Consider the following 72,089-nt stretch of genomic DNA (forward strand, 5'->3'; position numbering starts at 1 on the left):
AGTCAAATGCGGGGGCCGTGGTTGGCCAATCAATAATTAAGCACCTGAAACAGAAATAACAGGAAGTAATACTCTCTCTCTCTCTCTCTCTCTCTCTGCTGCTAATGCTCTCCCTGGAAGAAACACGAGGTGACAGATGTTCTTTTGATCAATACAATAACTCTGAATAACTGATTGTGTGTATGTGCGGAAAATAATGAAATGCTAAATATTGAATACATATTTCTCCCTGTGGCGGGCGCGATGGCGGGATGGCGGGATGTACAATCGCGGTCGGCTTTTATTTATTCATTAGCCCTGCGTTATTTTGGCGGAGATAAGTCCCCCGTTATTAGAAAATTCGCACCTTGGAATGGAGAGTCCCAGTTGCTCCATCCAATTTACAAGTCTCTATAGCTCCGACTGATGGGCCCTGACCTGATACACTCTGCCGACGCCTGATTAGATTTCGCTCAAAAGCGCCTGTTCAGCTGCGAACAATGCGGCAGAAAAACTGAACCCGAGGTGCTGATGAAAAGCGGGCTTGTCTTCACTCTTTCCGAGGTGTGTATCACATGACCCCCATCTGACTTTCGTTCTGCTACACTAGCGTTTTATTTATTTATTTATTTATTTATTCATTTATTTATTTTTGTAGTTAGCTGTCCTGTCTGGTTAGCAGTCACCGTGGGACGACTGCAACGTCGCCAAACCTTAAAACACGGTAAACCGTAGTTACGTCTGTCTTAGGAAGCTATTTCCACAGGTACTGGTGCAGTTGTGTCTGTGCCATTGGAAGCATAGCTATTCACATTATTGGCAATACAAATTCTGGGTTTACATTTGTATTGTTAGCAGCTAAGGGTTTTGGCGCGTCCGCTATGACTCCTTAAAGTTCAGCAGCCAAATCACTGTGAGCATACTGAAGAATCTATAAGCGTCTGAGAATCTATGACTCACCAACAAATTCATTATAGCTGGAGGTCATTGTTTGGTTAAAGCCCCCCCGGACCCCCGCCCCCCTCCAACATCAACAGCAAAACAACCCTTTGTAAAAGAAATGATTGATAAACTAGCAGCCTGACCCTGGTTCATGTAACCACATTTTTTATTTGTTTGTTTGTTTGTTTGCGTGCTTGTTTAGCTGTTATCGCCCAAGATTTCGCACCCGCTCTCCGTTAGCATCGGTGGCGCACCGCGCGCTGTTATTTACAGTCGGACAGCGCCGCGCGCCGCGCGCCGCATATGGCGCGGCTGCTACAGGTGATCAATAAAGACCGCGGCCCCCCCCTCCTCGTAATGCAGAGCGGTGGAGGGCATTATGGGGACTCATGTACCTCCCGCGGGATAATGACTCAGACTGCTACGAAACGTACCGCGCGCGATTGGATTTACGAGGGCGGGCGGGGGACGGGGGACGGGGGGGGGGGGGAACAGAAGGAGAGATTAAAGTTATAGATTGGACGTATCAGTCCGCACGGCGGGAGACCAGTCAAATTATATTTATTGACTCCGGATGGTGCCGAGAAAACTGGTTCATTACGGAATCTAACAGATGCTATGAAGAATGGATGTTAAAAATATATATATATATATATATATAAAAATAAAAAAGATATAAACAGATGCCAGATGTGGAAAGGAATTATTCAGAGGTGATATAAAATGTGCACATTTACAGATGTGTGTACACACAGTGTTGTGTGTGTGTGTGTGTGTATACGGTGCAGTCCAAATTTATTGGGACAATATTACAATTTGTGTTGTTTTGGACAAATTTACGTAATATTAAATGAAGTGGTAATATCTAGTACCCGGTTGAAAATACTTTGGTGGCATTTGATGACAGCCTGAAGTCTGCAACTTATGGACATCAACAGATGCTACACAGGTACCTTCCCCTGTTGATGCTCTGCCAGGCCTGTTCTGCAGCAATCTTCAGTTTCTGTCGGGTGATTTTTGCCTTCAGTCTTATCTTCAACAAGTGAAACCCTTGTTCAGTTGGATTCAGGATGGACGATTAACTTGGCCAGTCAAGAACATTCCACTTAAATGACTTATTTGGTAACATTTCCTATGAGCCTATATAAGACATTTTTTGTCAAAGGTAAGGGCACCTTTTTAATGAAACCTTGACGTGCATGGAGAAACAGAAACCGATAAGGAAGAATTTGTTGAGTTTTTTTTATTAAAAATAATTATAAAAATATAAATATAAAACAATATGACTCAGCATTCAAACAACATGAATTCAGTGTATGACAAGTGTTCTATAGGGTACACATCCTTATTACATTTTTACATCTATGTGATGAAATGAGTTCACAGTTTGATGAAGAAACCATTTGAACCATCCACATGATCGTCCCCTGTCGAAGGAATAGATAATGAACAGTATAGGGCAGTCATTGAAAAACATTTTATACACGACTCTATTTTTAAAATCTGGTTTACAGTAGAAGCTTGTTTTTTTTTTTTTGTTTTGTTTTTTCTTTTGTTTACATAAACATTGATAGTATACAAGACTACCATTGCTCTCTGTAGTTACAAAACACGTTGTCCACACTATAGTCCACACAAAAAATCCTAAAATCCGAAGGCATCGTTTACCAATTACAAAAAAAAAGCAAAAAAGAAAAAAAAAAAAAGCCATCAGGTAAAAAACCAGTGTGAAAAAAATGTGATTTCAGTAGTTGAATATACTCAAGTTTCCACGGGTTCTATTTTAAAAGTCAAAAGAGAAGCCCCTCCCCCACCTACGCATGTATAATTCTTAAGGGGGGGCGTGTTGTAGGACCGAGCCGGTTACGAAGCTTCCTCATTCCAGCTGAGCGTCTCGTTTTTTAATCTGTGGCCTTGGCTATGTACATGTCGGCCAGCTTTTTGAACTGCGGGCCCCAGCCGCTGAGGTAATCGTAGTCCTGGTCGCCGTCGGCGACGGCGGACTCCAGCGAGCTGAGGGACTCCGCCAGCGAGCCGGTGCCCTCGTAGGCGTAGGTGGCCAGCGAGTCGTAGGGGGGCGCCGTGGGGTCCGCGTCGTTCTCCTGCAGGCGGCCGGCGATGAAGTCGCGCACGTCGGCGTTGTCCTTGATGGGCGACGCCCGGCGGAAGGGGAACAGCATCTCCGGGATGATGTCCCGCCGGAGCTTGTTGCCCTCGATCACCTCGGGGTTCCGCAGCGTGCCGATGTCGAAGGCCTGCGTGTCCTCCTCCCCGCCCCCCTCGTCGTTGTAGCTCACCACGTTGTCCCGCACGTCCTCCTTGGAGATGATCAGCGGCTCCTTCTTCTTCTGTCTCCTCAGGGCGGCGAAGAGAACCACGATCACTGCAACACACACACACACAAAAACATTCATATGTATGCGTTTACTGTGTATATAAAATACATACACATGTTTAATACACACAGGCACATTCATCTGCATCTACGTATTTACGGTGTATATACAGAACATACACCTTTAATGCACACATTTATATTAATCTGTACAGTGCATTCTTATATAAATACAGTACATATGCATGTTTAATACTCATATGTACATTGCTATGTACGGTGCATGCGCAGTACGAGCACACATTTACTACACACATTTGCATTCAGCTGTACAACGCGAGCACGCGTGTTTATATTAAACTGTAAAAATGTGCCAGCACTGCAACCCACTCTGAGAAAAATAGGGAGGGAGAGAGGGACGAAATGCATCACAATCACCACAACACACATTTATATTTATATATACAGTGCACACGCATGTTTGTCGTACTTTAAAAATGTGTTAACACCACCATTACTCAGAGAGAGAGAGAGAGGGGGGTGGGGGGGAGGCAATGGAAGAGCTATATCCAACATACGATATAAACTGTGTGAGTGTGTGTGTGTGAACCTTTTCCAATACAGCCAGAACAACACACACAATGAACTTATTTAGAAAGCATCGCTGGTGTAGCCATTCCTGCAGCACAATGCAATTATTGCTTTTTTCATGAAAATGAAAAGACTCCAGAAAGACACCAGATGGTGACTATGAACAAAGTGCCGATGTTGTTCTGCAAAAAAAAAAAAAAATTACGAAAATAAATAAAAAAATAAGAACTTCTAACAAGCGTTTCCCAATCGAGAACATGCCTCCCATGACAACGAAAAGGCAAACGTGGAGCAGGTGCGCCGGCGGCCACCCACCACCCACTCAGGTGTTAATTACAAGGTCGGGCAGACGCCTGGTGGGAGGCCTTTTTAGAATCATTTTTTTTTTCCCTTTTTTCCTTTTATTTTCAAAACCTCTCCCACAGAAAAAAGGAGCGACCCGGCCTGGCGGGCGGGGCCCCGGAACGTTCCGGCTCGCTGCCCTTCTGTCCGCGCTGGACGGGAGGTGAATGAGACAGTTTGTCAGGGGGCCCGGGCGAGACGACCAATCGGATAATGAGCAGCTGTCATGATATTTCGCACTCGAGCCGCGGGTCCATTGTTTTCCCAGCACCTCCCGAAACCCCCCCCACCACCACCCCCCTCCCCCACCCCCCTCCCGCTACCCACAATTCAATCTCTCAGATTGGATCACATCTGAGCAGAATGAGCACTGCTGTGAAATGGCTGCCCATTGAGGAAGGTTCTGGAAGGCAGAGAAGCCAGGGGTGGAGGCAGGTAGAGGTGGGGTTGGGGGGGGGGGGGGGTGGGGGCTGGGGGGTTATGGCTGCTCAATACTCCATTTACTGCTGCTGGTGCAGTGCTTGCCCATTGTTACCGGTGTAGATTTTAGACGAACAGAGAAGGGCTGCTCTGGGGAGAGAACTGAAGAAAAGACGGCAATGGACTGAGCTGCCGCTATGCGTTCTGGTTCTGCTGTAATTTCACACGTATTCACACACACACACACACACACACACAAAGACTCCTATGCACGCGCAACATGAACTACACGCAGGCACACGTGCACACACACGCTCTGCTCATTTGCAAGCAAGCCAAGCATATATTAGGGGACTACTATTTATAAATACACTATATCACACGTGTAAGTTTGCGGGGAGACAGGAGAGAGATGTCACCTCCAATATTTTCATATGAATTAATTGCTAGACGAGCTACACTACACGAGACTAGGTTATCCAGCATTGTGTCTCCCCCAAAGTTGAAATGAAACCTACACCTATGCAATATATACTGTATATATATATATACTACATGCACGTATATCTATAGTACATGTGTATACACATGACATGCGTGACCTTGGTTGTATTTGTTCAGAGTGCATGTCTGCTGTAAAACAGGCGCTTGTGTATTTGAGAGGCCGCTGCACTCCAGAAAATAAAAAAACAAGCCCAGAGGATCGTATGTACACAGACTAAGTGGCAGTCCGGTGGCTCTTTCAGCAGGCACATTAAATTATTACATCAGGAATGTCACAATGCGCCATGCGACCTGCACCCCCCCAACCCCCCCCACCCCCCGGACCGCGTAAGCTCCTCTGCAGGTCGGTGTGCGTCGAGCGCTAAACGCAATTACCCTCCTCCATTTCGCCCGCAGACGGAGGGGGAAACGAGATCAGCGCTGACGCTAAGTGCTGCGCGTTTAAGCGGCGAAGCTACCTCCGGCCGCCTTTCAAAAAAAAAAACAACGGCCAGCTCGCTCCGTGCGTCCGGGTACAAAAAGGCCAAAAGGGCAGGTTGCCATTTTTCGCAATTATCCCCCCTCCCCCACCATCTCCGGTCTTCAGCGAAACCTGTAGCCTTTTAGAACCCTGCTGTCTGGCTGCCAGTTTGACATTCGAGGTGGGGGGAAGGAAAAAAAAGGCATATTTTTGCAGACAGACACATGGACGGACAGATGGACAGACTTTCCCCTGGGTGACAGAGCACTCTGAACGGAGGGATTAGTGAAGATTAGATGAATAAATAAATAAATAAATAAAAAAAACAACAGTGAGCACACCACTTATTTGGGGAAAGCATATCACGACACGCATCGCTTCTGTTTCGATGGCACACCCACATTGCCTGCACACTCTTAAATAAGAAAGCTGTTGAAATGGGCTTTCTATTTAAGCAGAGGGACAGAGAGACAGACAGAAGGGAGGGCAGGTTAATGGACTCTCTTCAGATGTCGAATCCCTGAACCAATTCCAACGGGTTTGTCTCGACCTCTTTGCTTCCACCTGGCTTAATCGTGCCTGTTCCTGCTGTGTCACAAAAAAAATCCACCGACCGAGGTTTCCACTCAAATCAGAGTTTCATGTTCCACAAGTTCTCAATGATATTTCAATGGCAGTCCGGACTACTTTCAGTTACAGGGGTACTTCTGTATGAATGGCTCATTACTTTCAAAGTATTCCCTTTCCAATGACCTCTGAGTTTTTAGGGTATTTTAAAATATATATATATATATATATTTTTTTAAAACCAATAAGCTGTCCAATTAGCGAGAAGAATTGACTAATTTTGCTCTCTGCAGAAGTTGAAAATCATTTCAAGGACACCAGATTTCATGACTTGCCAGGGGGAAAATATTTTCAAGGGATGTACAGGGCCTCTCCACAGTGGAGGGGGGAAGGGGAAAGAATTGTGCAGATTGTTGGGGATAAGCGTAGGGTAGTGTTGGGGAGGGTTAGGGCCGGCGTTGAGGTTAGGTAAGGGTTTTAAAGAAAGAATTCCCAACGTTTTGCATAACATATGCTTTTTGACAGGTTAGGGTAAGGGTTGAGGTTGGGACAGAGAGGCATTCACTGAGGAGGATGATGACGCAGAGTAAGATGGCCACCAGCGCCCCGGTGCTGAGCCCGGGTGGTGGGTCAGGGTCAGGTTGGGTCGGTAGTGTAGGTTGGGACAGAGGCTACTGGAGGTGATACCTAGGTAGATGCCAACCTGGTGCGAGTCGGTGGGGTGGTTAGGACAGGTCAGGGTTAGCGTTAGGTTTAGCGTTAGGGTCAGGGGTAGGGGTCAGGGTCAGGGTCAGGTTTAGGGTCAGGGTTAGGGTCCGGGTAAAGGTCAGGGTTAGTGTGGAGGTTGGGATCAGGGTTAGTGTTAGTGTAGAGGTTTGGACAGAGAGGCACTCACTGAGGAGGATGATGACGCAGAGTAAGATGGCCACCAGGGCCCCGGTGCTGAGCCCGGCGGACAGGGCGTAGGCCTCGGCGCTGCAGGACTGCACGTTTCCGCGGCTGTCGCAGGCGCACACGCGCACCGTCAGCGTGCTGGTGCTGCTCTGGATCGGGTAGTCGTTGTCCGAGATCACCACGGGCAGCAGGTAGGAGCTCTGCTCTCTCCGGCTGAACCCGGCTCGCCTGGTCAGGATCCGCGCCGTGTTGTCTGCGGGCGAGAACAGAGAACGCGGTCAGGGCCGGCTCTGCCCAACGTGGAGCACCGTCGCACGGGTGTGTGTGTGGTGTTACTGATACGTCCTGTGTCACCTGACACTCGATCAAATTACAAGAACTGCACAATGATGATTTAACTGGGCACATAAGTACCCAATATAACAGCAACAACAACAACAACAACAATAATCAGGGCTGGTTATAGGAATGGGCAATATAAATGACGGACGACAACTTTCTGGAGGGGGGTACGGTGCCCCCCCCCAGACTTCCAGTATACATACGTGTACTATACTATGTGCTGTATGTATACTTGCAATGGAATGACTAAATCAAACATTAATGTCAACTTTATGAATTATGGTGGGTAACCAGGATAATTTAATCTTGTGAAATATCCCTTCATACACATACAGCCTTGTAAAGAAATTCACCTTCATTGTCTGAGATTGTGAAGTTGGGATTCTGGGTACTGAGGCTGAAGGCAAATTTGTGTCCGATGAGAGGATCGTCTGTGTCGACTGCGCTTATGGTCTGTATCAGCTGTGAGTTGGAGGAACATTTTAAAAAAAAGAGAACAGCATCAAAATATAGCATTAGGAATGCTGGCATCAAAATATAGCATTAGGAAAACTGGAATCAGACTATAGCATTAGTAATGCTGGCATCAGACTATGGCATTAGGTCTTACAGCACTGGTGCAACGCCCCACCCACACCCTACTGGCTGAAAACTCATTGGAAGTGCTGCTAGAAATAAGCAACAGCATCTCACTGGACTGAGTTCACAACAAAGCCAGTTCATATGACATAAATAACATTAAGAATACAAAAACTTGTCGGTTATCTTTCAGGGTAGGCACAGATGTGACGCATGCACTGTATAGATGTTGCATTGATATAAAGCTGTTAAATACACTGTTACCGGCATTTAGCAGACGCTCTTATCCAGAGCGACTTGCACAACTTTTTTTTTTGGTAGCATTTACATTGCATCCATTTATACAGCTGGATATATACTGAAGCAATGCAGGTTAAGTACCTTGCTCAAGGGTACAGCGGCAGTGTCCTGCCCATAAATCGAACCTATGACCTTTCGGTTACCAGCCTAATTCCTCACGCGCTATGCTACACTGCCGCCACGCTGTGTACACAGTCGTTTGTACTTACGGACTCCTACACAGGTAGACACTCTGTAGTGCGAGCACAGATATTGCGTTAAACTGTGCCGAAAAAGTAAGGAAGCAGAAGGGCGGGAGAAGCCACTCGAATGTAACCGATCACCTGTCCCACTTTCACTCTCTCGCAGACGAATGTAACCGATCACCTGTCCCACTTTCACTCTCTCGCAGACGAATGTAACCGATCACTTGTCCCACTTTCACTCTCTCGCAGACGAATGTAACCGATCACCTGTCCCACTTTCACTCTCTCGCAGACGAACGTAACCGATCACCTGTCCCACTTTCACCCTCTCGCAGACGAACGTCTCGTAAATCATGGCGAATTCCGGCGCGTTGTCGTTGACGTCCAGGACCTTAATGAACACCGGGACGCGAGCGGCCTGCCGTCGGTTGCCTAGGAGAGAGCAGGCGGGAGTCCGCGGTTACGTGGGGGAACAATATCGCGGAACGACAGAAGCCATTAGGGTACCCTTAAACTAATCTGTGCCTTTGTGATGCAGGCAAATCATTTCACACTCCAGAATTAATTCACCGAAAGCAAAAAAAAATACACCTTAAATGTCTTGAGATGAAATATTAATTGATGGCAAAGCTAGTTGCATTGCACGCCAGCGTTTTGTCGTCGCTTGGTAAAATTTTGGCGGCGCGTTGCAATTCAGCTCGCATGTTGGGCTCAATCCTGTGGGCAGGATCTGCACGAAGGAGTATTGGCTAGTCTACTTTGGCGTAACGGTTAGGCTACACATACTGGTCATTCCTTACGAGAGACTGAAAGTCAATAATAATTATTAGTATTTTTTTAAATAATACAAGTGTTTTGGATGGCAAAAACATGCTGCAGCAGAAATATGTTCAAAAAAACATTATTTACTATACTTTTCGTGAATGCCTTTTTAAGTGTAGTGTAGTCATAACATAACACATGGTTCTTGAGATTAAGACCAAAGACACACGCGGCCTACAGGGAAAAAAAAAAAAAAAGAGTAGTCGGGTCTCAGGAGGACGAGTAGAACGCGATTTCATGCCAAACACTCCAAGGAGAGACTCACTTATTTCCGTGGCGATGACGGAAATGTTGTGCCATTTTGACATCTCCCTATCGAGGGCCTGCAGGGTGGTGATGGACCCGTTGTTGGTGTCGATGTTGAAGAGCCGGTCCAGGTCGGTGTGTCGGTCGATGGAATACCTGGGGGGGGGAGACGGGAGAGGTGAGCCTTACTGTGCAACGACTGAGGTTTGGAGGAAGTTGATCAACTAGCAGCGGCAAAAAGGCAGGAACCTGCCCTCTTTTACTAGCATTGACGAATAATAATAAAAATATATATTATGATTATTATTCTTATTACGATAACACTTCACATTACAATAACGTCACATGAATTGGCATTAAGTAATGTAGTTAACTACTAACTACTGAAACGTTAATCTGTACGGCTTTGTTAAAGTATTCATACACCATTAATTCATCTTAACAACTACATTAGTTGATATCAGCTCAAAAAATTATCCGTGAGCCACAATTAAAAGTAACAGAATTGTGATTACTTGCGAGTGGATAATTAAAATAATTATCAGACCTGTTATTATTAATCAAGAAAAAATAATGAGAACAGGTTGATACCATTAGTCACTGCTATTTTTCATTCTTACCCTCTAATCGGGGCTGGTTCAAATCTGGGACACCAGGTGAAGTAAATCTCTGGCCAATAAGTGGCAGTAATCGATCAATTACCTATCGGTTAGAAAAGTAAACCTGCAGTACTACTGGCTTCAAGGGCCAGATTTGAGTATGTGCCATAAGTTTTCAAAGTCACAAGCTCGAAATAGTGCAGCACATTATAAAATCTGTTTGTTTCTGACATTTATATAGTTTAGCTTTAGCTGCATTTTCGTTGGCTCAAATCTTAAAGAAAATGTCTTTCACAAACAATTTGGTGACCAGCAATCACAAAATAATTTCCAAAATTAAAGAAATTTTTTATACTACCATTTTTTTAAAATAAACATAAAGGGGACATACAGTACATGTGTATAATTACATGAAAGCTAGTCATATAGCTGAGCAGAGTCTTATTTGAGCTGTTTTTGAGAGCTCGGTTCTCTTAGTAACAATACAACAGTGTAAGAACAACAGGGTTCTGATACATGGCTGATTGCTGGCAGCGCATAACATCCTGCCATGTGTCCGTGTTTTTTCGAAAGCAGTCTCCAATCCAACCACAAAAAGTGCAACATGCTCTCGATGCCCTACACAAGCCGCCAAGCCCACGACTCACACATTCCCGCAAGCGTTTGCCAACATAATAATTTAGAAAATGATATGTAATTGGGTGTTAAGTGGATGAATCTGGTTAATCATTATGCATCGTTTAACATGAAGGTGGAGAAAGTACTAAAGTAATTGTTATTGTCTGTCAGCATGCTGATTACCTCACTTTATTTATTTATTTGTCTGTGTGCGTGAGTGTGTGTGTTTCTGTGTTTACGCGCATGTGTGTGAGTGTGTGGGTGTGTGAGTGTGTGTGTGAGTGTGTATGTATGTGTGTGTGTGTGTGTGTGTTTCTGGTAGCCCTAAGCTTTGGATCTGGGTATGAGTCTCTCTTATGACCTCTTGGTGTTGGAGGTGAGGCTTTGGCTTTAGGAACCCTAGATTCAGTCGAGCACAAGCCTCTGGAGACTTTCGATACTGATGTTCACCTCTAAGGTAACGCCATGAGCGAAACCCACACAGCCGGACTGGACGCAGCACTTAGCGTTACAGCACGCGGCTCCAGCGCCACTCACTTGACGGGGTTGTTGGCGGCGTCCGGGTCCTGGGCGGTTACCACGCCGATGAAGCTTCCCGCCGACTTGTCCTCGTGCACCTCGATGACGTACGGGCTGACGCTGAAGACGGGCGGCTCGTCCACGTCCTGGACGGTGATCCGCACCGACGCCGTGTCCTTAAACGGACCCAGGTAACTGAAGCGGCTGTCCAGGTGGGTGTTGCTGGCCTCCACTTTTAACGTGTACACCCTTTTTGCTTCGTAGTCCAGCGGCTGCTCGTTAGAGAGAGAGAGAGTGTACAAGAGAGTGTGTTTGTGTGAGAGGAGAAAGTAGAGAAGGAAGGTAGTGAAAAAGAGGTTAGGGAAATAGAGAGGGGAGGTTAAAGGGAAATATATTTTTCAGGAGACTGCTTTTTTTCTGCTTTTTTTTTCTCTTTCCCCAATCACTGTGCTCAACAACAAGCTGCACTCTCACAATTGCCTTTCTTATCAAAGGCATAACAGTACCATAGCTAAAACCCCGAGAGCAGCATCAGATGCAGAACATGTGCTATGGCACTAGCCACTAGAATAAATGATATCTGACTAATACTCAGACAGAAAGTCAGAGAGAGAGAAAGAGAGAGAGAGAGCAAACACTTTTACCTGACAAGACCTTTGCTTATCAATTTCCTTTACTCTGGCAAACTTTCACAGCTCATATTTTACATATCTAACTGATATCCTCTTACTATTCGATGGCTATTGACTGAAAAAGCTCTGAAGGACTGGGAGTGAAACCTGCAACCCCCCACACCCACACTTATGAGACCCATTAATTATCTGCTAATGCCACACAGTGCAGGGAGGCATAGCCGTTCCTCCTCGCACAGGTTCAAATGAGAGCTGGAGCACTTTGTTTTTCTTTAATTATTAAATTAATTAATTAATTAATTTCTGTTTCTTTTTTTTTTCTTTTTTTTACTTTGTGATTGAACTTCGGTCCGACACAATTATCCTGAAAAGCTTTTAACACCCCCGTTGTCCACGGGTAGAGCTCATGACGTTCTGAGAGTTCTTTGAAATTGCCTGGCACACAGAACCGACTTATCACCGACACAGGCACCTTTGTAAAGTTAATAGGACAATGATTTGCTGGAAAGTTTCGGGAGTTTAAATTTCTCCACACGTCTCTCTCCACTCTCCGGTCGTCGTGTCCTTCGTGGAAGGCGGAGGGGGGCGAGGGGGGTTGAGGGGGGTGGTGAAGGGGGGGGGCGGCTCACCTCTCTCACGGTTATGACGCCCTCCTGCGTGGCCCTGTCGGTGAAGATGGCGAAGGCGCTCCGCCCGTCTCCGTCCACGATGCTGTACTGCATCTCGGCGTTCTCTCCCAGGTCCGGGTCGTTGGCCCGCACCCGGCCCACCGCGGAGCCCACTTCCGCCGACTCCGACGTGGAGAGGTGGTAGGAGCCTTCAAAGACAAATCTATTTGTACTGTGGATTCAGGCTTCATACTAATGCTAATAATAATGCTAATGCTAATAATAATGCTAATGCTAATGCTAATAATAAATAAATCAATCAATAAATAAATAAATAAATAAAAAATCTTCCCAGAATGCTTTGCTCTCAATGCTAGACTGGGAAAGAAGGGGGATAGCAATCACAGCAGCATTAAAGAGCGAGCTTCAGGGAACCCTTCCGAGTTCCTCTGAATCTCCGTTCCTCTCTTCCCCACTGCGTGTCAAATTATATTGCTTCTCTAACTAGGGGGGAAGCCTCATTGTGAAAAGAAAAGAAGGAAAAAAGAGAGAGACAAGGTAAAGCATTCCCCTCTTCTTTTTTTTTTGTCTCAGTGCAGCTTTATCTAGCCTCTCCCGCTTAATCAGGCCTGGACACACGTCCCTGAAGTGGTCAGCTCGACAGAGGAGCATCCAGGTAATGCGTTTGGCTATAACCGCAACGGGGACGGTCACAGCTTGCCGCTGAAAAGCCAGGCAGTTTTCTGATTAGACCTGGAGCTGCAGTTTGGCGACTGTAGCTCAGAGATTGCAGACGCGTGTGGATTCAGAGATGGAGGCCGCATCTCTTTCTCACGTAGCATGCTGGCACACAGCTATGAGCTAACACTTTACACTAAAGTCTGGGATTAACAAATGTAATTGTTGTCTGCTAACTACTAAAAAGTTAATCTGTACAGTTTTGCTAATGTATTAATTCATGTTAACAACTACATTAGTCATACCAATTCATATTTGAATATAAAATAAATAAAAATTAATGAATTAGTTAATGGTTAACTTTCATTTATAAGTAAACTTAATTAGTGTATCCTATGTTTGAGTAATGAAAAGTTAATTTCATGCTTAATGCATTTGTACATAAATTCATTTTAACAACTACATTTGTGAATGGCAATTAATGTGAACTTATTATGAAGTGTTGCCAGTTATGCTAAGTAGCGTAGCCCGATTCTAATTGACAATGTCATATAGTACCTATTATTAATTTATGTATACATTTATTATGGGCATAACAACACTATCCACCTTCAATTAGCCACACACACTTTGCACACTCAGTTACTAAAACCCATAATGCAACATTGAATTTATATAAATTAACCGCAAACTCAGAACACTGTATGCAGGAACAGAAGAAAGAGTAATTAAGCTCACCCGAAACTACAAAAAGGAACAAGCAAACTGTTTTATTTTTTTAAATTTTTGCATATGAACATCTGATTTGTTCATATGCACATGCATTTCTTTGTATATTTAAACGCGTTTAAAGCTGATAAGCCTGAAACTCTAACACCATGCTGTTTCTCCCAGTTCATTCGAGCAGCGATGATTGACGCTCTCCATTTATAGCCTAAACCACATAATTTAGCCGGAATGAAGCGTGCTATTGTCTGCCTATGAAAGGCTCACAAGGCCCCCCACCTGTTGCAGCGGGTTTCTGAAATTGCAGACCTGTAGCAGCTTTTATCCATAACGACCAAGGTAAATACATATGTGCTTCTGTGCTTTGAACTACATCCTCTTAGCAACCGTAACGGGCAGTGGGGGATTTCAGAAGCTTTTTCAGCTCATCGCATGCTAGCGGGGAAGACTGTCTGTTTCACTGTCGAAATGCTTGATTTCCAGCTAAAATTTAAAAAAAAAAAAAAAGTAAACAAACACATAAATAAAATATGCATAATAGCGATTGGTAGCATACTGGAGATCGACCTAGAACTTCCACTTCAATTTCTTTCTCATGCTCTTGAACTGAATATCTTTAAGGCCCCCATAAATAAATACATACATAATAGTGTTGTATGTATAGTACATATAACAAACTTATTCCTTGAGTAAAATGAACTGTTGTTCATGTGTTACTAAGTACTAATAATTACACATGAATATGCTGAACTTGTGTTTAAAAAAGTGTCCTGATGGCAGATTCCTAAAAAAAAGCCAAAGAAAAGGAAATGGGTAGAGCAGATTCCGGGGGCGTGGGGATGGCCTACTGTGGGGGAAGCGGGGGGGACTGTCGTTGACGTCGGTGAGGGTGATGTTGACAGTGGTGGTGCCAGAGAGGCCACCCATCTGCCCCGCCATGTCTTTGGCCTGGATCACCACGTGGTACTTCTCCTTGTTCTCCCGATCCATGTTGGGCAAAGCTGTTCTGATGGTGCCTGCAGAAATGGGAATCACATTTTTTAAAATTTTTTATAGCACATCAGTGAGCGATGTTGCAGCCAGGCAGAGCAATAAAGCTCCTCTGTGTTAAATTAAATCCAGCAGAGTTCATTTGAGCCCAGTAACGAGGGGGAAAAAAACTGTATTTAGTGGACCATTTAGTGCGGTAGAGAAGATATATAGTGAGTCCACAATGTATTGTGTGTGCTGTTTTTTTTTTCCCACTGATATCATGATCAAGAAGATGCATGGGTAATTTGCGCTATCCGGCACCATCTGAAATACCAGTGGCTGGAACAAATGCTTTTATGTTTCTTTTATATTTTTTTCTCTCTACGCACGCACTTAATGCATCGAAAATAATTGCCGAACCATTCCATGACAAATGTTGCTTTGAATGCATTTCTGTTTCAAACTTTCGATCAATTATTTCACTGAAAGCTCTATTTGTACTGAGGATTTAGGCCTAATACTAATGCTAATAACAGCAATAATAATAATAATGATGATAATAATAATGGAAGCTATCTGTCGTCAATGGTTCTCTAAATATTCTTATTTATAAAGATAGAAAAGATCTATCTATGGAAATCTATGGAAAAGAAACAAAATTAGACTAATCTACCCACACAGACACCGTGTCATTTTGATTGAATTAGGGCATTTATCCACGATGAGCAACTGTGCAAAAAACACTCGCTTGTTTAATTATGAAACGCCATCCGTCAGACGTACAGCGGCGCCCGAAGCTGAAGGGAGAGCCATGCATCATCCCGCTAACCCGCCAAACAAACACCGCGGAGCAGTCCCGACGGCCGCGCTCGAACGCGGACGTGCCGCCGCGCACAAATAAACACGCTCAGACACGCCTGTCTCCGGACTTCTCCACAGCCTTCGCTCAACGATCTGCTGGGGAATACCGGCCCGATACGTACCTCCCATACCGCCCCCCCCCCACCCCCCCCCGTTGTCGCATTACCCAGTCCCCCAATGCACGAGCCTGTGTTCAATCAACACGTCTCTCTCTCTCTCTCTCTCTCTCTCTCTCACCGTGACTTGACAATTTAATTACCGAAGATTGTTTATTCAAACTAAGTCACTGTGGGCCTCCACGCTTAATGCAACGGCTTACGAATGAAACCCAGCACTTATCTTTTTCTTCATGAATGCAGCTCAGAACGCATGCGTTTATTGTTCAGCCCGGGATACGGACCCGTATCGATCGAATCCGGGTTGGATTAATACGAGGGGCGGTGCCTTTGCTCCGCAGAGCAGAGTACTTCATCTGAATTGCTTTATTAAATACCCAGTTGTATTTAAATCGATGGAGTGCAAAAATTTTTATTTTGAGGAGCGAGCCTGGGTACATGCAATGCCCAACCTACGCATTGCGCAGTAAGCATTTACCCTTCGCGTCCTTGGTCCACCACCCCGACCCATTACAACACATTGCATTCAATTTAGCAGATGCTGTAATGCAGGGACTCCTACAGTGTTAAAGAACATAAGTGCATCAATCTGTGGTACATGGGCGATGTGCCAGACCCAGCCACCAACACTCCCAGACCACCAAGTGCATACACAACCCCACTAAAGCAAAAATGCTAATTACCCAAGTGCAATGTTATCCAAGAACCACAATTCAAATCCTGAATACGTATGAATTGCATCCAAAAAGAAATTAAACCAGCGTAGAATGTACCTGTGTCTTGAAAAGGACACTGCACTGTGTTTCTTTGAGAGTATTACACTGAGAAATGCCATTTGCCATCTTTGTATCAGAGCTTGTATAACAGGCACAGCTATAAAATATGACTTATTTGAAAACCATACAATACCACCATAATTGGAATTAGTACAAAAAACAGCAGTGCTTGGGTTTGGGGATTGGCGGGAAGCCTAGTTGAAGCAGGGGTCTTCAGTTCTTCAGATTGGCCCCGCTTTCCCAGCATGCTGTCTCAGCGTTTCCCATGCATTGCACACAGACATCTTCAGCCCACGTGTTTCCCAGCCTAGCCCATTGCACTCCCGCACATCTTCAACCCACATTTCCCAGCATGCTTTGCACATACCTGTTTCTGGCTCCACTGAGAAGTAGGGCTGGCCCTCCAGGATGCTGTACACCAGCTTGGCGCTGTTCCCGTAGGTCTCGTCGTCCGCATCCGAGGCGGTCACGTTCAGCACGTACGTCCCTGCGGAGGGTTCGAGGAGAGAAGAGGGGAGCAACAGGATGAACGCTCAGCCCAGAGAGTGATTCCAGAAGAGGACTAAAAAGGGAAAATGAAGACTAAGAAGTAAAGAAAAAGACTTCATTATGTCATCAGCATCGAGTGAGTGAGCTCATTCACTGTCTCTTGTGATCTAAAGAAGAAGAAAAAAAGGGAAACTAAGACTAAGTAGGAGAAGTAGAGAACAGGACTTTACAATATGCTGCTAGTATTGAACTCATTCACAGTCACTTGTAATCTGTTCTCTGCTTAGCGTGGATGATGCATTTAGACACGCATATCACCGCCGTTGTGCATAAACCAAAATGTACAAAAAATGTTAACATGCAATGAAAGTTCTCATTGGCCATATGCTATCTTAGTTTCGTAAATTCTACCAGTTATACAGTTGGTTCAAAACCCAAATTCAAAAACGCAAGCTGTTCTTAAATTTATGTATTTTTTTGCTGTTCCTGAGAATTCCATTTTGTTAAACAGATGTGAGTGAATATAGGTTAAGTGCGTCTGACGTTGCTTAAAACTAAAATAAATCCAATGTACAAAAATTATAAGTAAATATTTATTTGAGGTACACAAGTTCAGGTTTATATATATATATATATATATATATATATAGAGAGAGAGAGAGAGAGAGAGATCAATAGCTATCATAGAGAACAATGGCTCTCATGCGGAACAGAATGCATGGCAGAAGTACACTTGTGGTAATGAAACGGCTCCCACCACAGTGTAAAAACCTGAAAAAGATGGAAAGTGCTGCTGTTGAATATGATTAGTTCTGCAAAAAGACTCAACATTTTATTACTTTTGAGAGCATTTATTTATTTATTTATTTTGTGAGAGCAACTGTATTACCCAGAAGTACCCACAAGCCAGAATGACTAGCTTATGTATGTGTAAGTCTGAGTTCTCCCCTAAAAAGGTATTACACTCTCTCTCACACACACACACACACACACAAACTAATATACAGGGGTGTGTGCAGGATTTTATAATCAGCCTGTCATGGGGGTGCCAAAGCAAAAAAAAAGAGATTAGCAGGGCTGGGGAAGGAGGTAATGTGTAATCACAGTTAGTAATAAAAACATAAAATAGAATAAATTATTCTTGACTTAGCCAGGCCCTGGCGTGCTGTTTAAAATCAGAGTCGTTTCCCTAGCATACTCCCCCATTACTTTGCATGTAGGCTACTGCTTTCAAATTAGCATTTGCTATGTCTTACTGATTTTCACAGTTTTGTGGGTTTAAGTTAATGTCAGTATTTGTAATAAAGAATTTTAACGATTAACCAGATATGGTACAGTAGAGAATGCAAATTGGAGAGCAATGATGTCAGGGTAGCCACTATGAATAAGAATGATGCCCTTATTACACTAAGTCATAGATGCATATTCTAAGCATATAATTATTATATTTGGGTAAGAATAATAAAGTAACTAAATAAAATAGGGAGAAAAATAGGGAGGGTGATAAGTGTCCCATATGATCGCAAGCTCCAGCGCACACATATATACAAACTCGCTCATTAGAACATAGCGTATATCCTATAATGCAGAAGCATGCTCGCTCATAAGAACATAGCGTATAGCCTATAACGCAGAACCATACTCGCTCATAAGAACATAGCGTATAGCCTATAACGCAGAACGATACTCGCTCATAAGAACATAGCATATAGCTTATAAGGCAGAACCATACTCGCTCATAAGAACATAGCATATAGCCTGTAACGCAGGACCATACTCGCTCATAAGAACATAGCATATAGCCTGTAACGCAGGACCATACGTGGTCACAAGGCGGCAGGCAGCGCTGTACGTTTTAACAAGCTGAGATGTGTAACTGTGCAGAAATGGGCTGCGGTTGGGAGCAGGCCTCCCCGCTCTCACTCTCTTTCTCCCCCGTCTCTTCCTGCTCGAGCTCTCTGCTGTCCGCCTTCATTACCTCCCCGTCTCTGGAAGGCTGGCAGGAAGCCACAGGATAACACAGCGAGCGGTGGAATTACCGGCCATCTCTCTGCTCCCGGGGTATCTTCAGGTCTGAACTGACACACACTGAATATATGACCGGATTTGTTGTTTATTATTTTTGTCTGTCGTGAAGTTTCTTGTTGTACTTTATTATTATTTTTTATTTTATTTTTTGTTACTGTTCTTCCGGATGAAGGTTCTCTGCTTGTGCGGCTGTCGGTCGGTCTTAGTCTTAATGCCTGTGGTGCTTGATTTTCACACAACAAAGTGTCAACATTTTTACATAAGAACATATGAATGTATGAGAATGAGAACACGTGATTAAGCTAATCTAGAAACACCATTTCCCTACAAACTAGAGAGCATTCAGCACTCAATCAAGTCTGGAGGTTCTCTGCCTCTATGCCATGACCTGGACAGCTAATCCACCCAATTATTGTACACAAATAAATAATAATAATAATAATAATAATATAACTTTCTGTGTGGACTATAGTCTTCACACATCCTCTTTGGTCTACAGACAGATTTCAGATGCTGTTACAGCTGTTGTAGCTCAGTTTGCAAACACCACATACCCACGAAAATGAGTTGCATGTTGCTGCTGAAAGCCCTTTTTTATGAGTTTGAAAAACCCCGATTAAATCTGGCCCCATTGTGCTCTGTCTTCCACTTGCAGCAGAGAACGTAAAAGGTGGACATTCCCTTATTCCAACTTTGTGTTCCTCTATATTTCTCTGCAATAGCGCTAACGACAACAAGCAAGTGTAAATTAGCTGCCCATGTGTATGCTCGCTTATTCATCAGTCAGAATTAGAAGTTCATTTAGCAGAAGCTCTTATCCATATCAATTTACATTGAATGAGAACACAAGTGCATCTGCCAGTGTTGTGTGCACAGACCTGGCTAACAGCATTACCGGTATGCATAAGAAAATGTTGTTTAAACAACATGAAGAGTAGACTAACGCTAAAGACCAAGGCAAGTCAAATATAATTGCTATGGCTCTGTCACTCTCTCCTGAACTATGTCATGCCAGTGCTTTCGAACCATTCAGACTGCGTTTAAAACAATAGCACTGACTGTGTGAGAATCCATTTCTCATAACGCCTACAGTAAATAAAACATCTGTTCACCCATTCTCATGTACTTATTTATCTATGCATCTATTTACTGCGGGCCATCGGGGTGGAGAACAATCAGACTATGCAAGGCGGAAGACGCAAGGCTGAAGCCTTCATTTATTTGGCCACAAGGGCGGCGCCCTGCCCTTAAGACACATGACCAACCACCATTAGAACACATTACGGTTTCCTTTCCGAAAGTGCCCCAGCCTAGCCCCCCTCCCTCCCTCCCTCCCTCCCTACAAACAGCGAGGCCTGAATTGTTATGCTCAAAGACGCACACTTAAGAGCACGGCGCTGTTTCTGCTGAGCATCCGAAGAGGTCCACCCGCAGCATGTTAAGCAGTGCTTCATTGACAAGCCGTGATTATCGCCACACTATTAAGTGTGCTGGTTTTAATACAAGATCTCTTCTTTGGTTGTTTCTGTGGATGACAATGTCGTGTTTTCTGCACATATCGTATCGTAGGCTATGCATTTCTGGGGTTCTTGCTCTTTCACAGGACTCAGTGCAGACAAACAATGATATCCGGAAATGGCAACTGTCCCACATAGCTTAGTGATGCGCACCAACATCAGTAACACATTCTGCATTCATCCTTGAGTGTCTTGAAAATGATACAGATTAGATTACCCAAGCCTATGACTCATGACCGCAAAATACCAGTTTTCACTCAAAAAGAGGTAAATCACAAAGCCCTCTATCAGTATTAAATCTTAAGTAAAAGTGGATTGTCTTCATGTCTGCCTTTAAGATAAAAAAAAACAGAATAGCAGATCAAGGCTGTCCAGTAGCTGCATTAAGAAAATAGTCACATTAAACTTCATTCACATTCACATCTTTAGGAAAGATGAGGTTAACAGTTGAAACATTTCAGTAGTTTTATATGCTGAAGGCAACCTTACTTGAACAAATTTCAAGATATTCCCATAAGTATATATGAGAACTCTTTGTAAATCAGGCTTTCGGGCCATAAACACACACACACACACACACACACACACACACTATACATGGGCTTATAACAAACTGGCTTTTAACAACATTGTTCATATTATACCTGTAAGGCACAGAGAAAGAGCAATGTATTAAATACCACCTCTGTCCAAGCATAGTCACTATAAATTCACCAGAACTACTGCAACGGATGACATTTGGCCTCAATCTAGCTTCCATTCATAACAACAAACACTTTTCCCCCAGTGCATAGTTAATTTGCTTTGTAGCAAGATAACCCCTGCCAGAACAATGCAATGGGAAAAAAAAGAAAGAAAAACATTAGACAATATCATTGCACTTTGCCATGCACAAAGACTTGCAATTCAATATGGCTGTAAAGCAAATAGATGAACAAATCCCAAGCATGGATTCGATTGTTCGTGGTATAAATAAATGTTTTGTCTGTAAATAAATCAATAAATAATTTAAAGTGTGCCAGAAATTTGTACAAGCTGAATTTTTATGGGAGACGATTCACCACGTAAGCTGAAGATATCATAGGCACATCACGGGCTTGTCACAAGAAAACTAAAGGAGACGTGCAAACTAGCATCTGCACAATGCCGCCATGTTCCATCCCTGTTGGAATGTTTCACAAACGAATCGCAGTTTTGTTTCACGAATGCAGTCGTATGATAAATGGCAATGTTTCAATGGCAGCACACGGTCCTGTGAACTCCTAGGCTTTCCATTCGCAGAGAACAGGTCTGGCGAACGCTCGTAAAATGGCAATCGTGTTTTCCTGAGTGAGACCATGGAAATGTTTGCGCTTGTGGAAAGTGTTGGCTCCTTGATCCCTGCCTCCCCTGTACAAGGAACGCCAGCGCCATACCTGTCAGGTGAGGGTGGGTTCACGGTAACCAATCATTGTGTTTTTTTTTTCTTTTATTTTTGCAAATGACTTTGGTAAAATGGGTCTCAGACAAATATGGACACGATTATGGTATGTGTTTACTTCTTCTGATTCTGCTCTTTCCTGCATCCCTTATGATCTGGGGTCATAACTCACCACCATCCTCAATGGTAATTTTCCCGTTTTTTTAGGCTAAATCCAAACAAATCAGCGCTTTTCACCAGGGCCCACAGTCATTATGAGAAGGTACCCGAGTCTATCATTCATGTTCAGACATCTTTGCGTGGTCCGTAAGGTGGCCATAAAAAAAACACGGCATCAATTCATTCGGAAAGAAAGTCCTTGTCGGAAAGATCAATGGCCTCTTCCTGTATTGCAGAACATCACTTAGTACAGAAATGTGTACCGCGGTGACAAGGCAATTATACTGCAAGATGTGAAGATATGATCATTACTTTGATCTCCTCTCTGCTCATCTATTTCTACTGCCCTTTGAAATTGCTTTTATAATCTTGCCACGAGATCTATTTCATTAGCAACAACATTGCATACATTGAAAAAAAGAAAATGTTGTAAAATTTGAAAATAGCCTGAACTCTGTACAAAGCCAGGCCTAATGAGTAAAGTAGTCAAAAGTGTCAAAAGTGTCATTGAACTGGTTGAAAGTTTTTTTTTTTTTGTTGTTCTTCGTCTTCAGTTTTTATGTTTCTGTTTGCAACAGGAATAAAATAATATAGCTTTACAAGAACCAAGCTGCAAATCAAACATGAACATACACAGATTGCATTCATAAAAATAATACATAAATTGGAATGGAAATACAAACATGCACTAAAATGCCCTAAAATAATGGCAACATTTCCAGTTTCCCTCTTTCTTTCATGGCACTCATTTTGATTACTAGTGCATTTCTTGTCCTTGAGAAGCTTAATGGGCTGATTTTATGTTTTGTGTTATTTATGTATTTATTTTTTGTGGATCTGTATTTATGTATTTATTTTTATTTTTTTCCTGTCCAGTTTACCATCTATAACTGACAGTGATTTCTTGTCTGCTTGTTTGTGAATGTCTCAATCCACAGCGTATTGGATTTCTCTCTCTCTCTCTTCCTCTCTCCCTCCCTCCCACCCTCCCTGTCCCTCTCTCTCTCCCCTCCCTCTGTCTCTCTTTCTCTGGGTTTCTAGACGGTGGAATTTGTCGCACCGATGAATGCATCTTACTCATGTCGGCACCCGTTAACACTGTAATTATGCTCAGCAATACACCCTGGAAAATAGTTTAGATTTAAGGCCCAGATTATGTTTGATTTTCAGTGATTCTTCTCAGAGAAGCAGATGGTGAACCCCTGCTGGTAATGTAGACAGGATAAGCCAATGCACAAACTTGTTGTTCGGAAAATTCAAGTATTGATTTTGCATCTGGTGTATTCTCTTTATGTCCTCGTACGCCATTCTATCCCAAAAATACCTGACAAGCTAATAGAGGCAGGTTCTGTGTCTGGTGGTTCACATGGAATGAAACCCACTCAAAGCTCCATTTTAAGCCGGTAAAGAACACCATTAAGCATTGATTTTCATTCTTATTTTCCATTCTTCAGTTTGTTTTCATACTAGTCTCCCAAGGTGGAGCTTTTCACCATGGGAGTCGAGGTTATCTGACGTGGGTCGAGATCCAAATTTAGAGCCTCATTTCTGGTTTGCTCGAGTGGGCATTGGCGGTCCAGTGGTAGAGCTTCCGCCTGCCACGCCGGCGGCCCGGGTTCGTATCCCACGAAGCCAATGCCCCAAAAGCCCAGCCACTGGAGATGCGCAAGGCAGTGCATTCTAGTACCGGTCCCAAGCCCGGATAAATGGGAAGGTTGCGTCAGGAAGGGCATCCGGCGTAAAAAAATATGCCAAATCAAATATGCGGATCTGATCCGCTGTGGCGACCCTGAACGGGAACAGCCGAAAGAAGAAGAAGAAGAAGAAGAAAAAAATTCTGGTTTGCATGGGTTTGTACCACCAGGGTTTCTTAAAGGATTTTAACACATTTGACATAGTTCGTGTTCTTCTGAGGTGAACCTGGAGGACGGGTCAAAAGGATGTTTTGCTGCTGTTCCCAGTGGGGATTCTTGTTTTTCCAGTTATTTTCAGCCAAGCATATTTGGATAATATCTGATCCTTCTCGTGTGGTGTCAAAACTTGAAACTTGTCTCTATTTTTTGTCAAACAACTCCTGGATTGTAAGATCTAAACATTTGATATTGACTGTTACCAATTTTGATCCAGACCATGACAGAACATGATGCTGGCACTGTCTAAGCAGTTGAAGACGTGTCAAGTGGCAGAAATACCTTAGAAAGTGGGATCTGCCATAATGTAGTGGTTCGACAATGATACAAATATGCTAATTCTTCTTCTTCCTCTTAAATTCAGTTTTGGTCACCCACTTACCAATCTTCAGATCACACGCGCACACTCATTGTACGCAGGCCTACTCGCACACGCACACACAGACACACACGCAAACACACATATATTTAATAGGAGAGTGGTGATATTGCCTGCACATGTGCATTTGGACATTTTACAGCTCAATGTGAGCTACTAACATGTTTAATTCCGGAAAGCTGGTGACTTTTACAAATAAAAAATGACATAAAAATAAAAATAGAACATATACTGAAACAAGAACAGTTGGAAGAAATTGTTAAATGTTTTAAATGCATGCAGTGACTTCACTATTGGATGTCTTTTAAAAATGGAGGCTATCTAATTTTCTTTTGTAAGCATGTCATGGCCACAAGAAATGTCAAAAAGTGCACAGCCAGAAAATAAGTAAGCAGGTAAATAAATAAATAAATAAATTTGTAATCTGTTATGTGACATTTCCTTTTGACAGAACGAAGTCCGCAGCGTCTCATGCATATTTGTACTGGCTGCGCTGGCTGCACGCACCGTCTTCGCCGTGACCTAATGAAGTCCTTGGCAGTCCGTGAGACCCCTGGCCGCCTCGCGTCGGAGCGTCGGAGTCTCCGGGAATACTAATGAGCGACGAAACATCTGCCGCGTTCAAATTTTTGCGTCCTTCCCAGAAAAAAATAAAGAAAAAAAGAAAAGAGTCGGTCTGCCTTCACGGACCGCGGCTTTGATTAACGGTTTCCACGTTCCATCTCGCCGATGGCCGCTCTCCTGTAGGACTCGACCGTCAAAAATGCCCGTGTCGAACCGCATCGCACCTACCCTCCCCTCCCCCCAACCTCCCCCCCTACCCACCGCGCCATAATACAAGCCCGGGACTAAAATTAAAACAGCATGACTACTTAAATTCTATGGGATGATTATTATGAGCGTAGGATACCGTGTCACTACTCTCTGTAGAGGACAGTGCTGAGGAAGAGGTCTTAAAAAAAAAAAAAAAAACAGTTTTCTGCTTCAAGGGCAAGGAAGGGAATAGTTGTTCAGGTGTGCTGTACAGCGTAGCATGTCAATGACCTCTACATGGCTTCTTCATTAATGCTTATACTGTAAGAGTCACTGATTCTTTTTACTGCCGCTAACACCCTGTGACTGCCACTAACACTGTTCAACTGTCACTAACATCCTGTGACTGTCACTAACACTGTTCAACTGTCACTAACACCCTGTGACTGTCACTAACACTGTTCAACTGTCACTAACACCCTGTGACTGTCATTAACACCGTTCAACTGTCACTAACACCCTGTGACTGTCATTAACACTGTTCAACTGTCACTAACACCCCGTGACTGTCATTAACACCGTTCAACTGTCACTAACACCCCGTGACTGTCATTAACACCGTTCAACTGTCACTAACACCCTGTGACTGCCACTAACACTGTTCAACTGTCACTAACATCCTGTGACTGTCATTAACACCGTTCAACTGTCACTAACACTGTTCAACTGTCACTAACACCCCGTGACTGTCATTAACACCGTTCAACTGTCACTAACACCCTGTGACTGCCACTAACACCGTTCAACTGTCACTAACACCCTGTGACTGCCACTAACACCGTTCAACTGTCACTAACACCCTGTGACTGCCACTAACACTGTTCAACTGTCACTAACACCATAGTCACAACCACACTGTAACTGTCACTAAGATCCTTCATCGGTCAATGAGGTCCTAAAACGGTCAATAACACCCTGTAACTGTCACTAACACCGTTCAACTGTCGCTAACACCTTGAAACTGTCACTAACACTCTGAAACAGTCACTAACACCCTGTAACTGTCATTAGCACCATTCACACGTCACAAACACCCTGAAACGCTCACTAACACAATGCACCTGTCACTAGCAACCTGCAACTGCGACTAACTCGCTTCAATTGTCATCGTGACCACCTGTTTAAAGTAGGTGTTTTTTTTTTCTCACTCTCTCGCTCTCTTATTCTTTTAGACTTGGTTTGAAAAATGTTCCGTTTTTTAAAAAAAATTATAGAAGGCTGGCCAAGCTCTGACACATTTTCAAGATCAGTCACTTCCCACTTAGCAGAACCCACACAGCACTGGCCCGAACGCTCATGGGAAAGCAAGCCTACATATCTGTCAGAGGAATAATCTCTATTCAATGCACAGGCACTGTTTTGACGCTGCCGGCCAGCAGCAAATTGTTCTCACGCCATGAAATCTCATTTCCCAATTGAGCTCGGGCATAATTACAGGGACACCATTTCTACCTTTTTTCTGCTAGCTTTAATGGCATGGCTTTATTGTAGTAATCTTTAATGTCCATTATACATGCAGAGTCGCGTCGGCTATTTTAGCAGAGGCTGAATTGCCTAGGTATCCGGATCAATCCCGTCTACTTTACAGTAGTGTTCATTTGGCTGGCTGAAGGTAATTTTAGTGGGAGGATTGAGCACTGAATTAGAGTGACAGATTCGCCACCCCTGTTTGTCGCGGGAAAGTACTGCGGGACTTTAAAAGGGCCACGTTCCTCAGAGACGAACTTCAGGTGAACTTAGCGACGCTGGTTGAGGGCCCTGCCATTAGCGAACCTTTAAAACTTCTTTAAAAATTAATTTCCGTTTGCCAGTTAGCGTTTGTGGGACAGATGCTGTCTTTAGCCATTCATGAATTAAAGATACTTGAATCAGTCCAAGAGGGCGCAATGTGGTAAAATGCCTCTCTGTCTTATATTCTATTCAGTGTTATTCTTAGCTGAGTGCCCTTAATCTTTGCCAACTGGAATGCCAAGAACATTTTAATCATTAGCAATCCAATGGAGGTCATGCCCACTCTATTATTTAAATAAAAGTTATACATTAAAATATATATATATATATATATATATATATTTTAATGTATGTATACATATTCATGCACACATGCTGTACATATGCAACAGCCACTGTTGGCATCAGGTGTGGCTTGGATTCGGACCTCCATGGGAGAAAATACCACGCCAGCCACAACACTAAAGATTAATTGTTAGCGCTGCGCTAACCACTGCGCTAAAGACGAATTCACCGTTAGCGCTGCGCTAACCACTGCACTAAATACGAAATCACCGTTAGCACTGCGCTAACCACAACGCTAAAGACGAATTCACCGTTAGCGCTGCACTAACCACTGCACTAAAGACGAATTCACCGTTAGCGCTGCGCTAACCACTGCGCTAAAGACAAATTCACCGTTAGCGCTGCGCTAACCACTGCCTAAGAATCCTAGACTGGCAACGCTAAAAATTCACCGTTAGCGCTGCGCTAACCACTGCGCTAAAGACGAATTCACCGTTAGCGCTGTGCTAACCACTGCGCTAAAGACGAATTCACCGTTAGCGCTGCGCTAACCACTGCACTAAACACAGATTCACCATTGGCACCGTGGTTACGCAGCCTCAGCAATGTACCGCTGCACGACTCCCCACAGACCCCCAGAGTGTGCTCTCTTGCTCGCAGGCCACACCATTTATTCTCCCCCCCCCGAGTCAACTGCTGTACAACCCAAACCCAACACTAACAGTGATGGAACTTAAACATCCATTATTCTGATGTCCTTGTCTTCCAGTGACTATTTCCCACACCACAAGCCGCACAGTGCCACACGGGGGCTGGGGCTGATTGTAGAAGAGGCGCTATCTCATACTAACCGCAGCTGCGAGCCTGTGTGTGCATGCCCACGGCTTCCTCAGGAGCTATTCTCCAAGTGAATTCACAGGCTGGTCTGACTACCAATAAGGGCGAGCGCGGTGATTCACGGAACAAGAGATTGTAGCGGCACAGAAAATGTGTGTAAAATATAAATAAATAGAACCGCATTCCCAGAAGTAATCCTCCACCAAACGGGAAAGGTCCTTCCAGTTTTGCCTCATTATTAATATTAAACAATGAAAAGCAAACCTCGGACTAATTCACATCCAATATTTGAGCAAGCTGTTTGTCAGCCTTGAGTTTTTAGTCATTCACCTCCTGAGGGCCCTGTGAGAATCTATTTGAAGATATATTTGTCGGCTGAGAAATTCGACTGGACTGAAACCAAGGAGACGCGCCAACACTCACCGACGTCTGACATCTCGGGCACAGTTGCCATGTAGGTCTCCTTGGAGAATTTTGGCTCGTTGTCGTTGATGTCGTGGATCTTGATGATGAACTCGGACTCGGGCTCCAGGGGATGGTTGGTGAATTTGTTGACTGCCTGAGCCCGCAGTGTGTAGTAGGCTTTCTCCTCCCTGTCCAGCCTCTTGGTGGCGTGAATGTCTCCCGAGTTTTCGTCGATCAGAAACAAGGTGCCGGCCCCGTCTCCACTGAGAACGTACTTCACACTGCCGTCCCCTCTGTCCTGGTCTGAGTGGAGCTGTGGAGAGGATACAGCAGTGAGAATCTCACTGATATAGACTACAAGTATGGAGACTGCAGTGAGACTCTCAATGATATAGACCACGAGTGTGAAGACTACAGCGAGTCCCACAGCAACATAGACTACAGCCGTGAAGACTAGAATGAGTTTTACAGCAAGACTAGACTACAGCTGTGGAGACTATAGTGAGAGACTCACAGCGACAAGGACCACGGCTCACATAAACTCACAGTCACACAGACTACAGTATATCGCTGTAGAAACTAGAGTCAGAAGGGAGTAAAGCCAGCCTAACCCCTACCCTTCACTATGATCAGAGCTCAACCTCTCCTCGCAAAGGGCAGGAGAAGACTGACTGCCAAACATCAAAAGCGACGATGCTGTACCAAAGCCAACCTTTTGCAGTCCAGGTTTCCTTCAAGTACAGTCCTTTTGAAATGTCCTTTTCCAGGGGACACCTATTGCAGTGTATGAAGAGCAGTTAAAAAGACCTTTAAAACTGGGGCAAGCAACTTGGTGTCATGACTTTTACGTCAGCAGTTAGCCATCTGTCCATAGTGGTGGAAAGGGCAGAAGACAGGGACCGTCAGTTCAGGGACACAGGGTACCCTACGGCCATGGAGAAAAAAACGGAGCAGGCGACTCGGGGCACATAAAACACATGTTCTACACCTACAGGAATGGAAGCGGGTCCCATTTAAATAAGCAGATAAACAAATACACCGAGTTGCCATTTGCAGTTACTCTCTCCGTGTCCACTCATTATCTCGCAATGAATTTTATTTATTTGCAATCACGGTGTCCTTCTCCTTGGTTGTATGCATTACCATACTTATTTTCTGCACTATCCTTTTATTGCACAGCAATTCACTGAAGTGATTCAGTTTAATTCCTGCCTTCCAACCCAGAAACGTACGGCCTCTTGATGGCAGTTACAACCCTTCCTCCCGTATGGCATGCTGGGAACATCTCCTAACTGAAAATAGCATTGTTAAGGAAACAAACATTATAATAATAATACGTTGCTGTCTAAAACTGAGCAGTTTTCTGTGGTTCTGCGGAAGGCGAAGCTAAGACAACGAGTGGCAATGATAATTCAGGGTGAAAATATTGCATGTTTCTGAAAATACGTATTTTGACCTTCCCTCCTGTTTCTTCTGTAAATTGTAACTGCCAAAGTCTGTATTGAACCGTTTCTACCTGTTTCTAAGCAACGTCAAATTGTACACAAAGTCATTCCCCTCAAAGTGATTGCACAGCCTCTTGTTCTGATTGAGACCACCAGCTGAAGTTGACCTGAAGTCATTTCCCCACCTGATTAAAGAGAAAAAAAAACATGGCAAGACATGGGCAACAAACAGACACACAGAAACCCACACGCACACACAGACACACACAAACACACACGCGCATACACACATGAAAGCACACACACACAAACGCACACATGCACATGCACAAAAGCACGCTCATGCGCACACACACAAACACATACGCACCCATACTCGGACACACATTGCAAAGCACAATATGAAACCCTTGAACAATTCATGTGGATCATTCAAATGTTCACACTGCTTGGAAATGTTAATGGCATACAGATGCTTTAAATGAAATGTTTTACATGCAAACATCACGAAACCGAAAGTGGACAGGTGCTGTTTGTTCAGCAACCGCAGACTCCTCTTGTAGCCGACTCACTTAAAAGACAGCGCCGGTCAATCAGTAAGTCAGAGAGGGTGATCGTTGTTTTTCTCAGCTCATCGCTTCATCCAAAAAACACGCCGGGGCAACCCGGTAATGGACGGGGTCGTTCGAAAGCCATTCGCGCGCCCGGTGATTTTTTTTTCCGGAAGAGCCAGGTGCAATCATGGTGCCGGCGGGCTGAAGCGCGGTCTCCCTCGAAAAAGCAGCGTCACCTCTACCTCATTACGGCTGATTACCGAGGGCTTCGCCGCTCCGAAGGAACGGCGGGAAAACGCGCAGGCCGCGCTGGAGGCCGCCGCGTTGCAAATTACAATCGCGGCGTGCCACGGTAGCCCATAATTAAGCCACTTAATCACATGCTCTGTCATTTTAGCGCTGGGCTCCCGGAGTAAAAAAAAAAAATATTCAGCCTTTTTGGAAGGCGCGAGAAGCTTTTTACCCGTGGCTGTTAACAATCCCTCGCTTCCGCCCAGCGTAATAAATAAATGAAAAAAGGTGAAGAAGAAGAAGGAGAATTAGAAGACAATCTTTGGTGGCACACGGACAGGAGACGCTGAATAGAGAGTGGGTGTTTCACGTATCTGGACAACTAAAATGGACTCATATCGCGGCTGAGGGCCGGGAGCTTACGCAAAGCACAGCCTCCTGGAAGTGCCCTGTGAAAGATTATTCGACATGGCTTTTAATCCATTTCGGGTCTTAATGCATACCGTCTGTAATGCTGCCCCAGGCATAGTCCTAAAAATAACAACAAGGCAAGAACAGAAGCTGAGGTGTGTGCCAGGTCTCTGCCTCTGTTGCTTAGGGCTGCAGTTCAAATCTTGAGTGATTTTTTAAAAATGTATTTTTATTTATTCCTCTTATAGGTCATACCTGTTCCTGGATCATTTGTTAAAAAAAAATAAAAATTAAAAAAAATTTGAAATAAAATACTAAACAGAACTAAAACAGCAACACACTACATAGATACTACTATGCACAACTACTACCACTACTACTACTACTACTACTCCTACTACTGATATGTAAATTTCTATACAGATAGTATATAGCGAACAACAATAATTAAGGTTCAAGGTATTGCGCGGGTACTCTAAACTTCAGTAGAGACAGAGGGGTTTGTATTTTTATGATTTATCTCCTCACTCATTTTTTACGAAGCAGAAAGACAAGCGAGCAAGTGAATGATTTTTCTGCAAAACGTGATAACACAGAGACACTGTAAAGACGTCACAGACCTATTAATACATGACTATATTTTACATAGCGGGGGTACTGCTGGCTTTCTGAGCAGTCCTACGGTTGTTCTCGTAAGGTGCAGGCAGATCTGTACGAGCAGCTAGTCAGCCTGCTGCGCAGGTAGCTCAGTCAGGCTTGAAGGAAAAACACTGAACTCCCATCTCACGTACTGGTGAACCCAATGGCAGCTAACATTTCTCATGCGTTAAGATCCATCTGGCTAAGATTGCTTTCTAGCCCCCCAACCCCACTGGCTGTTATGACATTAACATTATTAGCTATTAGTATATAAAACGTTAAAATATGATGTTATCTATGCATGTTTATCGCCAGCCTGTGTGCTTAGGCTGAAAATAACCACTGCTGCTCACAGGCATGCAGTTTATTGCTGTGATGTCTGCGTCAGGTGATTATGCTTATACAGGTACAGTATCTGTATACACTTGCTGGCTTTTTTTTTGTCTTTTAGCTATGCTCTGTTTGTAAAGTGTATTGTTTGAAGGGTATTCCCTGGATGACAATTAATGTAGTTGCTCATTGAGCTTCCTTGTCCTGCAATGTGCATCACTTCATTAAACGTTTACTTTTTTTTTTGGGATTGGGGGGGGGGGGGGGAGTCTGTGATGTGCAACACTCAGCTCAAACTGATTTGGATATGTAGAGGATGCTACAAAATTGACTGTTGCTACAAAATTGAGTTTTTTCTGCTGGCCCAGTCGATGAACTACATATTGTGTGAACAAGCTTAAATTCAGCCGAACATTCCAGAAATAAAGGACTGGAATGTGATTATTATTATTAGCAGTATTATTATTATTAATTTGATAGACACCACCTGGAACTTAGATTAAGCTGAATAACTTTCAGAATCCTATCAGATCCCTAATTAATGCTAATCTCTTTTGTTCTGAGATCCGGGCCCCGATGAAGTCAATGAGCTCTTCGTAATATCGCTCCAGTATAATACCCTGCTCAGGTGTAGCTAATCATCGACATCGTTCATCCTTTCCATGTCTTCTCTTATTACGGGATGATAAAAGACTAATTTATATAAGCCTCTGCGCAGTTTATGGATTTTTCTTTTCCAATCTTTCGGCTGGAAGCGCATAGCGTGTGCTATCATTGGAGGAGAAAGGGCAGAAAACGGATTGTGTTTCATCATGTAGGAAATAGAAACCGGCCTTCTGTGTCTGGGTTGTGTATACAAGGGAGTGCACAGAGAACCCAGAGAACCGTGTCTTGTCAGATGCACTTGTTGTCTGGAAATAAAATGAAATAAAAATAAAAATGTTGTATTTTAAATGTATCACCTCTGGCCAGTGCAGCCATGACATGCTTGGATATCTGGCCATCATTGATTTTGGAGCCTTTGAGAATATGAATTTTCAGCGGAATTATTGACCGAACACGGAGAGCGGAGCACTTAAATGCCTCCGCCTGGCTTTGTGGCCGGTCCTATTGACCACTGTGACACGGGGAATCAATGCCCAGCCGAGCTGGACTTGGTCTCTGCACCTCACTACCTGGCACTCCTCGCTGAGGTCAATCAATGGAGGTCTCGGGCCCGTAAGGCAGACAGTAAACTGGCACACAGTCACCTCCAGCTCCTCCACCGCACGGGATGCAGGTTAGGACCCATGCGGACCTGCGCTATCCCCGAGCTCCGAATCACCCTCTCTTTCTCAGGAATCTACTATACTGCCCTGGTGGGGGTGGCAGTGTGGCATCATGGGTAAAGAACTGCTCTTTCAACCTAAGGGTTTTGAGTGCCATTTCCAGGTAGGACACTGTGGTCACTTGCAGCATAGGATTCAGCACTGTATAATATATGATTCTTGAGATCAACACCAGAAACTCCCATGCAGGGGGCAAAAATCAATTTCTGGGTGTTAGGAGGATGCATCCATCTGCATAAATGAATACTAAAGAAAAAACCAAAAGTTATGTAAGTTGATCTGAATAAAAAATGCAACCCTATCCACAAGTACGCCCCCTGAGAAAGATTGTACAATCCACTGATTGTTCAGTCATTGGATAAATAATACATAAGCACAATATTTGAGCAATTGTGAATTGTGTGTGATTCTGATCACTCTGATGGCTGTGCATTTCAACAGTGAAATGTGAAGCAGTAAAATGTGGGAAAATTTAAGAATTTAACTGTGGAAACAGTTCAAGAAAAACAAAAGGCACAATGAAGGACAACACAAAACAAGGGGTCCAAAACTCCCGTGCCTATGAAGACATCTCAACCCACAGTCTGCGATGAGACTGGATGAGAACAGGTTTTATCCCCGAAGGCACATATATACACAACTTCAGAAAACAAGGAGACATCGGGCTGTCTGTTGCCTCGGAGCGTCTCACGAGCCCAATCAGTACCTCATCCCAAATGGCTGTTTCTGGGTTTGGAAATCCACGCCATCTGTAGACACATTAGCCACATTCCACAGGCCTAATTTACTGTTGATTTTTTTTTTTTTTTTTTTTTTTGTCTCCCTGCTTTTTTTTTCATTTCCTCCAAATCGCTCTTTGCCAGACACCCGCCGTTTCAGAGCCGGGTCCCACGTCTCCGTTTGGCTCCTCGGAAATGCCCACTGGCTAGCTCTGCATGTCCTAATTACCGACCGGCTGGCCCCGTAGGTACGGAAAACACATTACGTTCATTTCAAATTATAATACGCCCCGGTTGAATTACAGTCATTACCCGTGACTCGCGCCACGCGAACATCTTCGGTCATTTAGAACAACTTTCAAAGCTCTCTTCTGGGAATTAGCGAGTAAATCTGTTGTAATGTCTTCCCCCTCCAGATATTCCTGATGAAGAATCTAATGAATTGTCATTTTCCTGGGCACACTGCATACATTTTAATTTTGTCCATTAATGGACTAAATTAAAATGAGCAACATTCATGTCGAGTCTGGGAACCAAATAGGCAAACTTAAGGACGCAAGCTTGGATCCATCACCGATATTTGACGCCTCCATTTTGTATAAACACTTGTGGTGGATTGTGAGTGAGCATTCATAAAATGGAGGAGCATCAAGCATCAAAGAGTAGTTAGGGCCTTGTTATAGTGCAGGGCGGTGTGTACTTCTCATTCTATAACTGTCTGTGTCAAAAAAGCACAATTCCTCTGCTATGCAGAGACCAAGAGTTTCAGAGTGCTTCCCAGACAAGCTATGAATAATGTCTTTGGAATAATGAACAATATGGCTAATAATAATAGTAATAATGATAATGAATGGTAAACAATAAAGTAATGAAAGTATATAAAATAACATACTGGGGTGCAAGTCTGTTATTAGATTTATTTTGGAGCAGACACATTTGCGGTTAATAAAATCATTCTAATTACACAGAATAGTTTGCATTTGGTGCAGTGAGGTGCCGTCTGCTTACATTTCTCTCAGTAGGGCAAAATTAGCCTTTGACTGAAGAGCAGCCTGATGAATTAAAAATCCACATCCTCTCGGTCCCTCTCTCTCTCTCTCACACACACACGCACACACTTGCACACACAGGGAAAGGCAGTGAAGTCATTCCTATTCCTGTCAGTGCTCTTTGGTGGGCATTGCTTAGTGCTGCAGAGTGGAGATAGGCAAACAGAGATTGAGCTCAAGACGGATACAGAATAATTATTGTTGCGGTCTCTCTTTCTCTTGCCTCTCGCTCTCTCAGTCTCTCCGTTTCTTATTCTTCCCCTTCCTCTCTCTCTCTCTCTCTCTCTCCCTCTCTCTTCCCTCCCTCTCTCCTTCTGTTTTTCTCTCCCTCTCGCTGTAGTTTATGCCTCACCGATTTATTTGTGTTTGTCATTCTAAAACCTCCCTCTGCCTTTCATGTTGTTATTTAAGTTTTTGTAGGACTTTTTGCTTTGATTGCGGATTAATTTGAGGATTCAAGCAGTGGTATTTAAAGGATTCGTCAGCCTGTTAGTTGCCACTGAAAATCATTCAAGTTATTACTTATCACCATGAACCACATTCTTTTTTTTTCTTCCATTTTTTTATTTCATATTTTTTTGTCATTAGTTTTCTCCCCCGCCCCATTGCAAAGAACAGAAAGCTGTAGCTCAGCTGGGAAAATCATTCTCACCTATTGCCTGACACTCATTTTACCCTTGCATTCTGCTAAGCTTGTGCCTGCAATGTTTATGAAGGGAGATGTGCTCTTGCAGTTTTCAACTAGCATCTCACAGTTCCTGTAATCAAAGAGACATCTTTAGCCTTGTGCTACTATGCTAAACATCATGGATACCTTGCAGGTTTGATTTTCGGTTTCAGTTTGAAATAAGAGGCACCCCATCAGTCTTTTCTTGTTTCAGACAGGGAGAAGGCAGACAGAAAAATAGAGCAGGAATCACAGATTAGAAGGTGTCATGGCGGGGCACCAAGGTGCCCATGCAGGTGATGGGGCGGGGTGGGGGGGGGCATTGTATACAGTTTGAGAATAGACCACCCTACAGACAACTTGCCAGATTCCCAGTCATTAGACGTCACTGGTTAAGCAGAGAGTCAAAGATGCCATTTTCTGTGATTTCTAGCCTCTCCACCACAGTATCTCCACTGGTTGAGGCCTCATTGGACAGACTGGGGAATAGCAGTTGGACGCATGTAAGCATCCAGTTGGATGTAAGTTTGAAAGTTTGAGAGACCAGTCAGATGCAAGTAGGTAAGTAAGTATGAGTGACCAGTTGGATTTAAGTATGTAAGTACAAGTGACCAATTGGATGTAAGTATACAAGTATGAGTGACCATTTGGATGCAAGTATGTAAGTATGAGTGACCAGTTGGATGTAAGTATGAGTGACAGTTGGATGTAAGTATGTAAGTATGAGTGACTAGTTGGCTGTAAGTATGAGTGACCAATTGGATGTAAGTATGTACATATGAGTGACAATTTGGATGTATGCATAAAGGTATGAGTGACCAGCTGGATGTCACTAGTTGTGTAATATCCAATCACATATTAAGGATGTGAGGTGTCTTTGTCATAGTTATTTGCTGAATCATATAGATGTACTCCATTTTCATAAATTGTTCTGAAAGAAAATGTATATAATAAACAAACAAAAGCATATTGTAAATGCAAATCTATTTAGCAGATTCACATATCCAGAGCAACGTATTAACATTTTGTATTATACAGTCCATTCATGCAGCTTAATATATTTTGAAGAAAACACACTGCATATCTATGATATATCATAAAAAGAACAGAATCCTTTCCAAAGTTACTTAACTTTAAGCAACCTTAAAAAGTAAGCCTTAAACCTGTACACGACTGACTGGCTATGTGACCCTTACTTCCTATTTACCATTCACTCTTTTCTCACAAACGATGTGACTGTGTAAGTAAATGAATAATTTACCAGCCGACGAGAACTGAATGCTACAGTTCGAATTGAATTCTCGTCGGAGATATTTGTTTTTCGGTTGAAGGATCGCGGGTTACCAATAAGGACTCGGCACTATTATAATGCGTTAGCTGTGAGCTCCGAAACAAAACAATGCAAACCAAAAAAATAAAAAACAAACAAACAACAAAAAAAAAAAAAAACATAATTTTTTCTCTTGCAAAGCTACAAACATCGCAGATTGTCAGCATGCTTGGGGTTATGGGCTGATGTCACCAAATGAAATCCGGATTTGTATGTGGGAGGCAGACACAAATTCTTCAGTTTATGGGTAATGAGCATGCCCCGGTGGATTGCTAGCACTGGGTTTTTACTGCGGAGTCGGCATCCACCTGGAGGCTGAACCTTACACTTATTTATTTATTCTTCTTCTCCTCCTCCTCCTCCTCCTCCTCCTCGCCATGGGAGATGTGCTATGGTAAGTGGCAAATGGACTGCATTTATATAGTGCTTTTATCCAAAGCGCTTTACAATTGATGCCTCTCATTCACCCATTCACACACACACACTCACACGCCAACGGCGAAAGGCTGCCATGCAAGGTACCAATCAGATCGTTGGGAGCAGTTAGGGGTTAGGTGTCTTGCTTCCTTGGGACACTTCGACACGCCCAGGGCGGGGGATCGAACCGGCAACCCTCCCGACTGCCAGACAACCGCTCTTACCTCCTGAGCTACGTGGCCCCGTGTGCTGGGCACAGAGAGGAGTATCCACCCGTGTACTTTCTGTGCACCGGCGCGTGACCGGTATCACGCAGGTTAATGGCGTTCGGTTCACATCAATTTCCGTTTTTGGGAGTGGCGCGCCAGTGTGGGCCCTGGGGGACCCCCGAGGTAAGCAAAGCTTCAGCAGTCAATCGCGGAACAGTTTCATGCCCCTCCGAGCCGCACGAGAGAGAACACCTCCGCCGGGGTTCAGCTTGTTACCCTCTTAAATTAATTGCAGTCTGTCTCTTCACGAAGACTGATTTGAAATGTGTGTTTTTTTTTTGTTTTTTGTTTTTTTGTTGTGTGAGTTAGGAAACTGCAGGGAATTGGAAAGCCGAGTGAAAGAAATAAGATTTCTAGATTAGAGGAGAAAACCAACTTGAAAGCAATGACCTTTTCCCCCCTCCATCTTTCTTTTAGAAAAGCCCTCATTTTATTCTTTCCTGGCTTTCAAAAAAATAAAAAATAAAAATAAACACATTACCAATGGTTAACCTTGGGTACTTCAGGAGAGAGAAAGAAAAAAAAAACATGAGACTTTAGTGATTGGACAGGGAACAACAATTGGTTGTTAAGTCTGAAAATGTGGAGTCATTGAAAGTTAAAATGGTTGTGGATGAATGCTTCATTTGGACACATTTGGGGGCCTGTCATTTAAGTGGGGTAGGGGACAGAGTACATAAAAAAAATAAAAACAGTCGAGTATTCCTTTTTAGGGAGAGCTATTTACAGGGTTGGCACTATTTGCAGGTTAATTTGGAATGGACGGGCATTTAAATTTAAGTTTGGGGGTGGGGGGGGGGGGTCTATTCTCTTAATTTTGTTATTTACATTGAATGAATGAGACTTTGAACGATGGTACATTTAATAGCGGTGAAAGCATAGCCTAATCATCGTGGATTGGGGTTGGAGGTAGATTGCGATCACAGAATTGGGGTGGGGAATTTGTCATCTGAAGAAACTGTGCTGTTCTTTATTGTTGTTTGTTATTTGGGGTGGATAAGTGCCCACCCTCCGATTTAGGCTCTTGGTGATTAAGTGGTGGATGGTTTGGAGTGGGATTTGATTTGGTTGTGGGGGGGGGGGGGGTGCATAGTCTATGAGAGCATTAACACACAGCAAGCATACCTCGCCCTAGGGAGAGCACAAGTAAGCGATTGCTACTAATATTTTAAGAATTAATCAATTTTATTTCCACGCATGCGCAGTAAACATTCCCGGTTTTATTGGTTTCATAAATGGAATGTGGAAAATGCCTGGCCCGTAAACCGAGGCGTGCCGTGGTTAAATAACGCGGGTGTAGAGTTGGACCGCTCCCTCTGTCGCAGGCGACAAACTGCTCAGTCTCTTCTCCGGCAGATCCGAGCAGCGACTAGCGCGTGTGCGCTCCGCTCCCGACGCAGCGGAGGATGTTAAATTATCTTTACGAGCGCGACCGTCAATGTCAATGATTGCTTCTCGCCAGGTTTCTAAAGTGCCCTGTCTGTCGAGGAAGGCGCTCCGGAGCAGCGAACACACGCCGCCCGCGCGCGGGAAAGTTTATAGATTTCGCCGTAGTGGGGACCCGCGGGCCAACCTTACTTAGTGCCGTCCCTGTGTCTCGCTGCCATTTTAAGTGGGAGTGAGGTTGGACGAGAGGAGAGGTAAACAGCGACGCGTGTCATCGCCGTCGCCACATCCGAAAGACTCGGGGGGCCGGGGGAACGTCAAAGGCCTCGACAGGATAGGCCTTTAATTTGCTCGCTCGGTTGATTTATAGTTTTCTTTTTTTTTTCGAAATCATTTTTTTTAAAGATCTCTTTTAATGCTGCTGCTGTTGTTGTTGTTGTTGTTTTTGTTGTTGTGGTTCCTTTTCACTTCGGCCCGGCGAAGATGAGACCGCTAGCCGTCGCGTCTGTTAGCGGTCATATTCCTCACAGCAAATGACACTTGTTTACCAGCCGCGGTGAAGCGAGCGATAAACGGAGGCTCCTGACGGAGAATTGGCTGTCAGCAGCGGTCACCCCGATACCCCCCCCTCCCACCCCCCCCCTCTCTCGGAGATGATAACTGCGGGACCCCTGGAATAATGGCTGGCTTTTGCATTAGCCGCGGCGGCGGAGGCTTTGACGAGCGCCCGTCTGATCCGGGGGGGGTGGGGGGGCCGTCGGCGACTTTCATCATCGGGGACGCGGGTCGCCGCGGTTTTTCGGGAGCCGCTGCCGTGAAGGAGTCATGGCTCCGCCCCCCGCCCCCCTTGTGGGCGGGGAGTGTGCCGCGGTGTACTGCCGTGAAATACGCATCGTCGAGATCAGAGCATGTACTGCGACAATATTCAAGCAATTAAACAAATCGTCGGTGCCTTTCAATTGCGATACGTGTAAACAAACAAGCAAAAATGTATGCGTTTCTGTGATTCGCATGGGTATTTCGTGTCTTTAACATTCGGTTTGTGGTTGAATTGGCTGTAGTCACTCCAAACATAGCCCCTCCCTCAGAGTAGATGTCCTAGGCACTGTGTGTGTGTGTGTATGTGTGCGTGGGTGTATGTGTGTAATGTGTATGTGTGTGTGTGTATGTCTGAGTTCTTCCACCCCCTTCTCCACTGATTCAGGCTCATACATCACTGTCCCGGGCAGCCTGATTTCTTTTCTCTTCTTTCCCTTGCATAAGTAAAGTGTCCTCCCAGAGGCATTCAGAGCTGTCTTCAGCTCCTTACACCCCCCCCCCCCCCCCCCGGAGGAGCGGTCAGAGAACCGACAGCCACTCGAACAATCACATCGCTCATATAAAGCAGTTAATGCATAAACACGCAGGGACGACCTCTGACCTCCGCTATCCGGCACTTAAACGTCATCATCAGCGAGTCGCTGCGAGAAGAGAGCGCGAGCCCGGCTAATCCAAGAGGAGCTGTCACATGTTCTCAGTGACTCACCAGCATGCTAATTAACGTGGAGCATATGTTTGGATTCACTCAACACTTGTCCTTAGCTGTGACTTACAATTAATTAAAGTGCACCGCTTGCTTGGAAACACAGCTTGAGTTTGGCAGCGGCGAAAAGAATGGAAAGAAGAAAGCAGGTACCAAAATAATTTGTTTGCGCAAATCAAAGTTAAGGATGAACTTAGACTGAATCCAGGCTATGGATGTTTTGATCAGTTCTGTCATTGACTGTAGGATTTTGGCCGGTTCCAGCCACTGTACTGGATACTGTCATTGCAATAGTTATCATGGGCTTTTTTTATTTTCATTTGCTGTAACAACAGCCAACCCTTTTTGGATAACGATATATTTTACATCTCTAGGCCAATCTGACGTGCGTAGGAAGCCAATTAACTCGCTTTCTATGATAACAAAACAGAAAGAGTCCAGACGAACAGCCGATAAAAGCCAATTTGAAACCCAAAACTGTGATTCTGGGAAAGACTGGACAAATTCAGCCGGGAGCCCTACATGACTACAGCCTTAACTTGAAATTCAAAAGCAAGTCGCTCGTTCGTCGGTTTAGAAAGAGGATGCTGGGAGAATTACGGTGAACGGTTGCCGTCCAAACATCTGCTGGATGCCGTTTCAGACATCATTATCTTTGTAGTGGCTTTAAGCGGAGCTGTCGCTGTGTGTGCAGGAAATGGGATGACATTCGCCCCAGACTGCATCGGCGAATCGAGGCCAGTCTATTGCTCACGCAGACGTTTGCTTCAGGAAAAATAAAGTAAAATATAAAAAAAAAACTTCTGTTTTGTTTTATTTGTTGCTGCATGCGATTACGTGTAAAGAGATATGAAGCGTGTGATAAATGTGTGTATGTGTGTTATCCGGGGTACTGGTTTGAAACTGGGGGCATCTGTTCCCCTAAGGGGTTTGTGCTGCCTTATATTGCCATCACAATATATTTCACAGAATGGTCCATTTATGATGTGTATACAGAATGGGGCACATGAACTACACTATGTACTACAATTAAAACAATGGCACTACCAGCTGAGAGGGGATGCAGTGATGCAGGGCACTTCATACTGATCTTGTATCCCCAGACAGGACCAGTTTTATGGAAGAGGTGTGGTCTCATAGATCTGAGACCCTTAAAACCAGATACAAAGAGGTGGAATTTCAATTGTCCATCACTGAATGATATGGGGAAGCAGACATGCTGAAGAGCTTTTTGTGTTTGAAGTTGTAATCAAACAGTCACCATGCCGACGAGTGCGTATGAATGCAATGGTGAAAGCAGTTAGTCATCTTAAGCACGCTGTTGAATCTTGGTTGGGTTTCTGTCAATCAAATGACAACCGTAGCTAAGTTAAAATTAGCTGGATATTATTTCACAAGCGTAGCATTAGATGAAGGCTCTGACGTGTAGCTTTCAAGCTTGGTATGGTGTTAGATGCTGTAATCAAACAGTATTGACACTCGCTATGTGATTAGCTAAGCAGTGACTGTTGCTGGAGAGCTAGCTGGCCAATGCCATTACTTGCTCAGATGAAAATAATAATAATTCACTGTAACAGTGAGACAATTAGGGCTCACTACAGGACTAAAAAAAAAACGTGGTGGACTGCTTCATTGAATCCATGCATATAAGCATGATTTGTTTGTTTAATTGCAAAGTTTGGCATTTAAACCGACAAATTAATTTTATCTCATTTATTATTTATTCAAATCTTGGTCCCATTTGAAGTCACTGGAGCAGTTTCTCCTTCATATATGCCACTGCTAGAGGAATTCCATGACACCTGACCTCAGGCCAGCCATGTCCGTAAAAATCTTTTGACATCATGGAAAGTAACCATAGCAGCCACTAAGGTACTAGACTCACAGGGATGTGAGGCAATGTTGAAAAAAAACAAAAACAAAACGAACTGCCACCGTCAGATAAAAAAAGGACGACGGCTCACCTTTCCGACGTACTGGTAGTCAGACCCCGTGTATTCCTCCAGCAGAAAGAAGTGATTCCACATCCAGCCCCGCTTGGACCGCTGAAGTATCCGCCCGTCGTCCGTCGCCGAGCCGACCGGGCCGTCGCTGCTCTGGGGCGAGAGCGTCGCCGCGGAGACGGAACCGGGACCGGGGCCGGGACACAAGAGCGCCAGCAGCAGCGGCAGCAGCAGTAAGTTATTAATTGTCATTGTATCCAATGGTCTGGCGGCGTCTGTGAATGAGGAATCTAAAGAGGAGAGGATCTGCGTGCCGGAGGACTGGAGTGCACAATCGGCATCAGATCTGGCATCTTAGTCCGCCGCTTCGATTCTCTTTTTGGCCCCCCCTGGAAAGAGCGAATCACAACATCAGGGCACGGAATGGCGGGATCGAGAGAAACGTCATTACTAATCAGCACAGTCAAGGCCGTTCACTCACACACACACACACACACACACACACGCATGCGCACACGTGAACTGCTGGACATGACATCATTTTTTTCTGCTTGCTCATACAGTATGTTACCGATGAACCTTCAGTTCTTTTCGTGACAGCAAAGATGGCTCAGCGCAGGTCATCGTGACAGTGGCGGTGAACACCTATGAACAATCTAGACAATAGCGCACGCCCAGTTCGTGCTCAAAAGCGCTACTTCGCCTCACAGAAAGCGTGTTCTGAACTGCGCCAGTTAGAGAGAGAGAGAGAGAGAGAGAAAGAGAGAGAGAAAATAATTACAGTAGCAGCACACACAATAGGTACAGCCCCCGATGAAAAGCAGGTTGGATGGCGTTCGCAATGGCTGGCTGAGCTGCTGTCTCCGGGAGCACTGGTCTTAATAGGGGATTCAGGGATGCATGCATAATGTATGGGCTTTTGGAAGTTAATCCTAATAAATCTTTCCTCTTTTCTAAAGGAGTGCATTTTCCGTGAGGTTTGTGTAAAGGCCAAGGTGTCAGAGCTGCCCTGACAGCCATTCATTATACTTCTCAGGGGATCTCCACAGGACCAAGACCAGATTCATAATTTGTACTTTTTTTTTTTTCTTCTTCTTCTTCTTCTTTTTTTTCTGAAGTGATCCAGGGGAAAAAAAGGAGAAAGGGGGGGAAAAAAATTACAATGTCAATGGAGTTTTTTGAATTAACAAAGAAACGGCTTGTGTCTTTGAACAAATTAGTCTCGTCATCCCCATTGATTAATCTGAAAGATGGAGTTGCGAATTAACATTATCCTTTAAATGCAAATCAAACGGTTTAGTTAATTAGATACCAAAACGATGCATTATTCACTAGCGTCGCCCTCAATGGAGCCGACGAATGTGATCCTTGTAAATGGGGGCCGGGCTAAAGTGAAAGTGAGAGAGATTAATGTGCCTTAATGCCAGCCTCCCCTCCAACAGAGGCCCGCACTGCAGGGGGGGGGGGGGGGGGGGAGTTATGTGACACTCCCACGCCGAAATCGTCTGGGTCGCGCGGATTTCACCGCTTCCGACGGCAATTTTCTCTTCCTTTCGCCGTGCTGAAAACCGGTCCATTTACGCGAGAAGCTGAGTGCTACAGACTTCCTGTTTAGCGCCATGTCACTTCCTGTTTAACGCAATGTCGCTGCAAGGTCGCTTCGCTCTGCTTCAGAGCCACATGGATCCGAGGCACACTAGCGCTTCTTTGCCGAAACCGTGTTGGTACACCACAATGTGCTGTACAGCAGTACATCACTTTCAATATATCGACCCAATCAGTGGCTGTTTATTCACACGGAAATTAGCGGCTCGGAAGTGGCGATAAAATTTGTATAAAAAAATAGCCCTAGACCTAGAAAAAATAGGAAAATGTACAAATACGAGGGAGTTTGTTCATTATTATTCTAATCATTATTACTAGTGCCTGGTGGTTCCTTGCCTCACGGCAAGGTCCTGGGTTCAAATCCGGCCGGGGCGCCTGAACGTTCTCCCCGTGTCCGCCCGGGTTTCCTAAGAGTACTCCGCTTTCCTCCCACATGGGTGGACAAGCATGCGGGTTAGGCTAATTGGAGACTCTAAATTGCTGGTAGGTATGAGTGTGTGAGTGAATGGTGCGTGTGCCCTGCGATAGAATGGCGGCCTGTCCAGGGGGTATTCCTGCCTGTTGCCCAATGCATGCTGGGAAAGGCTCCAGCATCCCCTGCGACCCTGCCCAGGTTAAGCGGGTACAGATAGTGGATGGATGGATACTATTGTCATTATTGTTTTGTGTTAAGTTGGTATGTCCACTTGGAGTCAAGCTAGTGTTTATACTTTGCAAGTATTCTTACTCCTTGTAAAAACTGTGTTTTTTTCATATCTGTTCTTGTATAAGTGTGGTACGATTCAACAGCACTCAATGCAAAGACAATTAAGGCTGAAATGAGTTGGTTCAGTAGTAATTTCTTTGGAAAGAAGAATATGTTTAAGGGAAATTAGTTCAGATGGCTTTGCACACACATACACACATGCACACACACATGCATTACCATGACTACCATTTGTAACAGGTATCTCACTATACACTGCCACCTTATGCAAATGCTGAATAAATCCTTGAAGATTCTTTAACTTTTAATTATATCCCTTGTGTTGGAAAATGAAGTCCCATATACATGACAATGGTGCTTATCTAAAGGAATAAGCCCATTAGTAACCCAGACACACAGGGTAGACAATTAATTTCATGAAGAAGAGCTTGGATACAAAACTGCACTGCAAAAAAAAAAAAACCCATGCAGACGGCATGCTGATTGGATAGGTCCCGGGCGAGGTTCTGTCCAATCCCAGCAGAGACCTCATTGATCTATCTCTTCCCCCGCCGTTGGGCAGGGGGCCCTCGACATTTTGTTTCCACGCAGGGTTCTAATGGGGGTGGCAGGTACCAGCTGGGCACCCGTTCTGCGCCGATCCAATAAGATGCCCGCGTCCTGCCAATCCAATCTGCTCTGACTCGGGTTCGAGGGCTGCCTCACCACGGTGGATCTCTGCCCGGGAGATTTCCGTCCAAATTCGCCCAATCATTGAGTCATTGACACTTTACCTCCCCGTAAACTGCCGTGAGCGTGTGACCGACAAACCAAAACCCGCTGGACTGTGTGCACATATGTGTGTGGGTGAGAGAGAGAGAGAGAGAGAGAGAGACAGAGAGAGAGCTTGTGTAATGTTTCTCTCTCTCTCTGTCTGTCTGTCTCTCTGTCTCTCTCGCTCTCTGTAATGTGAGAGCGGTTGTTTGTGCATTTCCCTACCCAACAAGACAGGATGTCTCACTAACCAGTTTTCATGTCAGTGCTCAGACACTTTTATATATTTAAAAATGTTTGTTTTTTTTCTTAATATTTTTTGTTTCTATCCTGAACCAAGGGTGTATCCTTTTATCTGTTTATTCATAAGTTCATTCTTCTACCCGTTCACCTGGCAACCATCCACCTATCCACCCATCCATCTGTCCATGCCTCTCTTAATCACTCTATCACAGATGTCGAGAAGAGGACAGGGTGAGAGACAGGCCAACAATGTGGAGTATTACACAAAGATGCGCGACAGAAAATTTCTATCCCTTTGAAATACACATGCTTAAAAACATTCTATATAAATTTTGTTCTAAATACTTCATATATCCGTATATGAACACAAATATTCCACTCTGTATATATCTAGAAAGATCCATGTTCTCTATTTTATAAAGACGTATAAAAACTGCACATAAAAAACCTGTACAATATATAATATTTTACAGCCGATATCTCAGGTTGAAGACTGCAGTTTTTTTCTTTCTTCTCCTTTACTTGTGCATTATATCTAAGATAGACTTCTCTTTCTCCCCGTCAGCCATTTGTACTGAGGAAGCATACCAATTCGCTCATGTGGAGATAAGCAGAACAACACAGGCTCCTCTAAAGAAAGGGGACCAGACCCTCTCCAGGTCTTACCGCTGCTATTCTGCAATGCTAACCCTTTAACATCGCTGAGGGCTTAAGTTATTGTGCAGACCATGCCATGTTTCCATAAGTAATGTTCACATAAATAATGTTTAAACACAAATAATGGATTTTATCTGAAATAAGGACCACGTTGTTTTGTCTCCAAACTGAACTTAAACTGTCATTAATTTACATGGATGATCCAAACACACACACACATGCAGACACAATACGCACACACACACACACACACACACATACTTCATATGTCCTCCTAAGACCTGACAATTCATTTTTGTTTTAATCTGACAAATCATATATTCTTCTATGCTGAAGCATACAGTACAAAGCACATTCAATAAAAAATAAAGTAATATTTTTGAAAATATACTCACTTTTTATATATCAGCAGATATATCAGCATGCATAAATAGCTAAATTACTTCATAAACACATTCTGCCAGTGAAAAAAGTTGACCACAGTGATCTGTGAATGCGAAGACTGCCTTTTTTTTGGAATACATTTTGAATACAAACATTAAAATGAATAATTCACTTTCACATGTGATGCACAATGATCTGCACTGTCTGAGAAAAGGTAGTAAAGTAGATGAATAATATGGTTTCTCATAAATTTATTTCATGAATAAATAAAAAGCAGTAATTTGCGTAGGATCTTCTGCACAATACCCGTCTGCTTGTGCGACATATATATATAGAGAGAGAGAGAGGCAGCTGTTTTAGAATGAGTATTCTTTCCAGGAAGGTGTCCTGTCTCACAGCTCTCTTTCCCTTCACAGTGCTAACAGTGCTAAGTCTGTCTCACACAATATTGCTGCTAATATGCAGTGTGCAAGTTCCCTGCAAGCTAAGCACCTGGACATGTGTGCTGTCATATCTGGAATTTGAACTAAGATTTCTGCACAATATAGTCTGATCCCCAATAGAGGAGTTGGTGAATTCTATCCCAGCATGCAGTGGGCAAGAGGTAGAAATATCGCATGGTCCACACACTATTCACTTACGGATTCGTACAATGGGCAAATTAGCCCAATTAGCCTCACTTCATGTCTTTGGACTGTGTGATTTGATTGCAGCTTACCCATCTCTAAGTCTTGTGATGCTTAGCTAGCCATGTCTAATAAACCTTGTATAAATCTCTTTGACTGAAAGCATCTGCTTACGTATATCGTGACTGTAAATTGTGAATGTCTCTGGGAATGTCTGCAGTTCTCCAGGCGCTTATAAACATTTATATCTGTGTAATAACACGTGCAGTGCAGTCGGTCTACTAAGTGGGACTGTTGCAGCTGTTTAATACTGTTCCACGGGAGCGACTACCAGCACTTCATTGCAAGTACTCCACCATCCATCTTCCTAAATCAAGGGCGTAAAACTGAAGCCCTGGAGTGCTGTGGTGTCTGGATGTATTTGTGCTTGCCTATCAATCAGTTGCCCATTAAGGCTATGAGAAAAAGGTGTGTGGGTTATATTTTTTTTAACCAATCGAGACATTAAATGAATCACTGGTGCACAATTAAACAGACAAACAAACAAAAAAAAAAACGTATACTGTGGCTTTGGAGGACTATATCATTACACCTGTTCCCTAAATGATTCAGTGTCAACTATTATCTGACTATTATTGCATAATTACTATTGCATTGTTATTATATGACCATTATCATACTTCTGATGTATAATTAGAGAGTTTTGATTTAGTATCCAACTGACTGACTGATGGATTGATTGATGAATTGATCGATTGGTTCAGTAGTTTGTTCTACAGGTTTGAGCTCATTTTGTATAGCGTCCAAAGGAGGTGTCTGTATTCAAACCCTTGACAGAGGTCAGATTGATCTAAATGCTGGATTATGTCCTAATTAGTGGTTCTTATCCCTGTATCTCATTCATCTCCTATTTTATAATGGTGCCAGACAGTCACAACTGAAATGATTCCTTTGATCTGCAGTACAGACCCTTTTCGGGTTTGAAGGTCACATTTAAAAGCCAAGGTCAGTCAGCAAGCTTCCACTGAATTTTAAGATTAAATATGTTGGCTTGCTAAAACGACTTTAGAGTTTTGTTGTTTTCATTTATTTCTCTATTTATTTAGCCTGCTTTTCCTCCCCCGGCTGTCTGGTAACACGTCAAACATGATTTGCTCACGCGATGTTGCAGCCGACGCGAAGAGACCGCTACGTCTCTGCCTTGCGTTTTTGTCGATAAACGTGTCGCTGCGGAACCCCTGGAACAGAGGAAAAGCTACACGCCGTTAGATACCGAAGCGTTTCCAGTTACCACGGCTGCATATGCCCTGTGTGGCCATGTGGCTGACAGCCATTTTCCTGAAAGTCAGGAAACCGTTTGTGGCAATTAATCCGGTCTGATTATCGTGATTGAATTTTCTAATTATCATTCAAGACCGTCCTTGAATTTTTAATAACGTGCTGGATATTAATCTTGGATGCGGCAGGACTGTTAAGGATTAGTCCACTGTGCCTTTTCAGAATTCCAGCACTCGTTAAATAATAGAGATGGAGGGGGGTGGAAAAAATCCTCGCCAGATGTTCCAGACTTACACTTAATTATCTTGACTTCATTTGCGTATTAAAGGTCTGTGCTGTTTTTTTTTTTTCATCCTTATTTATGATTTTTGTTATTGTTAAACAGAAGCTTCTGCTTCTGGAACAAGTTATTAAAGTCAGTTCAATCTCATAAAATAATAGTGTTTTTTTGTTTGTTAGAGGTCCATTTTGTTTTTGTGGTGTGTGTATGTGTGTGTGTGTGAGCATGCATTGTGGAGACTATGAGACTGTGAAGTGAAGGTTGACAGAACAACATAGACAAGATACAATAACAAAGACATGCATTCATGCACACACACACACACAATTGAGACAGGCCATGTTTTGCAGGAGCAACTACTCCACTGCAAAATGGAGTACCTATAACTTAGACCACATTGTGCTTCATTTGACTGATACTTTCTGTAAAATGTCTAGCTTTTTCTTTTTTTTTCTCCCAGGTGTTCTATTCAAACATGTCTAGAACGCCAGGCCTCTCCAAGAGAGCAAATCACATGCTTGCATCCCAGAGAATAAGCAGTGTATCTATCTCGCAACTTATCTGAATTCACGTGCCCGTGTGCACACGCATTGGGTCCATGACTCATTAAGGGAAGAGAGCAGAGATTTAATTGGTGCATCACCACGTAAATGCAGTCATGACGTGACCCAGACTGTATGACCTCCTCGTACAGGTGGGCGTGGCAATGCGGGCTGTGGTTTCCCAGCAACAGCCAGGTGAGACCAGTATCGATCAGGAGCAGAGGTGGGAAATCTGCACAGTCTTAATTAATCATGGGATGGATCACAGGAACATTTGATAACATAACAATCTGGGAAGCAGTTCAACAGGATAGACCTCCGCCTGTATGCATGTGTGTGTTTATGACACGTCAGTGCATAGCATGCATACATGGTTGTGTGCGTTTTGAGTGCACAAGTTCTGATGTGTGTGCATGTGTATTACATGATCGTTGTGTGTCTGCATGTGTGTGAGAATTTGAGTTTGAATGCGTGCCATGATGAATTTTGAAAGTGACCTGCGGGTCAATGTTTTTGAGGCGAAACATTGGGTTATTTTATATGACAGTTAGCTGCTGAGAGGCTGGACTGAAAGCTGGCCAGAGATACAGAGAGGGGCAAAAACTGCCAAAGGTACCACCGGCCCACACCAGTCCGGCTGAGACTGTCACCACTAGGTGGAGCTCAAGGTCTTTCAAGCACTGCACTGCCGCTCGGCGCCACAGATTTTACTGATGTTTTTATTCTGCACTGTTTATGAATCATGTCGTCCACTGAAAAAAAACTTTGATAGGGATCAAACGAAGGCAAACATGCACTGTATGTAAATGACTGATGAACTGACTGTCTTCCAGTACTGTGGAATCACAATAATGATAATAATAATAATAATAATAATAATAATAATTGTTTTTTTTACTTTATAAAAGAAAGCCTCTATTTGGAATTAAAATCATTGTTGAAGGAGGGAACAATTTGGGGAATGTGTTATTCCTAGATTTCGTTTGTTGCTCGACATCTGAGACAGAATTAATTGCATCCCTGATAAAGATGAACAGAATATGAAATGGATATTTGAGCAGGAGCTGAAGCACAGATATCAAAGTGTGCTTAAAATAAACGAGTAATCTGCCTCTGTGATAAGGACGATATTGAGGCAGAGGCTGATTGGTGGAATCTGGGGTGATAATGCCTGAAAACTGATATCTGTGAACGTGAAATCAGCCAGCTCAACATCCTTACTTTTTTATTCTCATTTTATTTTCATTTTTTCTCATTTTATATTCCATTTCTGCAGCTACACATTTTCAGTTTAATTTATGATGATTCCATTAGTCAATATCATGCTGCCATTTTGGGTTAGTTTGTACCTTGGTACAATTTAATTTCCACTGTTGAAACTTGATACTGATGAATTAATCTCAGTCTTATTACTTAACCAACCAAAAATTGAAAAGCATACTGTGGAAATTACTCTCATTACAAACAGCAAACCACAAACTGCATTGGTTAGAGTATCAGCTGTCATATGCATAATGCATAATGCAGAGAGATGGAGAGGGAGAGAGAGAGAAAAAGAGAGTGTGTATTGGAGTATCCATGTATTAGTGGTGGGGTTGTGGGGTGGTAGTTATATTCTGAAGTGCTCAAAGACAGCTGTAAACCTGACAATAAGTCAACAGACTGTGTGAGTGTGTTTGTGTGTGTGTGTGCGTACGTGCGTGAGTGTGTGTGTGTGTGTGCGTGCGTGCGTGAGTGTGTGTGTGTGTGTCCTATCCCCTTTGCTCCCACACTAATCTGACGTGCCTGTATAAATTCACATGACTCCCTACACTCAGGGAGTACATGGGCTCAATGGAGGGGAAAAAAAGAAGAAAAAATCTAAATATCACTCTAAATTCAGCGTACAACTCCCCTGCCGGGTCTGTCACTGTGGGTCCCGCACCCCCCCCCACCCCCCCCCCCCTCCCCACACACACACACACACACACACACATTCAGCCCGCTCTGCTCGCTCCACAGAAAGGTTGAGTAAGTGACATTTCAAAGCAGCCTGTGTTTCGGCGCTAATATCCACGCGCACGTCCCCCTGATGACTCTCCCCGGTGAGAGCGGAGCGGAGCGGAGGGAACGAGTTTGCGTGCCGTTAAAAATTAAAAATAAACGATAAAAAGCCCACTCGGGGTCATTTTAAAGACGCTTCAAAACACACAGCTTTTTTTTTTTCTTTTTTTTTTCGACGCAAGGAAAGTCCGAAGTCACGGTCTGCCGGACCCGACCTCGGCGCCGGAAAGGCAACCGTGCGCGACCCGCGGATCATCGTGTGCAGCGCGACAGCGTTTTTTAAACGACCGGATCCGACGTTTGCTCGGCCGGGCTGAAGAGAAAAAAAAAACCCAGAGAGCACGCGCGGCGTACACAACGGCACTTTGTTCCGCTGGTCTCGGCGGCGGCGGCGGTCCGAGCCGCGCAGCTGTCGGGGGGGGGGGGGGGGCAGGCCGGGGTCCGAGGGACTCGCCAGGGAACGGCGCTGAGACGTGCCGAGACTCCCAAAAAAAACCAAAAAAAAAAAAATGGAAAGACAAAAAATAAATAAATAAATAAAAGTGAAATATACTTTCAGAGGCTTTGAAAGAGAAAGAGTCGGTCGGGAAAGAGCCTGTAAAGGGCAGTGCATGTGTTGCCAGATGACAGAATGCCTTTGATGGGTATAACCTCCCCCTCCTCTCCCTCCCCAACCCCCACCCCCACCCCACTCATCAACACCCCCCCCCACCCCCAATAGCCAACACACTCCCCTCAATTTGCATTTCTCTAACTATGGAATAAACAGGAAGAGCTGCCGTCCCAGCTGACTGCCTGGAAGAACGAACTGCCTGCGATTCAGCCGCAAACGGAGTTTCCCAACTGTACCCTGTGATCCTTGTGTGATGCTCAATCGATACCCAAAAGCAATAAATAAATGAGTAAATAAACAAATAAATAAATAAAGCTGCCGAAGTAAGAACCCAAAGCACGCGTGGCATGTGGAGAGGATGCTCCGGTCCTCCCACTCTTCCGCGGCAAAGTCATCGCAGAGAGATGTGATCAATACCCATCAATGCCTCAGCGTATGCGAAAGTATTACTCTTCTCACAAATGCCTGAACGTGCTCTTTTTTCTTTCACCCCCATACGGAGCAAAAATAGCAACACAAAAAGACACACGTGCGCACTTAAATCAATAGCCCGGTATCCTAGCGCCTTTTCCCTGTCGCGGAAACAACTTCAGCGCGGCGTTTTACAAACTCGCGTAGGCTGTGACAGAGAGAGAGAGAGAGAGAAGGCAAGAACATTCGTCTCATCAGTAATCCTGTCTTCCTGGATCCGAAGAGCAGAAGGAGAGAGAGAGAGAGAGAGAGAGAGAGCGGACTCTCGGCACAGACACGGTGACAGTGCCCCGCGCAGCGTTTCGTTCTGAAATCTGAATAAGCGCCGTGAGAAAGCAGCCTTACCCTCGGCGTCTGAGAGCTCACTGTCCTCTTAAGCGCATGGCAGAGCGAGTCCTCCTGTCCACACACCGCCGCTGGGCTCCGCACGATATGCTCTCCTCTCCCCACCGCTAGATTCCAAGACTGACTGCACAGTTGCGTTGTGAGTCCAGCTGCCTGGCGCTCTCTCCCTCCCTCCCTCCCTCTTTCTCTCTCTCTCTCTCTCTCTCTCTCTCTCCCCCTCTCTCCCCCCTCCCTCTTTCTCTTTCCCCCTGTTTCTCTCCCCCTCCCTCTCCTTTCCTTCTACTCTCTCTCTCTTTCTCACTCCCTCCTCTCTCTCTCTCCTGCCCTCCTCTCTCTCCCACCCTCTCTCTCTCTCACTCTCTCTCTCTCTCCACCTCACTCTATCTCTCTCTCCACCTCTCTCTCTCTCTCTCTCTCTCTCTCTCTCCCCTCTGCTGCAGCACTTCTTGCTTTGGGTGTCAGAGAGACTGAAGCGGAGAGGTCTTTCTCCTGATTGGCTGCCATTCACAAGTCCCCGGCAGAAAAAAAAAAAAAAAAAAAAAAGGAGACGAAAGAAAGAAGAAAAAGCACTCCCTCCTTTCGCAGAGGGAGAAAGAAGGAGAGAGCAAAAGAGTTGACCGAGCTGCGGAATGGAGGATGAGGAGGTTAGAGCCAGGATGTTGGAGGAAGGAAGGAGAGAGAGAGAGGGAGAAGGAGAAGGAGAGGGAGAGAGGGAGAGAGAGAGGGAGAGGGAGAGAGAAAGAGAGAGGGAAGGGGGGAGAGGAGCACACATATTTCCATGTGAATGTAGCGAGAGCGTTCACAAGCAGACGCCTGGCTGCGGGCTTGGCGAAGAGGGCCCGGTGAGAGATTGAGTCTCTGATGCCGGGCGCCTGCAGTGAACGGGCCAATCTAATCTGCTGTCAGAGACGGTAAAAGTGGGAGCGATTCGCCCATAACTTGTGAATCATTTTCAGGCAGGATGGAGATGGGTAAGAGACCGGGGGGAGGGCAGGAGGAGGAGGGGGGGGGGGAGGGGGGGGCTCCTCTGCGACTGTGAGCGAACATTTCTCTTTCTCCACCCTCCCCTCTTCAGTCGTTATTTTTATTTTATTTTTTTTTATTAGAAAGCATTTCAGCGCATCTTTTAAGTCAACCTCCCGCAATCTATATTCACAATCGGGGGTTGTTTTGAAATACGATACAGCACCTTAATTCTGCGCGAGGGTAGCGAGGGAATGTAAAATATCGCAGGCTCATTCAAAAGCCGGAGACGGAGAAAGAATAAATCTGGGCCGTCGATACGCGTACTGTGCATACAGGAAGCGTCTGATAAAGCGCCTCGCGCGATGACTTTGAGATGCACGGCCTGTCCGTCAGAGCTGGATGCAGTAAATTATTACCGGGGGGGGGGGGGGGGGGCGGGGGGGCGGGGGATTTCGCAACCGTGCTTTTCCTCTACGGACGTTTCATCTCAACGTATCGTTGCGAATGTATTGTTAACTATCCAGAAAATAAATAATAATAAATAAATAAATAAATAAAATAAGTATAAGTCTACTCTTTGGTGTTATGTTACCTTTTTATTAGACATTTTTATTATTCATTTTATTTGTGTCATGTCTGCAATTTACTCTTCTGCTCAACAAGCACCCCTGTCAAACATGAGCAGGGCCACTGGAAGAATGACATTTCATGTATCTTTGCCACAAAATCTTTCATTTTATTATCATGTGTCACCCAGAGAGGTTAATGAGAGTCTAATGGTTGTAGACTATTCATTATTTTTTAAATTTTTTTTTATTTTTTATGGATGTCTATGAATAAATAAAATAAAATAAAAAAACGTAAATAGTTTTCTGTGCAGAGAAGTCCTTTTCGTCCTACATTATTAAGCTCTGGCTTAATAAAACCAAGGTTGGCATTTATGCTGATCATTTTACAGGCAGCCTACTCAATGAGAACATGCATGTACAATGAATCAGGAATGACACAAAGCTCCCATTGGCTGAACTATGGCTGTTTGAGATGAGGGATGCAGTCTGATTGGACGATATGACTAGAGGTGATGCTGTTGTGACCGAGGTTTGATGGCTGAAGGATTGTGCCGAACACTGTCCTGTAATGAACAGGACATTTCATTGTAACACTTTTACACAATGTCACTCCAAGGGCACAATTTCAGAAGATGGAAAGCAGAGAAAAGCTGCCATATAACAAGGACCACATATGACCCCTACAAAAAAAAGTTTCCACGTATGGACTTTCAGTATAATGACATTCTTAATTTTTATTTTTTTATTGACAATGTCCTGATGCTATTTTTAGCTCTTAATCATGCACACATCAACGATATCAAAATATTATCAATAATCCATATTCATAACTCATAATGTATTTACTTCAATTATTTTGTAAACTGTGTTAAGAAATATATGGCAATTTAAAACAAATTTAAAATAATTTCACTCCCAGTTGCCATTGACCTTAGTGGCATATATTCATGATTAAGAATTAAGAAAAGACAAAACGACAGTGGACAATGCATCTGAAATGCATCGATGTAATAAAATGTACTATTTAAAATACTGCAGCATGTTATTGAGTGTATGGGCACATGTGTTCCTTGGATAAGGTAAGCAAACGCAGCGGTTACAGGATAAACTTTTTTTCATTTCTCGTTTCTACCATTTCGCAGACTTTGGATCGTTCTGAGGACCCAGTTGCCCGTCTCCGTTTTCACTTGGCCGCCCTCTTAATCGCGTCTCACCTGTCTGGCTGAAGCTAAGATTTCGCTGTCATCGGTGTGATTTGGAACAGAGCGCTGCGGGGTAGCGGTAGCGCCCTGCAGTCCACCCCTTGACCAGTGTCAGTCTGGAGTCCTCCTCGGGGGTTTTAAGAGGGGCCCAGCAGCATATTCATCTCTGACACAACGGGCAACTCGTGTTCCTATCGAACTGCACATGTAATTAAGATCTGAGTTTAAAGGGAGGACCAGAATCATGTGGATGCAAAGCAGCAGGGCTATATTATGTCACAGATGGCATTAAGATATATATATATATATTCAAAAGATATGCATGAAGGCTATTGGAGACTCTAAATTGCCCATAGGTATGAGTGTGTGAGTGAATGGTGTGTGCGCCCTGCCTCTTGCCCAGTGCATGCGGGGATATGTTCCAGCACCCCTCATGACCCTGCTCAGGAATACCAGGTATAGAATGGATGGATGGATGTATTATATATTTCAGCTCCTAAGCATCTTCCTACCGGCCCTGCCAACTTCTCTCAGCAAGGCTGATCCCAGATCAGTATGATCAGACAACAGCTGCTGCACAGATCCAGACCTGCTTCAGTGTTCAGTCATCGGAGGTCAGCTGTATTAAGGAGAGGCTTTTTACTGCCATCGAATGCTTTTAACTCAGCCAGTGTTTGTACTGTTTGTGCAGAACATTTAATAAAAAAAAATAATAAAAAAAACAAAGTATAGTACTCCGTGAGATGAGGACACACGGCCAGTCACGTGGAGGAACCTTTCATTGCATGCGTGTGTATGCTTGTGTGTGTGTATGTGTGTGTACGTGTGTGTGTGTGTGTGTGTGAGAGTATGTGTGTGTGTGTGTGAGAGAGTATGTGTGTGTGTGTGCGTGTGCTTGTGGGTGTGTGTGTGTGTGTGAGAGAGTATGTGTGTGTGTGTGCGTGTGCTTGTGTGTGTGCTCACGTGTGTGTGTGTGTGGGTGCGTGTCTGAGTGTGTGTGTTTTCTTCTTCATTTACCCTTAAAATGTTACCCTCCACCCCCCCCACCCCCCCCCCCCATTAAAAAGGAGTAATAATATGGAAATTAAGTCATTAGTGCTAATATTCTTATACATGTTAGCTGACCTTTAATTCCCAAAAGATAAGAGAGACCTTCTTCAGCTCCATGATAAATGTCAGTACTGTATATTTTGTTACAACCAATTATTAATGCATTCAGCTACTGCCGTGGCCATTTGTGGTAGATGTATCTTATGTATCTTATCTATATCGCTGCATGAAATATGCATCTGTGGATTGGATTCAAATGTGAAAACAAATGTGATAGCAATAATAAAAATAATAATAATTAATAATGATCTCTCTCTGTTTATCTCTCTAAATCTTCCATTTTAGGGATAGTTCAACTCTTGATTGGAAGAAGAAGACGAAGAAGAAGAAGACTCACACACTAAAACTGATTTTTATTCTTCATAGTAGAGCCCAAACACACTTTGGTCAGATTGAAAAGAGGACTCAGCTGCAGAGGACAGAACAGGAAGCAGTTCCATTTTGGAGAGATGAGCAGAATCCAAATTAAAAAGTTCTGAATGTCACTGTTCCGCTGGAGAGTCTGCTCAAGTGTTTTGTGCAGAATATGCAGCAAAGAGACAGGATGGTAATTCTGTAGATCAGAGGGATAGGTCAGGGGTTTGGATGAAATGTGCAGCATAACAAAAAAACATGCAAAAATGGACGATTTCACATTTGTCATAATCCTATAACATAACGAGAGAAAATTAACTTCTACAGTGCTGGTGTTAATGTACTAATTCTAACATAAAGCTTAGCTGCCACCAGTAAAGCCTTCATTAAGCATATTTAACATGTTTATTATCACAGTGTATCACACTCGTAACAAAGTCTTTCATTTTTGTAAATTTGTTTAGTTTACTTTCAAATTTACTATAAAAAATTCCATGTCTGGCTGAATGGAAGCAAATCCCTGCAGCAATGCTCCAACATCTAGTGTACAGCCTTCCCGGATGAGTGGAGTTTGTTATAGCAGCAAAGGGTGGACTAACTCCATATTAATGCCCATGATTTTGGATGAGATTTTGAATGAGAAGGTGTCCACAGACTTTTGGCATCATACTTCCACTCACATAGATGAATTTCGTCCTGTATTCCTATTGGACAAAACATGATTATAATACTATCCCTGAAGTAAGTGTTCACCTCAGGCCGACCATGGGGGGGTCATGCATTCACAAAATGGATCCTTCGTAATGAACATAAGAACCTGTGATCACGTTGACAAGAGCCGCGCATCTGCTCTTCGCGTCCTCGGTGCGGGATGGGGACTGTTGCGCCTGTGACCTCGCGCCCTCCGGTCACGTACCGTTTCGGCTACTGCGAGGAGAAGAAAGCGGGCAGCAATCTCTTTAATGCAATATCAGAGAGAAACAACAGAGCACCTCCGGTCACCAGAGAGTATGGAGAGAGAGAGAGAGAGAGAGAGAGAGAGAGAGTAAGACGCGTGTCATCCCACGTTGTGACAGCCTCGCTCCGAGACACGCCACAGCCAATTACATTTGTGTGCATTGGACTTGATAAGAGCGAAAATCACGGAGGGACTGTGTGTGGTTAGTAAACTGGCACTCGAAGGTGCTGTTCAAAGAGATGCCTCGAGGAGATGACGACGAATCAAAGCGTGCACACAGTACTCGGGTTCAAGCATTCGAAAGATACTCCAGATCTATACATTACGTGACATTGCCCTTAACAAAAGCACAAGAACAATATAATAATAATAAAATAATAATAATGATAAGCCTGCCATAAAACGCATTCACTTTTATGCAACACTGTCATTTATCACCTTTCAGCTGTAATTTACATTGTTGTTTGCAAGATTCTAACAGCTTGGGCATTAAAATAAATTATTTATTTGTGTATTTTCTTCGTTTTTTAATCTATTTTAAAAAAAATTTTATTTACTTTTTTACCTCCAGAGAATAAGGCAGGTCTAACCACAGTAATGGAGGGAGGTGCAGAGGTGGGTTCCCTTTGAACAGTCCATTCTTCCTTTGGGCAGCGGGACACACTCGCGAGGTGTATCCGGTGAACGCTATCTTCCGCCTGCGCTGAATGGCGCTTTCAGAACGCGGAGAGCTTGCGTAAGAGGAAGCCCGGCGTAAAGATCAGAGCCTCCGTGGCTGTCGAACCCGCAGCCGCGCTCATTCATCGGCAATTGACAGATGAAATGAGAGCGTGTATGATAGTGCCTGTGGAGATCAGAGACCCGCCTCAATGAATAGTGCGCTGCATTAAAATTAATGTCTCCGCATAATGAAACAATAATTACCTGACATGTCTGACTTGAGCGGTGTTGGCAGCAACTCTTATCTGGTGTTATGATTGCGATCTGCAGAGAACTCATTAAATGTGCTGCAGCCAACATCAAAAGGGAGAAAGTCTTCCGCAATACCTGTGGCTGTCGCTCCCTGATACCGAGCCCGTCTTTGGCTAATGCTCCCATCACATGCATGGATTCACCCATCAACACACGTGCACACGCACACACACACACACACACACACACACATTTGATATATTTTTATTCATAAATTGTTTATATTTTTCACAGGTTCTTCTTAATTTTTCAGATAAATATGGAAGCAGACACATTCAGCAAAAAAAATTATAAATAAATAAAAAAACTGCAATTTTCTGTAATATCACTTATTACTGAATTACAGACTTATTTGGCAGGGCATAAGAGCAGGCATTCCCCTGTGATTTCGGAAATGAACCAAAAATTTAAGGCTTCAGAAATATCACTGGGCCTCTTGTGCTCCCCTCCGCCCATCCCCAGTCAATCTGAAAGACCGAAGAGCACTTAAGATGGCAGTGCACAGCTTCCAGTATAAAACCAAAACAAAGTGCCTGGGTCTGCTTATTTATTTATTTATTTATTTAATAAGGCAATTGATCAATGTCAGTCGCATTTGATTAGGGCCACATCGGGGAGGCGAGGAGCCTTCAGGAAGTCTTAAGCCTGTCCGAAGTGATGTCATAAGCGGCAACACACACTCAGCACGTCTAGCATTGGCCCCGATCGTTCCCATGCGCAGAGTTGCAGTATCATCTGCACAGCCGCAGGAATTACCACTGAGCCGGGGGGCAATTACCACTGAGCCGGGGGGCAATTACCACTGAGCGGGGGAAATTACCACTGAGCTGGGATGCGATGTCTCTGCAGGGTCGACGGCGCGGGCACACGTGGGATCTGAACAAGCAACCACATGGTTACAAAGTCTATCTCATGAGGAGCTTAATGTGTTATGTGTGCTTCTGGATCGGGGGGGGGGTGTTGAAACATCTGTCCGCCACACGCCAGTGGCCAACCCCAGCCCCCCCCCCCCCCCCCAAAAGCATGCTGAGAAACACCTTTTTTTTCTGTGCAGGAGAAAATTAACACTGAGTATAACCCGGGGTTCTGCCTCCCAACCAATCAACAGCTTCTCTTAGGAAATCAACACCCAGAGGTAGGATGAAAATGAGAGGAGCGCGGTGGGCGATAAGAAAGAAACCGAAGAAAAGTTCAAAAGAAGTTATAACCCGCCTACGTGTTGCAGTATATAATGGACTTAGACTGTGTCAGAGAGGATGTGGAGCTGATCCAATCATAAAACCTGACACCCAATAGAACCACTTACTTGTCAGAATTGGACTCTGGAAGGTGAAGAATTATGAAACTTTTGACCGTAACCGTTCTGTAAAATGTTCACGGAAATCCGCTCCGTCGTAAATCAACTCTGGTAGAGTAACGTGACCCCCGATGGGCTCGTATAAACTCTGGAGTTGTCAGAGTTGAGCGCTGGGCATGGTAGCAGCAGCGCGAGTGCTTTGGTAGTAAGTGTCTATGAGGTTGCAGGTTTGATTCCTGTGTAGAGCATAGCCATTGTATCCTGGATGCATGTTTTCTGATATGTAGTGTTTGCAAAATCAAACTGTGTGAATACAAAGAGGCAGCTGAACATGGGGACTGGCAGGGGGTTATCAGAGAAGAACGTGGAGTGTTCATGCATTCACGGTTGCCTTCCTGTGGGATATGGGTCCACCTCAGGGCTGTTTACCATAACTTTGTGCTGCTCTATATCCAGCAGTGAACATTTAGGCAGCCTTTATCACTTAGATGGGATCAGATCCATGACCTTCTGGTTTCAGGTCAGCTGTGCATGTGGCTGGACATTTCAGTCACCACTTCATTGTTGGGTCGTAACCCAGATCTGTCCCAAATCTGCCCCTGTTACAGATAGAGGGTGTGTGTGTGAGAAAGAGAGAAAGAGGGTGAGATAAAGAGATAGGGAGAGAGCGAGAGAGAGAGAGATGTATTTCAATTGATTTCTGCTGCATTGGCAATATATACATATGTATTTACTACCAATAAAGTGACTTGAATTTAAATTTGAATTAGAATTTGAGAGAGAGAGAGGGAGAGAGAGAGAGAGATGTGTGTGTGTGTGTGTGTGTGTGTGGTGGGGTATTTATTTTTATTGTTTTGTCAAAGCACTTTCTTGACAGGTACCTTGGCCACTTCCTCTCTTTGGTGCAAAGACAGACACTCCCAAACAACAGGGGGCGGTCCGAATCCCTGTTCCCTTCTCATTCTTCAAAACGCCAACCCCGTACCCTTTCTGAAATGATTTCCATTGTCACTTTCAATTCCCTGTAGAATCCAGTCTCTTTAAAAAAAAAAAAAAATGAATTTCATAAATAACTGTGTGGGTGCTAGGGGCCATGACTATGCTAGAGACAAGCAGCAGGTGAGACGCGTGACAGTATGGGGGTTACAGAAAATGGCAGGGCCAGGCCGGCCCATTGTACTGTACAAAGGGCCAAGGTGGGACCAAAGAATCATTTCTCATTTGAACTTCTCACTTTGATGTACTCTATCACGCGGATGAAAGGCCAGATCAATACCGTCGTCTTGGGGCAAGGATACTCTAATAAAATCAGGGGGGAAAAAAAGATGCAGGGTCTTGCTCTCTGTTAAATTTTTGCCGATGGTATGCATGCGTGTGTGTGCGTGTGCGAGTGTGTGCGTGTGTGTGCACGTGTGTATATTCGGTATACAGTGTGTATGGATACACACACGTTTTGTTGACAGAAAGTACATCTATGCTATATATCAAGCTATAAATTTTTTCATTTTCAGCTGGATGATCCCCAAGCCTTTTGGGGTGATCAATAGACATATGAGTCACAAGTGGAACTTTTTGGATGGCACAGGTCCCATTATGTCTGGCATAAAGAAAATACAGCATTTCACCCCGGCGACTTGTCATTATTGAAGGAACCATGAATTAGCCTCTGTGCCAGAAAAATTCTGAAGGGGAATTTCCAAGTCGCCTGTCTGCGAGCTGAAGTTTGAAGCGCAAATGGGTTACTCGGCAAGTCAATCATCCGAGACACAAAAGCTAGTCTACATCTGAAGGACTGAAAAGAAGTTTTGGAGAGGCCCAGTCAAAGTCCTGACTTGAACCCAATAGAGATGGACCTGAAAAGAGCAGCCCGTGCTTGAAAACCTACCAATTTGTCTGAATGAAATAAGTTCTGCAATGAAGAGTAGGCTAAAAATCTCTCTACTGCGATGAGAAAGACTGATGTCAAATTATAGCAAGCATTTTGTTGCAGTTATTGTTGCTTAAGGTGGTACAACCAGTTGTTCATTTTAAGGGGCCAAATATACTTTTTTTCACATAGGTGACATGTGCATTTCATAACATTTTTTTTCATTAAATAAATGAAACAATAAAAAAAGTATTTTGTGCTTACTTGGGTTCCCTGTCCAATATTGCATTTTGTCTCAGGATTTGAAACCATTCAGTGTGTCACGTATGGAAAAATGAAGGGAATCAGGAAGGGGGCATGTCCTTTTTCACAGCACACTATGATTTAACTGTTGCAGTGGTCAGTGTTGCCATATTAACGTTTGACGGCCATCTAAAGTCAGTCAAAAGGGCAGATTTGCAGTGTGTGTGGTGTTCTGTCTGCATGACTATGTAGAAAAAGCACTGCAGCTCACATTTCACTTTTTAAATTATTATCAGAAAGCCATGCTACCATACTATTATGCACCAATTAGCAATGGAGCATTTCTTTTTTATTATTAGATTTTTAACAAAGTGATTTGTCATTCTGCAGCTGCAAGGTTCTCCCACCTTGGAGTCTGACCCAGTGCCTGCTGGACCCAAGAGCAATACACTGAACAGAAAGCTTTATTAATATAGAGCTCAGTTTGCCAAGATTTCAGCTGGCAGACCAGACCGGACAATGGCTCAATATCAGACTCAACGCTGCCCACCCTCCTAACAGCAGTTAACTCCGCCCACTCCTACTACTCAACTTTAACTCCACCCACCCTCCTTACAGCAGTTAACTTCACCCACTCCTTCTACTGAACGTTAACTCCACCCACCCTCATACTTACAGCCGTTAACTCCACCCACCCTCATACTAACAGCAGTTAACTCCGCCCACCCTCTCCTACCAGCAGTTGTAAGGCCCCAATGACTAGATGACCAGATACAGAGAGAGAGAGGGAGAGAGAGAGAGAGAGAGATAGACCGGTATTTCTGATGTCTCTGTTCCCCGTGCGTTTGTCGGAGGTATTCACACTGTTTTCACACGATTCCACGGTTCGTAATTTTGCGGTTTATTTTTGGCGAAAGCGACTTGGATTGGAAACCTAACTCGGCGGCTGCGGAACAGGCAGGGCAGACGGACTGGAAATGAAATGTTAATGAATTCCACTTCCTCCTCCTTTCCCGTGCCGGTCGGACTTCCTGGCGGAAAGCAACGCGGCGTGCGCGGAGCGAGAGCGTCAACTGCGACGGCGCGATGATATGATTGCATTCAGTCGGCGGAGTAGGCAACGAAACAAGTCGTTTAATTAAGGAAAATGGAAACGATTCAGCCACAGTCAAGAATGAGTGAATGGATGAATGAATGAATGAATGAATGAATGAATGAAGGAATAGTTATTCCCGTTCCATATTGTTTTCAAATTAATAAACATTCATTTTGAAACACTCCTAAAACTGGGGGTAAAACAAAGAACTGGTGGACTGAGAACAAATGAGTTCAGCCTAGCAGTATAGATCCTCCCTGCCATTGTTATTTTTAACAAGCAGTGTAGTTTACCATGGTAATAAATGTCCCCATACTACGTGCTACAGAGATAATATAGCATAATATAATACAGATTGAAGAGAATGCACTATAGCTTCAAAGAATGAAAGTAAATTCATAAATGTCAGTTGAAAAAAGAAAACAATTCATACAAGTATGACTCAGAATGCCTCACTTGTTAGTTATGATCTCAGTGAATGTCTTTGTTGGAGTCACCTCGTTAGTTATGATTTCGGTGAATGTTGTGACATTTTTTTGCCCCTTGGTGACATTCACAGTTGGGTGAAATGTGCTAATCATCTTCTCTCAAGGGTACAACAGCAATGTTTTATGCAAAGGCATGCTTGGTGGACCTGCCCAGTGGACCCTTTTGGCCCTAAATCCAGAGCCCTGACCCTATGGCTAGATAAATAAATAAATAAATAACCAAACAGAAAGGACCTCTTTCCCCCTTCTTGTCCTTTTCGTGCATAAGATTGCAAGAGGAGATCATTTTCCATACTAACATATTTCAACAACTTTTTTCTCATCTCTTCTGGAAATTTCTTTGATCGTTACATAGTGTGCTTGCAGAAAATTTGTGATGACTACTTCACTGTGATGGTAGTATTCAAAACGAGTGAGGTTTACATTCAACAGTGCTGGCTGCACTCAGCTGAATGTAATAACCAATTAAATTTGGTTAATTGGTTGATTGAGCAACTAAGGGAGCAATTACTTTTTCATACAGGTGATGCGGGCATTTGATATTTTTTTTCATTAAATAAATTAAATAATAACCTAAAAATGTGTTTTCTGTTTCCCTGTGTCTTATATTACATTTTGTCCAAAGATCTGAAACCATTCAGCATGCCAAGCAATGATAGATGAAGTCAGGAAGGGGGCACTTTTTCACAGCACGGTACACTTTACCCGAGTACTGTTCTTCTGGCTGGTCTGGCGAAAATCGTACAAGCCCAGACCCCTGTAGCTGTTCTCAAGGTTTCTGTTCATCAGCGAGGCTGTGCTTTCTTCTACCTGAGCATGTTCCTTGTGTTTGAAAGACAGCTCGTAGTGAGCGACATATAAACCTGATTTAGTTCTGCACAGAAGGACTGCAGCCTCTTCCTCCAACACACAAAGACTGTCTGCCTCCCCAACACCATTAAGGTGAAGACTGCACTAGCTTTGCGCGAAGCTGTCAGAGGTACTTTTTTCCAAATGTATTTTATTCTATATGCAACATGTCATATCCGGATACAATAATAAAATATTGAAGCAGAGTGTAGTCTTCAGCACATGGGGCTGGTTTGACAATCTCAGAGACAGGTTTGACAGTTTGCATTGGCGATGTTGCAGGTAATAAGCATGTACCTGAATTTGGGATTGACAAAGCTGTCTCCTGCTTGGGCAATCTTCTACTCTGTGCTATGGGTCTTTGGGGAAATGGCTGATTGGTTGGTCTCCATAAACGCTGGAATGATTAACTTTTTGCACTACCTATATTGGCCATGTGATGCATTTAAGTGTATGTGCATGTTAAACAGTGTATTTCATTATTCCATGACACCTACCATCGCACAAAATAAATAAATACATTCACTATGTTTTGGCATGTTACAGGTCCCACAAACTTTTGCATGTATTGTACAAATACATGCAACAGTTCAATTCAAATTAGTTTCTTTTTTCTTTTCTTTTTGTCATTTTTTTATTTATGAGCTCCACGTGTTCAGGAGAGCTGAGTATGATGTCTGAGTGTTCCCGTACCTGTGTTAAAGTGACATCGCTCCTTCCGTCTACACTAAACGCAATCCTTCATTACCCGGACTGGGTCGGCAGGGCACGGACAGGTGGAAATCAACATGGCGGAAAGCCCATCATTTAGGGTCTGTGAGATGACAAAGGAAGTCTTCCAGCCTCAGAGTGTTCGTACTGTGGGGCCTGTGTGTGGCATTTCACTGCAGATGAGCACGTCTGCTTAGCTCAACTCGGGGGGGGGGCAAGTGAGACCGTTTCGGAGCGCGCCATAGCCACCTGGGGCCCAGATAAGAGGGGCTAATCCACCACCTAGGGTGGTAGCTGTTTTTGGCACTGTGAGTTAATCCTGTCCCTTGTCAGGAGCCTGCCCCCCACCCCCCATCTCCCCCCTTGGGTCATGAGGGCCAGGATAATCAAGGGAGAATTACATGGCTGTAATCCAGTACAATTATGAAGCGATATGTGTTAATGATAATGTAAACCAATTGCCATTGTGTGCCATTCGCTAGCCTTCAGCCACAGAGACCTGAAAAAAAAAAAATTGGAGCTGGGTTTTCCCATGGCTGGCATGGTCAACTTTCAATTAGTTTTGCTTGTTACATAGTTCAGCTCTCTCTCTCTCTCTCTCTCTCTCTCTCTTACTGTCTCACTCTCTCTCTCTCACTAACTAAATGAAAGAGGGAGATGGTGATTTGTGCGGGTGGTCATAGGCATCTTCTGGCACCTATGACTGCACATCCCGGCACACAACTGACTGACATCTTGACATATCTCACTCACTGTCTGCGTCTCTCTTCCTCTCTCTCTCTCTCCCTCTCTCTTTTCCCTTCTCCCCCCAGGAGTACCACGATGTATTCGGACTTCCAGCTTTCAGACGATTGTAGTTTAAATTAGTGTTTTTATTTATTTTATTTTTTTTTGGATGAGCGATCGTCATTTATCCCTCCACCCGAAGAATTTACACACGGCGTGCTCTCGTCCTCGTCCTGGATGAGGATCGCTGCCGGTTTCTGAGAGTACCCAGGTGTTTAAACACCCTGCCGGCCTTCCATTGGCACCGAAATAGACCCAGTAAGCCGTCCCGGTCCCGGAGACAGCCTGAGGGGGGATTTGGTACCACTCACCCACCAGATGGTGTGCTGGCTACCACTGCTTTCAGGGGGATTGTGGGAATGAAAATCTTTGTTGGATGACTCAGTGTTAAATTACGAGGTGGCTCGGCGCGGGCCAACTGCTTCCAGCGAGCCCCGCTCAATCTGGTGAGTTACGACAGCATAGCGGTCGAGCCGGAGCCGTTAAAAACGGCAAAAAATAGATGAATTAAAGTAATAATAATAGCGAGTTATCAGCCCGAATGGCATTAACTCAGCTCCTCCCATTGCCATTAATAACTGTGAAGGTAATAGGGAACGCGGTGAGATCGTGACTCGCTAAAAGAAGGCGGGACACCTTCCATCTGACAATGCAATCTGTTCACTCCAAAGTGCTGCATAGATCCTCGCATATTTACATTTTTTTGACGTGCTTATTGAGAATTCTGATGATTAAAGTGAAGCGCGTGCATGCACACACACACACACACACACACACACACACACGGACACATGCACAAACACACACTCGCATGCGCACAAGCAGCCAGATCGTCAGCGTGAAATCGACTCTGAATGAACACTTTTAAAATCTAATAGCGTACATTCGGTCAATACTGCGCTGAATTAAATTATTTATGATTTATCACTGATCATTTTACTGTGCACTGCACTCAACTCAACCAATGCCAAAGGGGGGAAAAAAGGCCTTTCTGTCTCCTTTTAAACTGTCTTTTCATAATGGGCGCATAAATAAAAAATCATGCTTAACTAATTAAATTAAGGTTTCAGAATTATGAAGACAGAAAGAGCTAGACCAGAGTCAGAGTTACGGGTGTAATAGCATGAGTCAAGAGGTCATGCTGAGTGATTCCTACTGGATTCCTGTCTTAAATAAAATATGAATCAGTAAAATGTAAATAAAAACGTTTAAAAAAAATACATGATATATTACATCATGCCTTGAACCATTTACATATTTACATGCGTTGTGCTTGTACCAACATGACCACAGTGTGTTGTGCATTCATTAGTGTCTAATTTTATTAGAGAAGGTAGCATTTCTTAACCCTTTGAAGGGCAGATTTTTTGCGTGATTGTTTTCAAAATTTTAGTCAGTGTTGTAAAACTCTATTGCTTTCAATTCCCATTGGTCATTACATCTGAAGAAAAATGCATTTTCAATGTACAAAAATGCCAAGTTACCGACACATACAAAGCACTTTCTTTACGTCATTAATTCAAACTTGCAAAATCTAGGCCTTCCGATAAAAGTACTGATATAATAATTAGTCCAAGTTACAACAAACAATATTGGCCATCTTAGTTCACACAAATTAAACAAGCTGTATTCAAAAGTGGCCCTGTGTTTTTTTTCATCTTAGGTAAAATTTATTTGACCCAGAAGCAGCAGGCAGTACGTTAATGAGGCAAACATATGTCTGGAACGGTTTGTACAATGCGGTATTTATTTAATAAGCCTAAATATATAAAGTGTTTGTCTGTTTTTATTTATTTATTTGTTTAATTGTAATGGGATACCGTGTACACAACACATCTACTAATTGTTTGTATGTTGGTATAGAATCTTTAGGGGTAGCTAACATTAATTTAGAAACATGGTGGTATCTGTTGTAATGTTACACACTTGGTCTGTCAACTAGTTATCAAGCTTACTAAAGTTAAACTGGGTCAAAATGCAGAAAGCGAAACTGTGTAAAGTGTGGGTGTATTTTATCCAAAATGATTCAAACAATAGGATGCGCTTTGCAATAAAAAAAAAGACGTTTTTTCATTTTGACGACTTCTTGTTCTTTTAAACTAAATAGATTCAGGTTTGAAGAGTGTTGTCTTCGCAGGGGTATCATTAAAATGTGAACGATAACCATCCCTAGTCATGCAACAATATTATGTAGGGTATTGTGGGCGTGAAGTGATAGAAAATGGATTTCAGAAATATAAATGAGTTCCCACAAAGATTACACAGTTGCAAAAACAATAGTTTCAGTTTTTTAGGAAATTATTATTTAGCAAGCAAGCAAGCCAGCCCAATGAGTTAGAGATTTGCCTTAGGGGGGATTTGAACCCATACCTCTCACTTGTCCAAAAGTACCTTAGGCATTCACAATATCAGTGAGCTACTAGGGAACTAGCCGTGGGGGCCAGAATTATTATTTTTTGCATACGTGTTCAGTTAAGAACATTCTAATCACATTGCATCTCACATTTGTTGAATCAGTCACAAAGACCCTGCAGAACGCTGCGTACTGAATTTGACCGACAGTCTTCTTTACCTGTACAGAGAGACTCAATCCAGACTTTACACAAGCAATGAGCAGTCGCAAGGCTGGAGGAAACAGGCAAGGGTTCTGCTGGTGGTTCTGTGGAATGGGTTGCATTCATACCCTTAGAAGGCAAAACTGGTCCCAGACTTTATGCCTGGGGTTTGTAGTCCAAAATATTACACAGGGGATGTTTTTTTTGTTTTAGCCCACTGCTAAAATCCCTGATTCACTTGACTAAACGACCAAACCTGAATACAATGACGAGTTCATTAGTTAATGTGGTTTCATATTTGTTAGGCTAGAAAAAAAGCTCACACTCACACGGGTATGTACATGGCTTTGACTGGTGCCAATAGTAGACCACCAATATTTATTTATTTATTTATTTATTTATTTATAATTGTACCTGAGATTTACTTGATTGAATGTCACACTGGTTGATTGACAATCCCACTCACCTGGTTCCCCAGGTCTAAATCAAACTCTGAGTACAGGTCAGGGTGACCTGGCCAAGAGGCAATGAATCTGACTGCAACAGGTAAGATACAAATAAAATAAGAACAGATTATATATATATATATATATATATATAGAGAGAGAGAGAGAGAGAGAGAGAAATAAAAATTAACATCCATAGAGACAAATATTAACATAAATCTACTGAAAATCATTTGCTTTAAAAAGCACACTGCTCAGGATTCTGGCACAGAACCATGTTTTTTTTTTTTCCTCCTCCTTTCTTTTTTGTCCTCCACTCGTGTTCAGTCCTCCTTCCTGCGTTTAATCACTGTTTTCCGTGGCCCCCGCGCTGCGCCTCTGAGCCGCTCAGACGGAGTCGGTCTGAACCTGCGGGAAGTCATTACGGCTCTGCGTGGGGGGCTGGGGGGGGGGTTGGGGGACCAGTTGTCTCCGGCACCACGCGATGAAAGCTGTCCAGATTGGCTCCGCAAAAAAAAACAAAACAAAACAAAAAAAAAACAAACGACATTAGCATTCAATTACACCGAAAGGACGGTGGCGTCCAAACGAGCGTTCCCCGCATGAAAAAAAAGAACGACTCCCCTTACCGCGAGAGGGTGACCTTCCCTCCCCCCCCCCCCCCCGACAAGGCGGCACGGCACGACCCGGAGAGCGGCCGCTGTCCGTTCGTCCCGCCTGCCAAAGCTCCCTTCTCCCCTGGAGCTGGGGAATCGCAGCGGCCTTTTCATAAATAAAACAGAGGGAGAGATCTGACCTCTGCTTACTCCAATTAAACGCCCGGGCTCTGTCCTTTCATGGAGAAACTTCAAAAAAAAAAAAATGTGTATTAGCATATGACAGCGCCGGCATATTGTTTGTTAAAGAACACGGCTGACGTGTGATCATTTGGACTGTTTTTTTTTTTGGGGGGGGGTGTGTGTGTGTGTGTGTGGGGGGGGGGTTACAGAGACAGCCCTTTATGTGATAATCTCTCGTAATTGGCCCATTACTAAGGGACGAACTTCAAAGCACCCTGCAGAAATTATGAAGGCACTGACGTTGCCCAAATGACATTCTGAACTCGCTTGGCGCTTGTTATGCTCTGGTAGATTTTTTTCTTCAACTTTATCCTTGGATGTTGCGATCACAGTGACACGACAATCAAATTAATGGAATGAAGAAATGACTGTTAACCACAGTCCCCATAACCCCCCACCCCACCCCCCCACCCCCAATATGAACACTACCGAATAGCCTCTGTTAGATTTATTTATTTATTTATTTTGCAAACCGTTAGTGTCTGTTGCGTATGCACAGCTATTAGTCAACAGGCACTGCGCTGGAAACGGTCTTCGGTTGGAACGCCGTGTAGCCGCATCATTTGTGACACGGAGTCACTTTTAATCCGTCTTCCTGGCGTGAGAACGATGAGCCCATCGGCATTCTTATTTTGTGCTTGTGACCCCCAGTTTGGGGGCCAAATGAAGCGTTCTTCGTCGACTGCCTCTCTTCCCCGTCTTGCTCGCTATGCGTTTCGCCGCTTCGTCTATGCTAGTTAATGTGGTGCTCGTCTGCGATTAAACCACTTTATTCACCTATGCTCATGTACATTAACCACGGAATGGTTTCCAGACACAACTCCATTACGTCGCCATGATCAAAATGATGAGAATGGGCTCACAATATGTAAACAAACAATGACGTGACTATTTATTCGAAAACGATGGACGTAAATCAACGTTAAAAAGCAAATTGCTTTAATAATGTATTTGTTTTCTCTATTTACCATTCATGAGACGTGTCACTAAGGAGCAATACAAAATTAATTTAACTTATCAGCCTCAAGCTGTTAACAAGGTAATTAAAATGAATTTTAGCCTACAGTGGAGTTATTGCAATCCTTCATGCATACAGCACTGCAGTCATTTTCCCACTGATTCACAGCAAACAATTCTGTGGGTATTTAGCATGGGCAAATTATTATTATTATTATGATTATTATTATTATTATTATTATTTTGTTACCACCACCACTGATGATCAGTGCACATTTATGAGTTATGTGTGTGATTTAGCATGTGGATGGATTTGATGGAAATTCAGATCTACTGAGGGAAAGACAGACATAAATTAATCACATCACGGGGAATGTTCAATATGGTAGAGGGCGTTCACCACAGCTGTAAAGTGCAGATACCTTGATTTCCTCTCATTTTTTTATTTATTT

At 43.8% G+C, this 72,089-nt stretch overlaps 1 protein-coding gene across 1 annotated transcript; it reads right to left on the reverse strand.

Annotated features, from left to right (window-relative positions):
• Window positions 1–2,442: 2,442 nt before the first annotated feature.
• LOC135253909 (cadherin-10-like) lies at window positions 2,443–53,524 on the reverse strand. Its single transcript, XM_064333751.1, has 12 exons — window positions 53,373–53,524; window positions 42,848–43,215; window positions 28,605–28,899; window positions 16,981–17,100; window positions 14,737–14,904; window positions 12,506–12,693; window positions 11,263–11,516; window positions 9,528–9,664; window positions 8,751–8,872; window positions 7,730–7,838; window positions 7,036–7,287; window positions 2,443–3,304 (listed from the first exon to the last, which is right to left on the reverse strand). Exons 2-12 carry the CDS (start codon window positions 43,076–43,078, stop codon window positions 2,823–2,825), a joined length of 2,358 nt encoding a protein of 785 aa, XP_064189821.1. The 5' UTR covers window positions 43,079–43,215; window positions 53,373–53,524; the 3' UTR covers window positions 2,443–2,822.
• Between the last annotated feature and the right edge of the window lie 18,565 nt (window positions 53,525–72,089).

The sequence above is a fragment of the Anguilla rostrata genome, chromosome 4 (genome assembly GCF_018555375.3).
Source record: "Anguilla rostrata isolate EN2019 chromosome 4, ASM1855537v3, whole genome shotgun sequence".
NCBI lineage: Eukaryota > Metazoa > Chordata > Actinopteri > Anguilliformes > Anguillidae > Anguilla > Anguilla rostrata.

Bases quoted from the DNA above. Each gene is read 5' to 3' on its own strand.
- LOC135253909 (XM_064333751.1), bottom strand. From the start codon at position 43,078: ATGACAATTAATAACTTACTGCTGCTGCCGCTGCTGCTGGCGCTCTTG. The intron at 14,905-16,980 runs GTATGTGCAAAG...CCATTTCTGCAG, and splicing joins CTCAGTGGAGCCAGAAACAG to GCACCATCAGAACAGCTTTG. The intron at 12,694-14,736 runs GTAGGCCATCCC...TTGTCTTTGAAG, and splicing joins TCCCCCCCGCTTCCCCCACA to GCTCCTACCACCTCTCCACG.